General features: G+C 49.0%; 1 long non-coding RNA gene and 1 pseudogene across 1 annotated transcript; one reads left to right on the top strand and one right to left on the bottom strand.

Moving 5' to 3' along the window:
• Positions 1–17,254: 17,254 nt before the first annotated feature.
• LOC133069201 (uncharacterized) lies at positions 17,255–48,042 on the bottom strand. The gene is made up of 2 exons (XR_009695812.1): positions 47,699–48,042; positions 17,255–18,046 (listed from the first exon to the last, which is right to left on the bottom strand). It is a non-coding gene; the product is annotated as an uncharacterized LOC133069201 (long non-coding RNA).
• A 14,040-nt stretch (positions 48,043–62,082) lies between these two features.
• On the top strand, positions 62,083–62,978 carry LOC133069624 (large ribosomal subunit protein uL18-like; annotated as a pseudogene).
• The last annotated feature ends 6,530 nt before the right edge of the window (positions 62,979–69,508 follow it).

Raw genomic sequence — 69,508 nt, 5'->3', positions numbered from 1 at the left:
AAATGTGGGCTGGCTAGCTCTCTCATTTCCCTCTTTGAAGGTGAATATGGCTCATCTTGCCCTTTACTATGTAGGTACCATGGTGAGCAACAGCTGTGGAAGAGGAACCTGGTTCACGTGGGCCCCTCTCCCTCCTCCCCCACCCAGCATCCTCAAAGGAGGTAGTGCAAACCCTGACACGCTCACGTGACCATTGAGCCACAGAGATGGAAAACCAGGGCAAGCTGACCAGCATAGTTGTGCAGTTGTAACTGAACAGGGTTCTTGGCCTCCTTGATCAATAGAAGTTGTTAAGAGGCCAGACAAGAAATTCAGGCAAGACTTTATTGGAGTGTCTAGTGTAGCAGGAGGGATGGAGAACGAGCAACAGGTTCCCTTGCTCGCTCCCTCTCTGTGGGGGGTGCAGGGGAAGGGGCAAGCTGGTTTCTTATATGGGATGAGGGGAGGGTTCCTTATATGGGGTGAGGGGAGGGTCCCTTATATGAGGGGAGGGGAGGGTTTCTTATATGGGGTGAGGGGAGGGTGTGTTCCTTATATGGGGTGAGGGAGGCCAAAGGGGTGGCTTAGGTGGTTTGCCCACCCCTTTGGTGGTGTTACAGGCAGGGGGCATGTACACTACCCTGCTTTTGCTCCCTGGCTCTTCAGACTTGACAGTTGGGGTTTCGGGTCTTTTTGTATCTTCTTGTTTATAACTGCATGCACAGTTATTTTTAGTCCCTTATAGTTTCTTTGTATTTTGTTGTTGGGAGAAAAGTTTGTCCAGGTGCAAATACTGCAGCAAAGGCTCCCAGGTCCCAGCCTGTCTCACAGACAGGGGCCTCCTCTTCAAGGGGCATGGCTGGTGGGTTTATTTCCCTACCAGAGAGACCCTCAGGGCTCAGGAAGATGTGTTTAAACCCTCACCCCTCCGTCCCCATTACCTTGAACCTTCCCCTCCTTACCCCAAAGTCTAAAAGCTGTTGCCGCCAGCTTGCTGTGCCCGAGGCCCTCCTGCCTGCGGAAGCCCTGAAGACCCTGCCTCTGCCAAGCTCCTGAACGGCAGCAGCTCCCAGGGTGACCACTACTGTGGTTCCCAGCTGCCTGGGCCAATTAAAGAATAGCAGGGGCACTTCCCTGGTGGTCCAGTGGTTAAGACTTCGCCTTCCTTATACAGAGTGAAGTAAGCCAGAAAGATAAAGAACATTACAGCATACTAACACATATATATGGAATTTAGAAAGATGGTAAAGACAACCCTATATGCAAAACAGAAAAAGAGACACAGAAGTACAGAACAGACTTTTGAACTCTGTGGGAGAAGGTGAGGGTGGGATGTTGTGAAAGAACAGCATGTATATTATCTATAGTGAAACAGGTCACCAGCCCAGGTGGGATGCATGAGACAAGTGCTCGGGCCTGGTGCACTGGGAAGACCCAGAGGAATCGGGTGGAGAGGGAGGTGGGAGGGGGGATCGGGATGGGGAATACGTGTAAATCTATTGCTGATTCATGTCAATGTATGACAAAACCCACTGGAAAAAAAAAAAAAAAGACTTTGCCTTCCATTGCAGGGGCTGCAGGTTCAATCCCTGGTCGGGAAGCTAAGATCCCACATGCTTTGCAGTCAAAAAAATCAGAACATAAAACAGAAACAATAGTGTAATAAATTCAGTAAAGACTTTTTAAATGGTCTACCAAAAAAAAAAACAAAAAAAAAAAACCTTAAAAAAAAAAATAGCTGAATCACTAAAGGGAACGCCTACTTTCCTTTATACCTCTGCGTGAGGACTCACTTTGCATGTGAGAGTGGCTGAAAGTACATTGCTGGCACCAGGAGTGAAGTCTCTCCTAGTGGGTTCTAGTCCTGCTGCTTGGCCTGGCCATGTTGGTGGACAGAATTCTAAAAATGCTCCCACTCAATTCTTAAGCCCTGGTCATTTCATCAAACACTAATCTAGGTACTCCTCTGAGGGGATTTTGAAGATGGAATTAAAGGTTTGTTATGACCGGAGTGTTCACACTCCCTTGCACTGCCAAATTTGTATACTGAAACCCTAATCCTGAATACAATCGTATTAGAAGATGGGGCCTTGGAAGGTGATTAGGTTTAGATGCGATGTGAGGATGGAGCCCCCTTAATGGGACTGGTGCCTCTGTAAGAAGAGGAAGAAACACCAGAGCTCCCTCTGTCCACTGTGTGAGGATATAGCAAGAGGGCAGCTATCTACAAGCCAAGAAGCAGGTTTTCCCCAGGAACCGAATCTGTCAGCACCTGGATCTTGGACTCCTGGCCTCTAGAACCCTGAAAAACAAATGTCTACTGTTTAAGCCACTCAGTCTGCAGTATCTTGTTATAGCTGCCAGAGCTAAGTCAGGTGGCCCATTAAGATACAAAGATGATCCATGTTGGCCTGAACCCTTTACAAGCAGAATGTTTTCTTTGGCCAGGAGTAGAGGAGGAAGTCGGAGAGCCTTGAAGAGTGAGGGAAGATTCCATCAGAGGGGCAATGGGTGTGAGGAACCAGCTGCCACCAGTGATGGTGTGAGTTGTTGTTCAGTCACTAAGTCGTGTCCAACTCTTTGTGACCCCAGGGCCTGCAGCACACCAGGCTGTCCTTCACATCTCCTGGAGTTTGTTCAAACTCATGTCCATTGAGTGGATGATGCCATCCAACCATCTCATTCTGTCACCCCCTTCTCCTCCTGCCTTCAATCTTTCCCAGCATCAGTCTTTTCTAATGAGTCAGCTCTTTCCACCAGGTGGCCAAAGTATTGGAACTTAAGCATCAGTCCTTCCAATGCATTGGAAGGATTGACTGGTTGGATCTCCTTGCTGTCCAAGGGACTCTCAAGAGTCTTCTCTTGTGAGAGGGCCTGTGAAATGCTACTAGGGGATGAAAGAGACCTGAACTCAGCCAATCCTTGAACAAGCTGAGAACACAGCCATTAACGTTGGAGTGTGGGAGACCCAGTTGAGCCATGACAGACTTCTGACCTTGAAGGTCTATGAGATAATAACTGGCTGTTTTACGAGCCACCAAATTGGTGCTGGAGAGGACTCTGAGAGTCCCTTGGACTGCAAGGAGATCAAACCACTCAATCATAAAGGAAATCAACCTTGAATATTCACTGGAAGGACTGATACTGAAGCTGCAGCTCTAATACTTTGGCCACCTGATGCAAAGAGACAATTCATTGGAAAAGACCCTGATGCTGGGAAAGATTGAGGGCAGGAGAAGAAGGGGGTGACAGAGGATGAGATGGTTAGATAGCATTACTGACTCAACGGACATGAATTTGAGCAAACTCTGGGTGATAGTGGAGGACAGAGAAGCCTCCTGGTTGCAGTCCTTGGGGTTGCAAAGAGTTGGGGACACAACTTAGTGACTGAAAAACAACAAAGTTGGTGTAATCTGTTACAAAGAAATAGAAAACAAATATTACACATGACCCAAAGGGGCTAATTAATCTTTCTAAGTCCCGACGTCTCATTCAGAAAATAAGGACAGAAAATCCAAAGGGTTGCTGTGAATAAGGGACATTGGGGCTTGTAGACAGATCCCTGAACTTGGGGCCAGAAGACCAAAAGTCACTAGTTATGTCACTTTTAGCAAGTTATTTAACTTCTCCTAGTCTCAGTTTCCACACTTCTAAAGGGGAGCCAATGGCAACTATGTTCTTAATAACTGAGTGACAGTTGGGCTCATGGCCACCCAGCCAAAGACTACATTTCCCAGAATCCCTTGCTAAGAGGTATGGTCACCTGCCCAAGGCTTCACCAATGAAATGAGAAAGCATGTGGGCTGCTTCTAGGGTGGACTTTAAAACATGGCACATGCCCTCCAGCTCCTGCCCTCTCCTATGACTGGAACACTGAGGTGCCAGCCACACAGCTTCAACAAGCAGACAAGGAACGTGACTTCCAGGATAGTGGAGAAGAAAGATGGTATGAACCCAGGTCCCTAAATTAGGGGGTTGCTGAGGCAGCCACTGGCTTGGCATGTGAGAGGGAAATAAACATGTTTTCTTGGAGCCCGTGGCTATTGGGGTTGGGGGGGCGGGGTGCTCTTATTACAGCGGTCTGCTCTCTGCCTTGACTAATTCAAGCAACTAGTACAGGGAAAACAGGTCCAAGGGTGGCAAAGAAGAATTGGGGATGTCATGTAAGCATTAATTAGCCCAGAGCCTCCGTTTCACCTAGGATTTTGTTTTGTAAAATGGAGCAATTATTAAAATATTAAGTGACTTTTTAATCCTCCTCAATAAGTATTACTTCAAGAATATGCTAGAAGTTCAGTGAATCAAGAGATTGTGGTGATTTATTCATTCCACAGATTATCTATTGAAGATATAACACTGAACAAAACAAAATACCCACTTTCGAGGAATTTTCCCGCTAGGCAGGAGGGAGGTGATAAACAACCAACAAATACATAATGTTCAATGGTGATTAGTATGGGAGAGAAGAGTAAATAAAAGGGTGGAGGCATGCCAGTGAGGGTGATGGGAACGTATTATACAGGTATCCAGAGAAGATCTCCCTGATGCCATAGCATTTGAACAAGATCTAGAAGTGAGGGAGTGTCCTGGGACACCCAGGGGAAGAACATTCTAGGCAGGGGAAACAGTCCAAGCAAATGCCCTGAGGAGGAGCATAGCCTATGTGTTCAGGGAATAGCAATGAACCTCTAGAGGGGGGATCAGAGGGCAGATAGATTATGAGGGCCCCACAGTCAACATGAGGAATTCAGCCTTTGCATGCTGAGAGTCCCTTGGACTGCAAGGAGATCAAACCATTCAATCATAAAGAAAATCAACTTTGAATATTCCCTGGAAGGATTGATGCTGAAGCTGAAGCTCTAATACTTTGGCCACCTGATGAAAAGAGCCAACTCATTGGAAAAGACCCTGATGCTGGGAAAGACTAAGACTAGTTCTAGACTAAGAACAGGAGGAGCAATTGAAGAGCTGAGTAGAGGGGTGCTCTGAGCTCCATGTACAGAGTAAAGCCTGACTTAGGGGCTACTGTGTCATTGAGATGAGGGGTGATGGAGGTAGAAATCAAGGATGTGTAGTTCCAGATGCAGAGATGATAGGATATATGGAGGGGTCAGGTGTGAGTGTGAGCAAATGAGGAGTCAAGGAAGATTTTAGAGTTCCAAGATGAAAGGGCAGACTTACTCTTGCCTAGAGGGGGCAGGTATGCGGAGGCAACAGAAGGTGCTCAGTTCTGGATGCCTTTGATTCCTATTGGACAAGCCAAGTGTTCCTACTTGGGGAAGGTCCTACTTGGAGATAGAAATTTGGAGGCAGTCAGCATAAAGATGGTGTTTAAGCCATGAGACCTGAGAGCTCCCAGGGACCAACATCTGCAGAGGGAGCCCTTGGCACTACAAACTAGAAGTGGGAGGATGAGTCAATGGAACCAGAAAGATGTCTTTCAGCAGTGATTGTATTTTTTTTATTGTGGCAAAATTAAAAATTTTTGATATGTCATGAAAATTGTAATTTTAACTATGTTGAAGTATGTGATTCAGTGGCATTGATGACCTTCACAGGACTCTGTAACCATCACCACTATTTCCAAAACTTTTTCATCAACCCAAACAGAAACTTTGTACCCCTTAACCAATAAGTCTCCATTGTCTCTTCCCTCCAACCCTGGCAATATCTACTTTCTGTCTCTAATGAGTTCCCATTTCTGGACCTTTCACATCAATGGACTCAGACAACAGGTGGTCATTTCTATATGCTTCTTTCATTTACTATAATGTCTTCAAGGTTTACTCATATTGTAGCATGTAATGGCACTTTATTTCCTTTTATGCCAAGTAGTATCCCATTGGATGAATATTTTGCTTATCCATTCACTTGTTGATGAACACCTGGGTTTTTTCTGCCTCTTGGCTATTGTGCATAATGCTGCTGTGAATAAGCAGTGACTCTTAATGTGGGCTTGGGGAGGAAATAAAAGCTATGAGCATGTCTCCTTCCCAGAAGCCCTTCACAGTCTTCCAGGAGTTTTCTTTGGCTCTATAAAAGAGAACTATGAGCTAAACTGATTGAAAACAGCTTTAAAACAAATGGGATTAAAAGAAAATTAGCAATATGCCTTAAATCTCAATTAGACAGGAAATATATTACACATATATTCAATAGGAACATGGAACCTAAATGTCGAGCATGTGCAAGCTATGCTATGTCTTGCTCAGCACCCCTGTCTCCACAGAACGCACGTCCGAGAAAGGGAGGGACCTAGCTGGCCTTGTGCATGTTGTCTGTCACACAACAGGTCCTCAGCCAGGGTCTGTGGGACACACGGAGCAGCCAGATGACAGTCGCTGGAGTCCTGGCAAGGGACACACCGTGGCCCGACTGCCTTTCTAGGGCAAGGTTCTTACCTGCGGGCAGTAACCTGGACGGGGACTAGGTGAGTCTGTTGTCATCAACTTCCCACAGAAATCAAGCAAATCCTTTACTTACCAACATGGAAAACAAGGCCCAGGAGTTCAGTGTTTTGTTTATTTGTTTGAGCAGTGCCAACAACAGAAATCTCAGATGTTTTCCTATCATGTTGCAGGTTTCTCAAAATACCACTCGTGCTCATCACTACTTTTAAATTATGGTCATTACTTGGCCAGCTGCTGCCGGATCATATTTAATGTGCTAATAGAGGCACATATGTGTGTGTATTAGTCGCTCAGTCATATCCAACTTTTTGGGATCCCCATGGGCTGTAGCCCGTCAGGCTCCTCTGTCCATGGAGTTCCCCAGGCAAGAATACCAGTGTGGGTAGCCATTCCCTTCTCTAGGGGATTTTCCAGACCCAGGGATCAAACCCAGGTCTCCTACATTTCAGGCAGATTCTTTACTGTCTCAGCCACAAGGGAAGCCCAGGGGCACATGTATCACTCTAACAAATTTGGTTTTATCAACTATTTTGATAATTATGTTACACTATGTGCTGTGCTTAGTCGCTCAGTCATGTCTGTGACCCTATGGACTGTAGCCCACCAGGCTCCCTTGCCCATGGGGATTCACCAGGCAAGAATATTGGAGTGGATTGCCATGCCCTCCTCCAGGGGATCTTTCCAACCCAGGGATCGAACCAGGTCTCCCACATTGCAGGCAGCTTCTTTATCATTTGAGCCACCTGTGAAGCCCAAGAATACTGGCGTGGGTAGTTTATCCCTTCTCCAGGGCAACTTCCCGACCCAGGAATCGAACCGGGGTCTCCTGCATTGCAGGTGGATTCCTTACCAGCTGAGCTACCAGGGAAGCCCATGTTACACTATACTTGCTATATAATCCATGGATTTTTTCCATCTTTCGGTCTATAGGCACTGGTAGATGGGCAAAAGGGTCACGATATAACCACTGTCAAACGGCTGTTCCCAGGGCTTGTCTCCCTTCCCCCTCTGCCTTCATCCCTGGGACACACTTGGGTCCTGGATCCAGACTCACACACAGACTCCACGTCCTGACCCGGCTGTGAGGGCACCTCTCGCCACCAGGAGGCGCTGCTTCCTCCGTGTCAGAGGAAGCTCGGGGCAGATAGAGGGCTTCCTCCCTCCATCTTCGTCCTAATCGGGGCTGATTAACGGAACCTCCTGGCAACTTTTTTCCTGTTCTCATTCTCTGATACCCCACGCCCTTCTCTTTCCCTCCCCCATCCACTCTCTCTTAAAAAAGCAAAAAAACACTTTCTATAACGGAAAATTTCAAAATGTACAGAAGTATATGCTAACCCCCCGGATGCCATGAGCCAACTTCAATTATCGCCTCACGACCAATCTTGTTTCATCTACATCCTACTGGGGAACTTTCTAAGTATGTAGATACCCAGGTCCCAGCCAAGATGGGGGAGTCAGAATCTTAGGGCTTAGGAAGCTCCCAGGCCGCCCTTTGGGAACCACTTTTACAAACTTGGCCCCGTCTCCGGGATGCCCGCTCCGCCCCCGCCCGGTCTCCATCCCCCACCCCCCACCCGGTGCTGTTCACACAACTCGGCCTCCGACCCCTCCCCCACAGCCCCCACCCGGAGCTTGCCGGCCTTCGCTCATCTCTGACCCAAGTCCTGTGGCTCCCATCACCCCTCTCTTGCTCAGGCCCCACAGGACTCCGGCACAGCTGGTCCCTGTCCTCTGTATGGTCACTCTTCTGCATCCATCTGAGAGCCAGTACTAAGTGACCACGCCTCACACCCTTGAGCAATCTCCGGCGACTACGTTCTGTTGGCTCCTGGGTCTTTCGCTGCCTCTTCCTATGGACAGAGAACAGGCCCCAGAGTCCATCATTTCTAGGCTGGATAGATACTGCTAAGCTATTAAAACTTGACTTTGAGGTGTTCAGAAAAATCTCAGTGATGAGCTGAACTGTGTCACCACCACCCCGCCCCTACTACTCTGCAAATCCATAGTTGAAGTCCTGACCCTCAGGATTTCAGAATGTGACTGAATTTGGAGACTGGGTTTCCACCTCCCACCCCACGTTTATTTATCTATGTGACGGCACTGGGTCTTAGTTGTGGCACCAGCATCTTTGACGTTAGTTGTGACGTGTGGGATCTAGTTTCCTGACCAGGGACTGAACTTGGGACCCCACTGGACCACCAGGGAAGTCCCTGGAGATAGGTTCTTTAATGAGGTAATCAGGTTAGAGGTCATTAGGGTGGGTTCTAATCCAATATGACTGGCATCCTCATGAAAAGGGGAGGTGTGGTCACAGACAGGCACAGATCATGTGAGGACACAGGGAGAGGAGGGCCATCCGTGAACCAAGGAGACAGGCCTCAGATGGGACCAGCCCTACCGACACCTTGATCTTGGACTTCCAGCCTCTGCAACTGTGAGAAGACAGATTTTCTGGGGTTCTTTGTTAGTGCAGCCTAGCAGAGTAACACAACCCCCGAGCGGAAACAAGTCACAAAACAAGAAACATTCCTCCCTGAGTTCTGAGGAACCAGTTTCTGATGACTGTCAGAGGCAGCCCCAAGCACCAGACCCAGGTTCTGTATTTGTGTGTGTCCCCTGAGAGGCCCTGGGTTCAGCCGGAAGGAGAATTCTGGCCCCAGAATTCAGCCTCCCTCGCCCTGACTCTCTGGGTGGGTCTGTCACCATCTTTTGCTGCAGCACCTGCTCTGTGCCAGGCTGTCTCAGGAAGTGGTCACCAAGTCCTGATCCCAAACCGGGTCATAAGTTTGACGTGGGACAAGAGTCCTCATGACCTCCAGCCTGAAGGCTTGTAGCAGGTGTTAGACAAAAGTGGCTACACAATTCATGGGCCAGGTGCACAATGAAATTGCACATCCTTGTTCCAAAGTCGTTACCAAGTTCCACTGGTGACAGCCCAGATGCAGGCCCTGCTAAGCACAGCGTCCTGTGTGACTGTACAGACTGCACCCCCTGAAGCCGCCTTGGCTCTTAGGGAACACTAAAGGGAGGAGCAAGGCCAGTGTCCAGGGCACAGCAACCTCACCAGGAGCCACTGACTTGTCACCAGCGCCAAGAATCAGCCACCTGCCCCTTCGGATCTGAGCCTCATGGAAGCTTCCAGAGGGTGACCTGGGGGAGATCGTTTCATCTCTTCTCTCCTATCTGGATTCCATGTTTTAGCAGTGACTTCAAATAGAAAAAGACAATCCTTAAAGTTTGTCATTTAGAGACGGGATAATCTGTGATTTTTGTGCATTATGGAAATTAGACTAAGGCCTGATGCTCTGTTTTGGAATGATGCCTCAGGATCCTGGGGATGGAGTGAGGAGGTACTAGCCTGAACAATTACTACAGAATTACCAAAGGGGCACAGGGCACCTCTTAGTTAAAGAGTCCAAGGGCCTATGTATTTGGCTGTTTACTTTGGCAATTTCAGTTCCAGCAAAGGATGGATTTGTCCAAAGTGGCTCCAGGTAATGTTCAGAAAGAGATGCAGGGGATGAAGAGCAAGGGAACCCCTCCTTCCTCTGTGTAGGCATATCATGTAGAGTTTGTGAGTTTCAAACAATAAATGGGACTCTGGTGAACTCACGTCTAATGAAAACAAGGCAGCTCCTAGGATGGCAGGAATACTTAGGCAGGATGGGACCAGAGAGCTTAGGGGATCCAGGGGGCCAGAGTGACAGGATCCTCCTTTGAATGTGTGCACTGGGGCCAGCAAACTGCAAGTACATTTCGTCTGCACCCTGAGCTCACAACTCACACTGACCAGGGGAGTCCCTGACTGCATCTAGTGGGGTGAGTGGTTTTCCCAAGGATCCAGCAGCTGCTGCTAGAAGAGGCTGCTGGGGAGCAAAACTCCCCCAGTGTCCCCTAGTCCTTGGGCATCCCTACTAGCACCCTGTCTGGTGTAGAGCATGGACTAGGTGCTGAATTAAAGCTTTCATTTTGACCAGATTCCCCACCACACCCACCAATTTTAACCACTGATCCTGGGGAGAGAGAGCCTCAGAAAAGAGTGGCAAAGATTATTTCCTTCCCACCTGCCCCGCCTTAAATGTATAAAGGCTACAGTTTATAGACTATCTTGTACATGTCCAAGTGCAGGCTGGTCAAACAGATAAAGTAAAAAATTCGGTTTTAAGTATTCTAGGAAATCTCAATTTAAATTACATCAGTTCTTATCTGGGCCTCAGTTTCTGATCTGGAAAATGAGGTTGTACTACAATGAATTTTCCCTAATGTGTGATTCAGAGAGGGGAGAATTCAGGTTCCTATTGGGTTTTAAGAGCTGTGTAGGGTCCCTGTGGTCATACAGACAAATTAGGGAACAAAATGACCTTGCAGTTTATTTGTTGAAAGGGCCCTTAATTATTGTCTCACTTCAGAGGCACCATCTGATGCTTCACCTAAAGAAAGTATATTTTTAAGGGCACTGGTTTTATGGATGTATTTAAATATAAATGTAGTACATATGTGTGCATGCATACATATATATATACACGTTTTTGTTTTTAATAAACTAAATTCTGGAATAATTTTAGATTTACAGATTCATATCCTTCACTCAGTTTCCTCTAAATGTTAACATTTTACACAACCATTATCAAAACTTAGAAATTTACATTGGTAAATGTTAAAAGATCTCTCTTGGGTTTCACCAGTTTCTCTATTCATGTCTTTCTTCTGTTCCAGGATCCAATCAAGGACACCACACAGCATTTAGTCAAATATATGTTGTAACTTTTTATTTTGAAATAACCATAGATTTATAGAAAATTGCAAAAAAAAAAAAAATTGAGAGATCCTATGTACCTTTGAGTCAGTTTCTCTCAGTAACTGTAGGACAATACTGAAACTAGGAAATGGATATTACTGATCCACAGAGCTTATTAAATATATAGGCTGACATATATATATATATATATATTTTTTTTTAAGTGATTGTTTTGGTTTTTTGGCCTTGCCTTATGTCACGTGGGATCCCAGTTCCCTGACCATGATCGAACCTGCACCTCCAGCCTTAGAAGCATGGAGTCTTAGCCACTGGACCACCAGAGGAATACCTGCATATACATTTTAATCAAATATATGTTTTAACCTCCACTTTGCCTTAGTCAAGAAGAACAGATACTTTCCCCCCAAAACATAAAACTTGCATTTAACTCTACCTGCCTCCAAACTTAAGTCTAGTCATAAAGTTCTTGGTCCCCCTCTCCAACCCACCAGTTACAAACTAGGATTTGCCCATTCGTTCCCAAAGAAGAAGTGCACGCTGCCAGACAGTCTCAACTTAAGGACCCCGAACTCCCCAAATTCAAGGCCAATGTGCATGCATGCATGTGTGTGCGCGCCCATGTGTTTGTATGGGTGAGACAGACAGAGACAGGGGAGTAGCCCTCTTTCCCAGTCTATTCTAAACTCACTGCCGTGGAGCCAACACCACCCCTCACATCTCCACAGGAGAGGAGATAAAGAGCTAGATGACTATCCAAGTACATGTCTTCTGTTACCATCAGATATAAAGATGACAAATATTCTATCCATCCACTCTAAAGACTGCAGGGGTAAATTCAATTGCCATGAAGACATCAGTTTTATCTGAGACCCAAATGGAAGCAGAGACTACCTGATGTTTGTTTCCTGAATGATCATCCAGGGATGTCTACAGGTGACCTCTATCTGAGACAGGTCACAGATAAGTGACCTCTGTGTGAGAAACAGATTATGTCTGTGCTGACATAACTGTGCATGTGTTAGTTGCTAAGTTGTGTCCGACTCTTTGTGACCCCATGGACTGTAGCCTGCCAGGCTTCCCTGTCCGTGGAATTCTTCAGGCAAGAATACTGGAGTAGGTGGCCTGATCCCCTTCTCCAGGGGAATCTTCCTGACCCAGGGATCAAACCCAGGTCTCCCACACTGCAGGCGGATTCTTTACCACTGGGCCACCAGGGATGCCCCTTGCTGGCATAACTAAAAGCAAAGCTAGACAGGAAAAGGTTACTTTGCAAATGATTTTACCTGAACTCAAGTTAACAGTCTAGTTAAATCATAATCCAAACCTGTGGTCCCTTTGGGCTTCCTTGGTGGCTCAGGTGGTAAAGAATCCGTCTGCAACGCAGGAGACCATGGTTCGATCCTTAGGTCGGGAAGATCCCCTGGAGAAGGGAATGCAACCTACTCCAGTACTCTTGCCTGGAGAATTCCATGGACAGAGGAGTCTGGTCCCTTTATTTGAGAAGTTCAAGCCCCCAAATCAGTCAGTGGTTGGAGATGGCAGGCATTCTTCAGCCTAAAACTGGGGGAAAAAATGTAAAGACTTTGGCTTATAATCGATCCCAAATGCTGTCTTGGTCAGAACTCCCGTGAGGGATCTGGGCTGGCTCTGTCACTGCAGCCGGCATCCCAGGCATGCAATGGCCCTGCTGCAGCCCACACAGGCTCTGGGGAGCAGAGAGGAACTGCGGCCAGGCGGCCACAGGCGTGGCCAGTGCAGTGTGCATGACAAAGGGATCCTCTCTGAAGCCAGCCCGCTGAGCAGAGGAGGACCGGACCATTCCCACGGGAACTAATCTGGCTGCCTGCTTTGCTCTCCAGCAATAAGAGAAAGAGGACTCGCTTAGCCTGGAGGAGGGGCTATCAGGCAGAGTGTGTCAAGGCCAAGGTTCAATTTCAAAGCTCAGAAAACCATTCTAAGGCCCTTCTGACTCTTACAAAGTGGTCAGAATGGAAATAGTCTCCTCTCCCTTCCAGCATTTAGAAGCACAAAGAATGACAAGACAGAACTAAGAGATGAGGTCCAGTTGGGTGGGCACGAGCAGGGGAGGTGCCCTGGGCAGTGGCTGGAAGGGCAGCAGCAAACACGCAGAGGCTGCGGGAGGGCCGGTCACAATAGGTGCTGTCCTCAGACTGCATCAACAGTACCCATCGCATCATGGACCCTGGAGGCTTGTCTTACTTTAGTCAGTGGGGTCAGAGGAGTCAGTCACTGGCATGTGGCTTTGCCTCTGGGATTTGGGTGAGTTCCTTTAAGCACGAGATTGGAGAGCAATGGGGAAAATCAGCGGGACAGTAAACTGGGGAACTCACCACTCAGTGTCAGCAAGTAGATACCAATGGCAGGAAGGCAAGGACCGACCCCAAGCTGGTTTGGCAGGCTCTGGGGACACACAGGGCCTGGCTAGCTGTTGGGTTATCCCGGGCTTGCTGGAGGCCATGGGGTATGCCTGGTGATCCAAGACTTGGAAAAGCCACTGCTGTCTTGGCTCTCCATCCTTTGGTGGCTTGGATCCAGTTCCTGTTGCCATGGTAATCTGGCAGGCCTCACAGCTCGCTGGACCCAAAGCTGGCATCGGTAGGCGGAACTGGTAGGACCCGGAAAACCAAACTCTGGTCTCAGCTGAGCTCCCTTGGAGCAACCCTTCTCATCACCAGTGCAGAAAACACCACCAGCTTCTCCTCCCCATCAACTTCCTAGGCCTGGCTTCAGATGAAAAGAAAAACTCTCCCCAAGGCAGACACATCTCCTAATGCCCACACAGGTACCTCCTCCGAAGCATATGATTGCATTTGAAATTTGCTTCATGCAGGGAGAGAGAGTAGATGGTGTCCACATTCAACTCACTCGGCAAAGGGGGTCCCCACAGGTCAGCGACACCACCCCAGACCCATCTCTAAGGACATGAGCCTGCAGTTAGGAGTACAGAGGTCAGAGCCAGATTGCTTGGCTCCTCCTTTCTATCAACTGCATCCTTTGTTACTTTTAAAATTTATTATTATTATTATTTTTGGCTACACTATGTGGTGTGTGGGATCTTAGTTGCCCAGCCAGGGATTAAACCTGTGCCCCCTGCAGTGGAATCACAAAGCCCTAACCATTGTACAACCAGGGAAGTCCCATCCTGTGTTACTTTTGCTCTTGGTACTTCTGTTTCTTCTCTGAAAGGCAGGGTAACAACAGATTCTTGCACCTGAGATAATACATAAGCCCTAGGATGCAGGGCTTCATACATAGTAAGTGCTCCATAAACATTGGCAATTATCATTCCTACGTGCAATCTCCTCCCAGCCAGAAACCATCCATGGCCCAGCCTGTGCACCTTTTTCCTCCAACAGTTATAAGCAGGCAGCTCCAGAGACCCACGAGCTTGCTTCCAGCAGCCCTTACCAGCTGCCACGGCAGGGCAAAGCCTCCGACATCCTGCCCCAGCATCCGACGATGGTTCGAGCGTCTTGCCTCTTTCTTCCGTCTTGGGCCCACAACGTGCAGCACTTCTAGGGCAGTATACTTGCTGATTGCTTCCTGCATTATTACTCACAACAACCAGCTAAGACACTGCCAAAGAAACACTCACAGCTGGCCCCGCCAATGACAGGGGGCAGGCCTGTCCTGCCTCTGCTTGAAACCTGCAGAGAGAGAAATGGGGGGCGGGGGGGGAGCGGTGCAGAAGAAAGACTATGGAGGAGAAAGCTGAGATCACAAAGATCCCAGCAGGGCTGGCCCATGACCCACACTCATCAGGAGGAAAAACAAGCTAGCGCTTCCCCGGATGAGAAGTCAGAAAATGACAATAGTTTAAAATTCATGGGGATTTTCCTAGTGGTCCAGTGGTTGAGAATCCACCTTGCAATGCAGGGTATGTGGGTTTGATCCCTGGGCAGGAAACTAAGATCCCAATGACTTGGGGGGCAGCTAAGCCCAAATGCTGCAACAAGAGAAGCCCTTGCCCTGCAACAAAGACCCAGCGCAGCCAAAAAAAAAAGGCAAGCAACAGAATAAAGCAGCAGCAACTGCTCCCAGATCCCGGGCACAGTGTAGAGAGTGGAGCCATCGGAGTTCTGCCAAAGGAGATATGGATGAAGATTTATGTCAAGGAGTGGGCTCATGTGATCACGGGGCTGTTAGGCCTGGCTGAAGTCTGCAGGGCAGCCTAGCAAGCTGGAGACTCCTGGGTTAGAGCAGGTACTGCCATCCAACCACAGAATTTCTTCCTCTTGGGCCCCAGCTGGGCTCTTAAGGGCTTCAACTGACTAGATGAGGCCCACCAACTCTCCTGGATGATCTTCGCTCAGAGTCAACTGATGGTGGATGATGACCCACCTACAAAATGTCACAGCAGCACCTAGACTAGTGTCTGGCTGAGTTCCTGGGTCCCACAGCCTGCTCATGCAGACGCCTCAAACTGACCATCACAAAGAAGCGGCCTGAAGATCACGTGACTCATGGCTTTGGATGCAGACCACCCAAGGTGTGGGAGGGGGGATACGCAGCGGGTGTTCTCTACCCCGGCAAGGGAAGTCCCAGAAACCTGTGTTGCAGGCAAGGGGGTACAGAGGAAGGCAGCTCCCCAGCCAGAGGAATCTCTCTGCCGGAGAGGAGAAAGCTCCTGGGAGGGCATCCTACACATGCTGCAGGAGGAGGGCACACAGGCTCATCCTTTCTTGGCTACAAAATGTCCAGTGGGGTTGATGGAATGACTGCTTACCTCAGTCTTCTGTCCCCAAACCGGTGAACATGTCTGTATTCTAACAAAGCAAGGCAGGGAACTTCCCTGGTGGTCCACTGGCTAAGAATCTTCACTCCCAATGCAGGGGGCCCAGGTTTGATTCCCTGGTCAGGGAATTAGACCCCACATGCCACAACTAAAGATGCCACATGCTACAATGAAGATCAGAGATCCCGCGTGCCACAACTAAGACCCAGTGCAGCCAAAGAAATAAATATTTTAAAAAAATAAAATAAAAGCAAGCCAGGCATTATCTTTTAGTGTGAGGAAAATGCCCCAAATATGTCCAATTTTACCCTAAAGTTAAGTCCTGGCAGAACACTTTCATCAGGTTAGCACTGGTCTTCCTGTGTGTAAGAGTTGCCTGGGAGCTTGGAAAGGGGCAGATTCCCAGCCCCACAGTGGAGCTTCTGATCCAGCAGGTCTGGGAAGGGGCCAAAGGCACTTCCTGCAGTGACCATGCCCTCACGTGAGCACAGAGACAAGAGGGGTCTGAGTCTCCCCCTCCCTTGACTCCCAGCCTAGGCCAGCCCAGGCAGAGGACCCAGGAAACTGGAAGCAGAGGCAGGCTTCCCACCATGAAGATGACTACATGCAGATCAAGGCGCAGTGGCATGCCTGGCCAGTGTGGGCACTCTCCAGCTGCAGTCCCGAGTGTGGCTCTGCCACTACCAAGGGTGGGGGGGCTGTGCATTTCACGGGGACAGGGCATGTCTTCATCCCTGGCAGAGGTCTAGAGCAGGTGTCACAGAGTGTGGGAAGGATGGAGACGAGGGGCCTGTCAGATCTGGGTCCAGCCCACCCTCAGGCTCAGAAACAGTCTGGGAAGAAAAGATGCCTCAAGGACTTCCGTGGTGGCCCTGCAGTTGGGACTCAGAGCTTTCAATGTCCAGGCCTGGGTTTGATTCCTGGTGGAGGAGGGGAACTAAGACCCTACAAGCTGCTCAGAGCACCCCCCCCAAAAAAAAAGATGGCTCCAAAAAGCAAGATGGGGGGCTGGGGGTATCCAAGCGAAACTAGATGCACCAGCCACTGCTAAGCAGCCCCCGCCCCCTGATTTCCACGCAGAACACCATTTTCTGAATCTAGGCAGCAACTTTGATGAAGAGGTCTACCTAGGGAGGCTGCCTCACTCCTCTCCCCTCATCCCCACCCCAGGCACCACGGCTGATCAGTCAGGGCTTTCAGATGGAGAGGACAATCTTCCAGAGAGAGGAGGCTGGGACCTGAGGAACAGTCTTTTCCATCAGAGAGAGGAGGCTAGCGTGAATAATCAGTCAGTGCCTCAAGTCTGACTGTATTCCATGAAATTTACAAAACACACCAAATTAGCAGTTTTTCATGGAGTCAGACTTTACTGGAAAGTCACGACCCAAGTGAACATACTTTTTCAATGTACTTTCCTTTCTACTGAAACGCCTTTGGTCCACTTGCCAGGCAAGCTTCTGCTGCATTAACACAAGATGTTTAAAAGGCCGGGAGTTCCATTCAGAGCTGTGATGATGCTTCACTTCTCTTTTCCTTGCGTGTGTGCTAAGTCGCTTCCATCATATCATGCTCTTTGCGACCCTGTGGACTGTAGCCCACAGGCTCCTCTGTCCATGGGATTCTCCAGGCAAGAATACTGGAGTGGGTTGCCATGCCCTCCTCTAGAGGATCTTCCCAACCCAAGGATCAAATCCATGTCTCCTGCATTGGCAGGCGGGTTCTTTGCCACTAGTGTCACCTGGGAAGCCCTTCTATTCTTCTTACAGGGGCCCTTTTAAGCCCCAAGCCTGATACATCTTGCTGTAGAGCTAGAGCTGCCAGCCCAGGGAACCAGGAGGAATACAAGAAAACCAGAAGTCATTTTCACCAGGGGTGTTTTAAGTTCCTAGCACTTAAATTTTAAGCATTAAAGAAAAAGTGGATTCTGAGAACAAGGCTCTTGAACGTTACCATTTCTGGGAAAGCAGGACCCGTTCTCCATCCACGGAGATGTGGAAATTCACTCAGGAAATCTTCCTAATTCCACAGTGCATCTTTCAGAAAGCACGAATGTCCCCTTCATGAATCCACCCATAACATATTGCTTGCACTGGGTGCTGAAGATTCAATGGGGAGGATGTCCTGGGTCTTGGGGGACTCCTGGTGAGAGAGAGAGAGAGATGGGGAGGAAATCACAGACATGCAAAATCATAACTGTGAGCGGTTCTGAACCACAGGAACAAGGGCTTTGGAAGAGCCTGGCCTGGTAGCACAAACAAGGTACTCAAAAAGAGTCACGGCTTTGCATCACATGCTCCTCTGCAAAGCTTTGCAAGGAATCCAAGACATTTCATACCAGCCTTAGGTGTCCTCTTGCATTTCAAAGTGATGTCAAAAGTGGGAAGAAGGATTTCCCTGGTGGTCCAGTGGTTAAGAATCACCCTGTCAATGCAGGAGACATGGGTTTGATCCTTGGTCAGGGAAGATTCCACATGCCTTGGAGCAAAGAAGCCTGCACACCACAACTACTGAGCCTGTACCCCACAGCCTGTGCTCCACAACAAGAGAAGCTACCACAATGAGAAGCCCGCACACCACAGCTAGAGAATAGCCCCTGCTCGCAGCTATAGAAAAGCCCAAGCAGTCACGGAGACCTAGCACAGTCCAAAAAATATATATATATAATATAAAATATTATATTATATAAATATTATATAAAATATAAATATATATATATTTATATATTTTTTTTTTTTAAGGAGAAAAGCTCAAGCTCCTAAAAACCACTGGCCCAGATGTTTAAGGAAGAAGGCCTCCTAGGAGGTGAAAGGCTAAGCGTGGATACCATGATTACCTAAAACTGCTCTTGCATTAAGAACTGTGTATTGAAAAAAAATACATGTTTTAGGAGCAAGAGTTATTGCCCCCAAATCAGTTAGAAATCTGAATAACTGCAAATCTTTGATGTGGCAATACTGCCCCAAATTCACACCTTCTCTCCACCTGCTCACAGACCCTGATTTGATGATACAGGTTATCTACCCTCCTCTCCTGGTCACATGGGCCTCAAGAATTCCATCACAATAACCCCCTCCTCCTCGCCACTGATTGGCTGGGGCGGGACAGGGGGCATTGGGAAAAGTCTCCTCACTTACATTAAGAGACCCCAGGAAGAGCCAGGCAGGAGGTGAGCTGGTGGGAGACAAGTCAGTATGTGGAGGATGGCAGAGCAGAAATAGGGACAAAGTCTTAACTCCTTGACCTTGCTGAGTCCTGGATACATAACCCATAACAAAGCTCCTCTATCTCTGCACTTAATGTTTTATAAAAATTTTAATGTTCTGATCATTTGTCATTTTGAGTACTGTTTTCTCCTACTTACAAAAGAAGGAATCCTAACCGATATATCCCATAATCTAAGCAATCTGAACACCACAAATTACCTTGGAATTAAAAATGAAAAAAAAAAAAGGGCAAACCACTTAACAAAAAAATGTGTATGTTACAAAAGGTTCAGCAGCAGAAGCAGCTTCTGTGTCCTCTCCCTGCAAAGTGCAAGGGCAATTTGAGACAAACGTGACATCTGCTCTGAGCACCTGGGTGATGTTCCCGGATACTGGCAGATAGGGAAGGGCACCGACTGCAGAGAGGAAGCAATGCGTAAGTTCAATGATGCCGAACAGGACAAAACCAGTCCCCATTTCCGGCTGGGAGTCCTGGCTTTGTTCTTCAGATCTGTGCTCTTCCCTGCCTGCCCTCAAGCCAGAACCACTCCCCCAACCCCCACCCCAAAGACTAAGGGGACAACTTCCGGGCTAAATAAAATGTGGGTGAAAATCCTGGACACTGGCTCTCACAAGTCTAGTCCATCTTAGCAGGAGAGGACATGAAACTTCAAACAATTTCAAAATGAAACTCTGCCCAAGGGCTGTAATGTAAGTTTGAGTTTTGGAAGGAGCCTAGCACTCTTCCTGCTTCTGAGTTGAGACTCAGCATGAGGCAGCTCCCAGCCCAAATCGTCTGTTGTTTAGTTAGTAACTCATGTCCAACTCTTTGTGACCCCATGAACTATAGCCCGCCAGGCTCCTCTGTCCATGGGATTTCCCAGGCAAGAACTCTGGAGTGGGTTGCCATTTCCTTCTCTAGGGGATCTTCCCAACCCAAGGATTGAACCCACGTATCCTGCATTGGCAGGCAGATTCTTTACCTGTGAACCACCTGGGAAGCCCACGGAGCCTGGATGCTGAATGGCAAATCAGGAAGGCAAGGTCCAGAAACGAGATTTTTTTTTTTGTAACTGTGAGTGAGGAGCCTGTGGAAGGCTTTGTTGTGGTTAGGTGGGCTGTTTTCCTTTTCCATAAGGAGGATTTAAGGGCTTCTGTGTTGGCTCAGTGGTAAAGAATCCACCACAGATTCTATTCCTGGGTTGGGAAATCTCATGGACAAAAGAGCCTGGCAGGCTATAGTCCATGGGGCTGCAGAGTCAGACATGACTGAGCGACTGAACAACAATCTAGGCTCCGCGAGAAACCTGCTTTTCAGAACCAAGGACCAGACCATTAGATGTGTTTTCTGGAGGCCAAGGCCAAGTTTCCCACATACAAACATGGCAAGTGCTCTCCAAACAAACTCATGATTTCCCTCGAAAACCTCAAAGGCTTTCCCACCTTCCCCCAAGTCATAAGTGTTGCCTGAAGTTGACAGTGAACTAAACCAGCAGAAAAGATAAAAAGATGGACTACCTGGTTTGTGGGCTAAGGGAGGACCGGGGATGGGACCCTCAGCTGTGGCCCCGAAGCCACTGGACTCGCTCCACCTGTCCAACCTGCCGGGCTTGCCTCCACCTCTGGGCCTGGGCCCGCTGCCAGTGCCCAGGCCTATAATAGGTGTGCATTCACCTGCGGAGAGGTGCTGGCACCCGGGGTCCCCTCCCCTCTCTGCCCCCACCATGTGACCTACCCCCTCCACCCGCCCAGCCTATCAAGCACTGGAACATCCCTCCTGAGTCACCAGGATTCTAAATCTACAGCTGGTGGAGAAAAGGACAAAAGGGAAGAGGAAGAAGGGAGGAGGAGAGAGGAAAAACCCAGCCCCCATACCCGCCAACAGTGCCCCGGTGATGGGTAGAGGTGGAGCCAGGTGGGACCAGGAGCTTGGGAAGAACTTCGTGGGGGTCGTCAGGGTCAAATTCCAGGGCTGCTCTTTCCCAGTGGGTGACTATACTGGGAAAGTAGTTTTCAGCCAGCCGCTGACAGACTGGCTACCACGGAGGCTGGAATCCGGAAAACTCAGAGCTGGCACAGGTGAAGGCAGGGACAACAATCCCAGGGAATAAAGGGTACCCCTGAAATTCTGCTGAGTGCACACAGACCCAATCACCCCTCTCAGCCCCAGCCCTTCAGGATGGATCCCTGGGCACCTGGAGTACTGACTGTCTGGTTTGAGAGAGGAGGTCCTGGCTTCATGTGCTAACCGGGGGTGGATGGGCACAGTTGGCGGGGCTGGTGGCATCTGGTGCAGCCAGCTAGCGTCCTGCCATCCAGGATGGAGAGCCCTTGGCAGCCAGATCTAGCTGCTGGTCCCTTCTGTTCTGTGGCCAGTCCAGCGCAAGTCAACAGCAAGCATGGAGCTCTCGGCACAGGCTGAATGTGAAGCCACAGACGGCGCCAGGGGGGCGGGCCTAGGCATCCCAACTGCTGTTCAAGTTCAGTTGCGTGCTTCGGAGGCAGCCAATCGAGCCGAGCCTCTGGGAGCCACTGCAGAACAGAAGTACCAACACCCAAGAGGAGAGCTGTGGGCACACGAGATCTTCCGATAACTAGAGTTTTCGAGTGCAAGGCAGGTGTTAAGATCTAAAGCCCCCACTTGGAAACCAGAACCCATTTCCCTAAGGAGTCAGTGAGGCAGGAAAAGGAGCCCAAGAGAGGACCAGTCAGAACCCAGCCTTCTTCCTCGGGGGTTACAGCCTCCGCTCACCAAGAAGAAGGCGTGGTCTCTGACCTCAGGATTGCATCAGTCCTCAGGGCTACATTGAGCTTTGTGCAGCCCCACCTCAAAGGCAGTGGCTTTCTCAGGGCCTCAAGAGGAGCCCCCAACAGGCCAGGCCTTGCCCAAGGGTCCTGATGCAAAGCAGTGGGGTGTGACTCTGGGTGGGTGGGTCCATCTGGAACCTGTCTCTCCTTCCTCCTTCTTCCTCCTCATCCTCCACCTCCCCCCTCCTGGCTCCTCCTCTGTCTTCCTCCCCAGCCAGTCCTAGGTCAGAGGCCTTAAGAAAATCCCCCAAGCACTGGCCAACTCCAGACCGCTCTGGCCCTTAGATCATCTGCTAGTCACTGGGCTAAGACCCAAACGAATGGGAGAAAAATGCTTGGCGATTTCAGAAAACTGAACTCCAAGGGTGCTCACAGTAAAATCTTCAGTAGGAGCCCCGCGTGTCCTTGAATGCTTGAGACAAGGACTTCTCAAGCAGAGCTAAAAGAGAAGTGTCTGCCTCCAATTTAGCAGACAAGAATCTTTTAGATTTACGTACAGAGTCCCATGATAAGTCATTTGGGATCCCCCAAAGTAGGAAGGCTCTTGTGGTTAGAGCTGGGTGAGTCAACGAAACAAACAAATGAGCTGGATGAGGTCAGCCTTTTGGAAAAGGAACAAAGAAAACTGCACCCGAGCGAGAAGCAGCTCGTGATGCCAAGGCAGTGCTCGCTGGAAGCCTGATCTGAGTCCTCGAGGCCAGGGCTCTCAGTAGGGGACAATCTGTCCCCTGGGGGCCATCTGGCAACATCTGGAGACCTTTTTGGTGGTCACGAGCAGAGGTGGAGATGCCACTGGTAACGAGTGGGTACGGGTCAGACAAACTGATGACATCTCACTGCATAGGACAGACCCATAGCAGAGAATGAACCGCCCCAAATATCAACAATGCTGGGACTGGGAAACCATTCTAATACCACAAAAAAGACTTTCCTCTCTTCTTTAAAAGTCCTGGACAAATGGTCACCTTTAATCACTGGACATGTCCTCAGCCCAGAGGGCCACCTGCTACCTGCCAGGCCAGGTGATCACAGGTCAGTATCTTTGCAGGCAACTCTAGGTACAGACCCCAGCTTGGGCGAGCAGCCTGGCTGCCCCAGCGCAAGGGTCCCCATCCTCAGAACTGACTCCTACTGTGGCAGCTACAGAGACCTCCCAGTGAAGTCATGGAGAGGGGGTGGTGACAGTCCTCACAATCATAGCACACGACTTCACCGGTGATAGGTGCTTCCCGGGCATCAACGACCTTTCACATACTTTGTCACGCCCAAATAAATAAGAGCCCTGCCCATTAAAGCAGTCTTTCTGCGTTCCTGACCTGCCAGGCCAGTGGGACACCCAGGAGCCACACGTCCAAGGGTGCAGAGGGATGGGGACCTCACAGGAAGACAGGGCACCAAGGGAAGCTGGGAGCTGACCAAGCCCCCCACCCCGAGCTAAGTCCAGCCAGACTCCATCCCCTACCTCTGCAGACAGGCTGAGGGTCAGGGGTACCTGAGTAGCAGGATTCACAGAGTCACTCCTATGTGGTGAGCCCCCAGAGACTGGAGCTGGGCTGATCACCCAGCATCTGGGGGTGACCCTGGCTCTGAGCTGCAGACCCTGCAAACGAGGGTCTGGATGTGAGTCCAGCAGAGACAGAGGCTCACCACACTCCCGGAGGTTTTTCTACCACGAGGCTCAGCCGACAGTCAACGGAAACCACCCTGGGGGTTGGGCGGGCGTGAAGGACCAAGCCCAGGCTGACAGTGGCCGCGTTCAGGGAGTTGGGGGTAAGGAGAGAGGGAGACTGGAACAGGCCCAACCCACTAACTTCATCTACCTCAGAACTGCCTGACTTTTTTTTTTTTAACTGTTTTTTAAAAAATTATTTTGATGTGGACCATCTTAAAGCTCTTTATTGAATCTGTTACAATTATCACTTCTGTTTTATGTTTCGGTTTTTTGGCCAGGAAGCACATGGGATCTTAGCTCCTGGACCAGGGATTGAACCTGCGCCCCCTGCATTGGCAGGCGAAGTCTTAACTACTGGACCCCGCCAGGGAAGTTCCTGAACTGTTTGACATTTTATGAGCATTACTATTAATTTTATAATTTTAAAAGAACATGAAAAAAGATGACTGAGAGCTGAATATCTCGCGTCCAGGCTCTCTTTCCTGGGAACACACTTTGCCTGCTCGGGGCTCTCTGCACGGCCGTCTTGCAGGGACTCCAGATCCCGGGTGCCAGACCCCAGAGAGCTGCCCTGGCGAGACTCTGCGAAGACCACAGAGAGAGGGCAGAGGCAATGAGCGAGGGCAGCTCTCTTCTGACAACCTCAGGGAACAAAGACGGCCCAGCCAGGCCAGCAGCCTGGGTGGGAAGGAGGCTGAGGACCCGACACCCCACGTCTCCTGCCGACACTCGCTGAGCAGTTGACTGTTACCATGATGGTCTTTCAGACCAAGACGAGGTTCTGGATCCATTGCTCACCCTGAGGTCCACAATGTGGAGGAAAGTTGTGCACAGTTAAAATGCGTCTCCCACACCCCATTCCACCCCTGCCCCCCTCACACCTCTAGGCTCAATGTCTCTGCCCACCCAGTCTGCTCCCAACTGGAACAAGGCCCAGCCTCCTTGAACTGCCATTTTGACCTTCATGCACCCCACTTCAGGCCCACGGAACCCGAGATCTGGTTTTTCCATGTCCAATCAGCTTCTGGTCTGGAGCCAGCATTGTCAGCACCGTTCAACCTCTCACTACTCTCCAACCCCCAGTTCTGGGGGTGAAAGCTTCTGCAGAGCAAACCACTGACAAAATGAAAAGACAACCTACTGAATGGGAGAAAATGTTTGCAATTGATATAACCAATAAGGAGTTAATGTCCAAACTATATAAATAGCTCATTTAGCTCAAAAAATAAATAAATAAATAAAACAATTAAAAATGGGCAGAAGACATGAATAGATACTTTTCTGAAGACATACAGATGGTCAACAGGCACATGAAAAGACACCCCACATCACTATCATCAGAGAAATACAAATCAAAACCACAGGCGAGAGATACCACCTCACACCTGTCAGAATGGCTATCAAAAAGATCACAAATAACAAATATTGGCGAAGATGTGGAGAAAAAGGAACTCTTGCATACTGTTGGTGAGAATGCAAACTGGTGCAGCTATTATGGAAAACAGTATGAAGGTTCCTCAAAAGAGATAAAAATAGAACCATCATAAGGTCAAGCAATTCTACTTCTGGGTATATATACCCCCAAACTGAAAAACACTAATTCAAAAAAATACATGCAGCCCAATGTTCCTAGCAGCATTATTTGCGATAGCCAGGATACGGAAGCAACCCAAAAGTCCATCAACAGATGAACAGATAAAGAGGATGTGGTGTATAAACGTATAATGCACTTTGCTGTACTTAGCCACTCAGTTGTATCTGACTCTTTCTGACCCCATGGACTGTAGCCCACCAGGCTCCTCTGTCCATGGGGATTCTTCAGGCAAGAATACTGGAGTGGGTTGCCATGTCCTCCTCTAGGGGATCTTCCCAACCCAGGGATCTATTCCAGGTCTCAACATTGCAGGCAGATTCTTTACTCTCTGAGCCACTAGGGAAGCCAAGGATTAGCTCAAAGCTGGCCAAATAGGAATTATAAAGGAGGGATGTTTGTGGACCCCAGTCCATCCGCTCTGCTCCTGTCCCCACATATTGATGGCTCATTTTTCACCTATGCCCCCAAACCATGCCTGATCCCTGATCCACTGAGCTAACCCTGTCCTTAGAAGAATCAGACACGCCAACCAGCAAACTGGCTGGCTGGGCAGGGAACTCAGCCCATTCAGGGGATTTTGCATCTGAGTATAGGGTAAATTTACTGTTTGGCTTAAGCCAAAAGAATGAAGCTCTAATTTGTAAATTTCAGCCACAAACCAGTTCTCTCAAGGAGACTGGGTCTAGGTGGCAGGGAAGGGGGAGAGTTGCCTGAGATCACACACCAGAACCTTCTGCTCACCCTTCTGCAGGCTTTCCTGCCTCCGTGCCTTGCTGGACAGCCTCTCTGTCTTGGGCACCATCTTCCCAGCTTCAGCAAATGACTTTATATGTCCTTCAAGTTTCAGTCAGCCCTCCTCTCCTGGGGGAGGCATGGTATCTGCCCTGGCTGTAGGCTCCCACGCCCACCCCAAGCATCATCCATCAGCACCCCCAACCTGCTCTCAGAGTCAGGAGGCTCCGTTTGCATGCTCCACTTGTTAACGACCAGGCTGGGCTGCAGGTGCATTGTCTGTACACAAGGAGGCACGACACAGGTGAGGCAGGAGATGGGAAAGTGTTTCAAGAACTGTAAGGAATTCTGCTTACACGTTAGATCCTCTGAGCGCACCTAATCGGCAAGGTAACGGTGATTTGGACTCTTCAGAAGTTTGTTGGTTTGGTGCCTGAAACCAGGAATGCTGCAGCCCCAAGGGACCACTCAGTTAGCCCGGGGAAGGTCCACTTAGCTGAGTGCCTGTGCTCAGAGCAGACCTCAGACATCCGGAAACGCCCCCGGGGACTGGGAGAGAATACACTGTTGTTGTTTTAAGCCATCCAGCTTGTGGTCATTCGTTACAGCAGCCACAGGACACTCACATATCCCTGGGGTCATCAGTGAACTCACTGCAACAGGAAGAGGGAGGGGGCCGGGGCCTGTGGACGAGAAGAGGCCCCCGAGCAGCCTGAACTCCTGCCCCTCCTCAGGGGGTACTGTCACCCCCAACACTGTGCACTTTCTGTTAATCAATACTTTCCTTGGATAAACCTAGTTACCCCAACTTTACAGCTAGCTGAAACTCAAAATCAAGTAAATGATATGACTAATATTAAATGAAAGCAATGAATCAAAGTTTTGTTTTCAAATGACAACCACACCCTTATTCTGATTTTGGGGTGGGGGCAGGATTGTCCTTGAGATCCACTTATTAGCTCATTCCTTAATCTGCCTGCAATGCAGGAGACCCGGGTTTGATCCCGGGGTTGGGAAGATCCCCTGGAGAAGGGAATGGCAACCCACTCCAGTATTCTTGCCTGGGGAATTCCATGGACAGAGGGGTCTGGCAGGGTACAGTCCATGGGGTCGCAAAGAGTCGGATACCTGAGTGACTAACACTTTACACACAATGCTGATCAGATATAGGGGGGTTTCATGCCCCACAGTAATTTAAAAGCAGCCACTCAGACGGCAGGAAAAGGCTTGCTGAAATTGGATTCACTGGTGAAACCAAGCAGAGACCAGTGAGGGATGCAGAGCAGGAGAAGTGGACAGGCTCTAAGACACACTCGCCAACACTTAAAAAGAGCACAGGGAGCAAGCTCGGGGCTCAGTGAAGACCTAGAGGGGTGGGATGGGGTGGGGGTGAAGGAGAGGTTCAAGAGGGAGGGGATATGTGTATACATAGAGCTGACTCACTTTGCTCCACAGCAGAAACTAATGCAACATTGTAAAGCAATTATACTCCAATTTAAAAAATGAATAAAAAATAAAGGGGCCCGGGGCCCTGAGGCTGGGGCCTTCAGGCCATGATTCCACACTACACAGCACAGCCTTGCATCTTCAGAGTGATGATCCGGCTAACAGAAGGTAAAATGGTATTTATTCTGCTTTAAGAAACATACTGTTCCCTTTGTCCGCCTGTCCCCACAGTGAACTCCAGGCTGGTCCCCCCGCCCACGTTCCCAGGCAGAGGGCATCCCACCCTCTCCTCTTGTTAACTCTGCCCTGGATGCAGCGAGGGGACTGGTGAAGAGCTGAGCACATGACCCAGAAGGGGCTCACCAAGCGAGCCGGGCTCAGGGACACATAAATGGATGGATAAAGGAACAAGAAGAGATGGGTGGACTTCAGATGTTGATTAGACGTCTGAATTCCTCTCTGGGCTTGGCCCCTCTCTCCGCTGACTGCCTCAAACTCCTGCGGCTCCATTTCTCTTTCAGAAAATTCCTGGGACCATTTAACCATGGAAACAGCCATGACGATATGAGTGGCCCAGAGGGCAGGTCCTCAAAATCCAGGGGGATCAGGAAAAAATGTCAGAAATGCTGCTAGTGTCCTAACTTAAAAAAAAAAAAAAAAACTGTAAATAGCTGGCATGACAAGAAACTATGAGGACAAAAGACTCACAAAATTAGAAATGGTTGTGGGGGACTTCCCTGGTGGTCCAGTGGTTAAGACTCCAAGTTCCCAGTGCAGGGGGGCTTTGATTCAATCCCTGGTTGGGAAACTAGATTCCACATCCTGCAGCTAAAGATCCCACATGCCCCAGTGAAGACCTGGGGCAGCCAAATAAATAAATACTTTTTAAAAAAGAAAGAAATGGTGGTGGAGAGATCCCTCAGGGCCTATGAGGGTGGGTTCCTGGTGCTCAGGCCCTAGTGCCATCTGCTCCCCTTGGGTATGGACGGGACCTGGGACTCACTTCTAACTGCGAGAAGAAGGCTAAGGTGGTGGATCATGGGTCTTAAAGTGCCTTCACACCATCTGGGTTCTGGGATGCCCTGTAGTCTCTCCCACATCGTGGGGGTGGGGGAAGCAGCAGAGTGATTACAGCTGCAGACGCTGAGTCATGCTACCTGCATTCAAGCCATAACTACACTTGTGCCAGGCAGGTAAACCCCCTAAGCCTCAGTTTCCCCATATGTAAAATGGGTACAATAGTAGCTTCCTCACAGCCTTGCTATAAGGATTAAAGAAGGTAATATTTGAAAAGTACTTAGCACAGCACCTGGCATGCAATAAGCTCTCAATAAATGTTTGCTATTTGTGCATTACTTATTCACCTTTTGTTGTCCTGGCTGGACCGTAAAGCCCACGTGAGCAGCGATGGTCTGTCTTGCCCGCTGTGGCATATAGCCTTGAACATGGGGTGGATCATGGAGTTCGTGTGAACCATGCCATCCTCCGTGAGGCAGGCAGGACGGAAATTTTTTTATTCTAAGAAAGTGAGCTGAGAGATGTTAAATTCTTGCCCAAAAGCACCGAGGAAATGGAGGGTAAAACAAGGACCGTCTGGATCCCAAACAATGTTCTTTCTATTTCTCCACTGCCTTCAACACGCCTTCTAACAAAGTTAATTTGACACATATTTAAGGATAAGTGCTAGCCTCTAGTACAGTAATTAGGCTTAAATGGAAACAATTCACATAAATGAACATAATTAGCACTCTGTATACACACTCAAAGCTTGCATTTCTGGAAGTGTTTGGGAGAAGGTGTGATTCTCTGGTGAAGAGGAGAGAGTGAGAGGCTGGGAAGGGTTTGCTGTCCTTTTTTTTTTTTAATTTGGTATAGGAGGATGTGGCTGAGGAGTGGCTTGAAGGGAAGTTTCTGAAGTATTCTGGGGTTAAATGGCTTTTGAGGGGATGGGACAGTCCTCAGCATGGGGGCCAAGGTGGTGGTGGGGTTTCTAGAGACATCAGTCCCCAAGGTGCAGGCTCGGTCTGAAATATTACTCTGGGTCTGTCCTCCCTTCTCCCCTGCTAAAAGGCTACCACAGCTGCTGGCTTACCCTAGCAGGGTCTCTCTACATCCCAGCCCACATCCCTCCAATGGCTTGGCCCCTGATCAGGGAGGTGGGCATTAGTGGCAAGAAGACAGCCAGGTAGTGCCCAGGGGAAGGAAATTCAACACAGGCCCCCAACCAGTTGTTTCTCTGCACATTATGAAGAAGTGTTTCTCTATATTTCCAGGTTGGAGGCAAGGGCTTTGAAGTTGCTTTGGGGTTTGGGCAGGTAATTCTGGGAACCACCACCTGCCTTGCGGTGATCCTGGGGGAGGAACTGCTCTGTGGCTGATGTCATGGGCCAGGCTTTTAAACCTGCTTCACCCCATCACGAGTGGTGGGTTTCATAATCAAAGGGGGTTACAACGGCAGTAGTCACGCACTTTCAAGTCTAGTTTAAATAATTTTGTTGTGAGCTGATGTGACAACCTCAGAAAATGTTTTAATGTCAGGTTTAGGAATCAATTCGGCTCAAGTCAACTAACACCCCTCCTCCAGTATGGACGCCCCTCCCCCACTACAGTCAGGCCAGCTTTTTCGCCTCTGGATGGAACCTCCCGTTCCTCCGCCCACTTTCCCATCTACTGAGTGTCGAAACTCCACTTTCCTCATAGGAAGCTGCGATCAGCCTGAGGCTGATCTGCCAAGTGGAGGATGGGCCAGTCCAGAGGAGGTGATGGCAACTGGTCAGGAGCTGCCCAGACTGGTGCTAAGCGAGGCAGGGAGTCTGGCAGCAGTGACTCAGTACCACTGGCAGGAAGGGACAAGACGAGCATCAAATGACAGGGCGGTAGAGGTCAGGACTAGACTGGTTGACCATGGGTGCCATTTATGGGAGCTGCTGGAGGTCGATTACTACCTCCGGTGCGTGTGTGCTAAGTTGCTTCAGTCATGTCCAACGCTTTGTGACGCTATGGACTGTAGCCCACCAGGGTCCTCTGTTCATGGAATTTCCCAGCAAGAATACTGGAGTGGGTTGCCATGCCCTTCTCCAGGGGATCTTCCCCACTCAGGGATCGAACCTGCATCTCTTACATCTCCTGCATTGGCAGGCAGGTGCTTTACCACTAGCGCCACCTGGGAAGCCCATTACCACCTGCCCACAAGCAAGGATATAAAGGATATGGGAGCAGAGAGTATTCTTTCTGCATCCACCCAAGGCATTCTGCTCCACTTAAATATCTGCAACACTAGTTAACAACAACAAATAGGAAAGCAGCGATTTTGGGGAAGGGGAAGAAAGGGATATCTGCAATGCAAAAATCTAACAAACAAAAAAACTTCAAAAACCTCACTACATTCTATCAGTGTAGAGGAAGTTTCTTCTGATTTAGTCAAAGTATTAAACATGCTTGATACCTAACAGCCACCACAGTGCCCTGTTGCATGGTTGATGTACATTATCTAATTGATTTTACACTGTGAAGTTCTAACACAGGCCCAGCTTTACAGATGAGGAACCAAAACCCAGGCAGGTTAAGCCGTATTTGCAGATTCATGCAGCCAGTGACAGAGACGGGTCTGGCAGGCAAGTCCTTAACTGAAAAGCCATGAGCTTCATGGACTTTGGGGCCCCAGGGGGAACTGAGGTGCCTTTTGAAAGGAGAGAAAAGATCCATACCTGCTAATGGACTGCAGCATCTGGCAGCGTTTGCATGGCATCTACAGCCAGACGCTGATTGGGAGCGGACACCCAAGGTCAGCCACCCAAAGCTTTCCCTCCTAAGGACTCTTTTGTCATTGAAACTGGGATTTAAAGTAGTTCTTGCCAGTCCTCCTGACTAACACACACATCAGCCCTGGTTGTCAGACAGCCTAAAACAAAATGATGCTGATTCTATGGGTGCTGGGGCCAGGACTCTCTTCCTCAGGGTGTCTCTGTCTTCTTCCTGCAAGACACAGGCAACCCCGACGGCAAAGGCCACCAGTGTAAACTCGGCAGGAACTGCTAGAGAGCTCTGGGGGAGCCTACACCCACACCACTCCCTGGGGACCTAAATTCCGAGGTCCTTGTCGCTTTTCAGTGATTAAAAACGATGACCAGGGATTCCCTGGTGGCTCAGTGTAAAGAATCCCTGTGCCAGTGCAGGGGGCACAGGTTCGATTCCTGGTCCAGGACGATTCCACCTGCTTCGGAGCAACTAAGCCTGTGCACCACAACTACTGAGCCACACCCTAGAGCCTGGGAGCTGCAACGACCGAAGCCCAGGCATCCTAACGCCTGTGTTTCACCACTGCAGTGAGGAGCTGGAGCACAGCAACTAGAGAGCAGTCCCCCCTCTGCGATTAGAGAAAGCACTCGCGCAACAACAAAGACCCAGGACAGCCAAAAACAAAACAAAACTGAGGATCATAACAGATAACCAACAAGGACCTACCGCATGGCACAGGGAACTGTACTTCATGTTTTGTAATAACCTATAAGGGAAAAGAATCTGAAAATACATATATATATGTACAACTGAATCGCTTTGCTATACACTTGAAACTACCACAACATTGCAAACGAACTATACTTCAATCAAAACAAAACGAAACCAAAAAAGATATTGCCAAGATTGATGTCAAAACAAAAATGAAGATCCTGATCTCCTCGACCTATCTACCTCACAGAGACCAGAGGAGGTACTGTCAGGCACTCTGTGGCTGGGTGGTGGGAGTGGGCCTGGTTACCCAAGATCTGACCAGGTGGAGGGAGGTCTGGGGACAAAGACAGGGCATGGGGACAGGCTCTCTGTCCTCCAGTCACCCCTGGGGGGCAAAGAGCTTCAGCCAATTCCACCCCACCCACCCCCCTTCATAAGAACTCTCCACCCAGTCTAACTATGCCATAAATGCATCAGACTCCTAAATATGCCTCATGCATTCCTAATTTTGCTAATGCCATTCCCTTCAATTTACTTCTCCCTCTCCGCAGAATCCTGGTTGCTCTCCCAGGCTCAGATCATATCCCTTCCACTTCCACAAACTGCCTTGGCATCTCCCCAGCCCTGTGAGTCCCAGAAATCCCAGTGCATTTAAAATCCTATTACATCCCCCACTGGGCCTTTAGGTACTCAGCACTGCACAGCAGTCCTACGACATTTCATGTGTCCATCCACCCAACAAATATTTATTAAGCACGTGCCATATTGTTCTGTCACTTCCCTTGTCCATGCTCTCTCCATCTCCCAAGGTGACTCCTTTCCACCTTCTCAAGCTTTCCCCCAAGCCTCTCCAAGCCCCGCTCTCAGCAATCTCGCCCAGTCTCAAGGTATTAGGTAGTCACTAAGATCCCCTGCCCTAAACTCTCCCCTATGCTCCAGCTGCCAGCATCCAATACCATCTCCACTTGGGTGTCTAACAGATGACCTACTGTAGCCAGATCAGAACCTTGTAGCCTGTGCCTCCCAGTTTTCCCCGCCTCCATAAATGATTCACCCATCTATGCAAGCCACAGACTTCAGAGTCATCTTTGTCTCTTTTTTTCCCTGCCCATCCTCCCTTGTCCATCCAGCTACAGACTCAACTGGCTCTACCTTCAACAACTATGGTCACTATCCGCTCTGGGCTACAAGCCTCCTGTAGTTACTGTCTCTAGTTACTTGGTCTCTAGTAGGACCAAGGAATCGCCTCCAGTAGGTACTCCCTAGCTGCCACTCCTGTGTATATTCTCTACACAGCAGCCTGAGCCATTGTTTTAAAACATAAGATCATGACGTTTGTAGCTCAAAACCCTCCAAAAGCTGGGGAACATCACCCTTTGGATTTCATTCTAAATTCTCAGCCCTGCCCAACTTAAACAGTTACCACTCACCTCCAACCTCTCTGGCTTCCTTGTAAATTTCTCAAATGCACCTTTGCACTTGCTGACCCTCCCAGCTAAAAAGCCGTCCCCTCACCTCACTGACTTAACCTCTCCCTCCCAGCAAAACAACACCCCTCCCCAGCACTTCACCCTCCAACTCCTTCACAGCATTTATAATGACCTAACATTATTTGAAATATTTATTTTGTTCATTTATTGCCTCTTTCCTCATCAGATCAGCTGCGCCACTAAAGCAAGGGTCTGCCTGTCTGGCTCACGGGGGTATTCTCAGTGTTAGATGATGCAGGCACACAGCAAGGATTCAATGAATATTTGCTGAATGACTGAATGAATGGGTGCTGACTAGTCATTTTCTTGTTGCCTACGTCTGACCTCCTCTAACCCGAGGCTGAGCAGCCTTTAACCAGGGGCAGCATTTTGTGCGTGGAAATGGCAACCCACTCCAATACTCTTGCCTGGAAAATCCCACGGACTTAGAAGCCCGGTAGACTATAGTCTGTGGGATCGCAAAGAGTCGGACACGACTGAGCGATTTCACTTTCATTTTCCTGTACCTGCTAGCCCAGGAGCCAGTTACAAGGGCAGGTTCAGGGCTGGGGAAGACCTGCTTGTACCATCAATGGGAAGTGCTGCCTGGCTTGCAGTGAAGAGAAGGACCCGAAGCCAGTCTAGGTTTTGCATCATTGATTTGTGATGGGTGCCAAGGGGTGAGGCATAAAAGTGCAGTTCTTGGGGACACCCAGCCTGGTAACCAAGGGATTCTTGAGGCCAGAGAGAAAGATGGATGGGCAGGTGGAGCAGGACAGTCTCGGCCAATCCTCAAGCTTGGGAAGCTCAGGAAACAAGCCACTAACCCACAGGGCAGCTGATGCCAGTGGCCTCAGGGCACCAGCCAATGTCCCCATCAGCTCTCTGCTCTTGGATAGATCTTCAAGGGGAATAACAGGGAGTACAGGAGAACCCCCTCCTGCCTAGCCCCCCCATCTCAGCCACTGCCATACAGAGGCTCAGGGGAGCAGCCATTGTCGCAGAGATCTCTCAGACCTGGAGGCAGAGGCAGAACTGGCCCCACATACCTCACAGGGAGCCATTTTGCCTTCCTGACATGATTTCTGCCCGGAAGAGCTCCACAGGCACTTATCCAGGACTCCCAGCCACTTCCTGCTGCAGGAAACTAGCGAGGGTGTATGGGGGGCTGGGGGCGCCAGCGCCCTGGGTCTGTCTGCCCAGCATGCTGTGCCTTTGCTCTGTGCCCCACTGGCACAGAAACCGTGAAGGCACTGGCATAGGTCCCTTATGAGGTGCCAGCCTCATCCACCTAAACTAAGGAGCGGGAGTCCATGCATGGCTCCTGTGCCTACCAGGAAGGTGAACTACCGGAAGTGCCATCCTGACCCGGAAGTGCCATCCTGACCCGCAGCCCCAAGCCCGGACAGCATTCCCACCAGCTGGGAGCCGGGGGCAAAAAGACACTGGGATGGGGAGGAGGAGGAGGAGGAGGAGGAGGACAGCCCTCCGGGACTGGAAGTTTGAAACCCCTTCTCCTGTTCCTCTCTTTAAAACACGAACTGGCGGGCTGGACTTCTTATATAACACTTCTTTAGTGACTGAAGCACTTGTCACAACCACCTTGGGGGCCTAGCTTCAATGCCCCCACTTTCAGGAAGTCAAGGTATTTACTCAGATAGCAAGTGGCTGAGCAGCGGCAGTAAAACCAGAGTCCCCATTTCCACTCTTAGACCAGTGAGCCCTCCTGCATCCACGACGGAGACTGAGGAGGAGAAAAATAACCAGCCATGAAAAATTAAAAAAAAAAAAAAAAAAAATCCTTTCTTACCAAAGATTATGAAATCAAAGAGCATTTTGTTGTTTCTTGGACGTTCTTTTTACTACTCTGAGGCCGCACAATTCAACAGGCTTCTCTTTATTGTTGTTAAAGTACTTGTTCTAGCTCCTGCCTCCTTTACCAACTTTCACACCGACCGAGAACGAAAGCGTTTACCTGGGCTCCATCCTTGGACGGCGAACGGATGGTGCAGGCTTCTGGCCTCCTCCTCCCCGGGGTTTGGCTCCAAGGCTCCGGCAAAATCTCGAAATCACCCCGGATCGGCGCGGCCACTAAGGGAAGCAGCCCGGCTCTGAACAAGCCCAGGCAAGCCCAGGCAGAGCCCGCTTCGCGGTCCTTCCTCCTGCGCGAACCACCCGGCCCCGGGGCGGGAGACGCGTCTCTCTGGCCCCAGATCCATGGAGTCGTCTCGCTCCAGACGGACGGAGCCGACCCTCTCCTCCACGTGAGAAGGAAAAGGGCTGCAGGTAGGGCGCGGAGGGGCGGGTGGGGGTGGCGCCAGCCCGCAGGGAACGGGGCGGGCGCTGCAACCACCCTGGTCACGTCGGGGTGGGGTCTGCTCTAGGACAGAAAACTCGGGTTCCGCGGCGGGGCGCGCTGCCGGGGCACCAAGCGCGCTCCGCGGTGGAGCCGATCCCCCCTAGGCACCGGGTCCCGGCCCCTCCACCACTGCCGCTCGCGGGGATTGGTGCGTCCTCTGCGACAGTGCGGACACCGGGGCGCCCCTCATCTCCTCCCGGGGCGCGTTCCCGGAGCCGACGACCGGACTCCACGGCCATCGCGACTCTTCCGGGAGCTTCTTGCTTCTCTGCGGCGGGACCGAAGCCCAGGCAGGCCGAGGGGGCCTGTAAGAAAGCAAATGAAACCATGGGGCCCGCTCGCCGCAATGCCCAACACGCGGGCCTCAACCCCAGAAAGAGGCAAGGAGAAACCGCGTCCCGAGCGCGGATGAGGGAGGTGTCCAGGGTCTGGACCTGTCGTGTCCAGGACATAGCCAGCCCGGAGAGCTGGGAGGATCTAACAGTCCCGATTCGAGGAGACGGGGAAGGACTTCTAGTGCCAGAATCAGGCACCCGGCTAGGGCCACCGCCCGCTGGCGCCCCGCCCCCACTCACCGAGCCCCCAAGTTCCGGCGCTGCTTGCAGCCGAGGTGCCTCGGCTCGCGCGTCCAGGGGCGCAGAGGCGGGTGGCGGTCATCGCCAAGGTGCGGCGCCGGAGAGTTGGGCGCGCCGGGCGGGGACTGCGCGGGGCAGGGCTTGGCTGAGCCGAGGGGCTGGGCGCAGCCCCCAGCATCTGCCTTACCGGCCCCCGGAGGCACGGATGCGGACGCGGTGAGGCGCCGGGCAGCTCGCGAGTTGCGCGCCTCCCTTTCCTCGCGGTTTCTACACTGCCCTGCGCAGGCCGCGGTTGATGGGGACACATGTGCAGCGGTGGCCCAGAAGACGCCCTTCTCTGTTGTGGGGAGGGGACTCCCCAGCCACCACCCCACCCCCAACCACCATAGATCCCACCCAGTCCGACCAGGTTTGGACCTGGGACCCTTGGAAGACAAACTGCCCTGCGGCCCGCGTGGCCTGGTATAAAGGAAAGAGGAGTTTCCCAGGCCTCCCCCTGCAAGAGTTCTGCGCTCAGGGCTGTTCCGAAATCGCTTTCTCCGAGGCAAACCCTCTTAGCAAACTCACAGTTGGGGTACTCTGCCCGTGATGCACCCAGACCGTGCAGGCACTTGTTTCCTCCACAGGGACACAACTGAAGGACTAGGGTCTTCTTGGCCCCGTGGGACTCGTGCATCTTGCACTGGGAGAAGGTGGTCCTTGGAGGGAAGTGGCCGCCCCCCCCCCCCACGCATGTCGTCACATGCACACTGTAGGGAGCAAGTGAGGCCAGCTCTGAGCTGACCCCATTTGACAGATGACAGTCCCCAGCTCACAGGGATGAGTCTGCATGGAGCCCATGTTCCCAGCCTTTTCCAGGGATTCTAGAATAGTCCTAGAGAAGGAAAGAGTCGGTCAGAATGCCCAGATGCACTGGATAGCTACCTTTCCCCACAGGGGCAGTGGGGGAGAGGACCATTTCCCACCCACCCTTCCCCCAGGGTGGCCATCACTGTGGGGTAGCTTGAGTGGGGAAGGCCTTTGCAGATCCTCAAAGATTCAGGAGGATTTAATGAGGCCAAGGTTTCCCTGGTGGCTCAAACAGTAAAGAGTCTGCCTGCTATGCAGCAGACCCAAGTTTGATCCCTGGGTGGGGAAGATCCCCTGGAAAAGAGAATGGCAACCCACTCCAGTATCCTTGCCTGGAGAATCCCATGGACAGAGGAGCATGGTGGGCTATATATTCAATGGGGTCACAAAGACTGAGCGAGTAATACTTTCTTTTCAATGAGGTCAGTGGCTCTGGAGGTGGCACAGGCGACAGAAGGGAAAAGCTGGTTCTAATCCTGATTCTGTGTGTGACCTCGGGGAATAGTAATAATAAAGCTAACTCACACTGAGTGCTCAATGTGCCAGAAAGAAAGTAAGTGAAGTCACTTAGTCTTGTCCGACTCTTTGTGACCCCATGGACTGTAGCCTGCCAGGCTCCTCCGTCTATGGGATTTTCCAGGCGAGAATACTGGAGTGGGTTGTCATTTCCTTCTCCAGGGGATGGCTTCCCTGGTGGCTCAGACGGTAGTCTGCCTGCAGTGCGGGAGACACAGTGTGCCAGGCATCAACCTAAATCCACCCTAGATAATAATCTCTTTCAATTCTCAAATCAGTCCTGTGAGATACATACTAGTACTACCCCATATCCAAAAAAAGCTGAGGACCAGAGAGGTCAAACTTGGCCACCATCACGAGGGGGAGAATGAAGTGGAACCCGGACCCATATTCATTCCTTTCTGACCCCCAAGCCACACTCCTTAAGCAACTGCATCTGGCCTCAATTTGGCAAATTGCTTAGCCTCTCCACGCCTTGGTGTTCTCGTGTGTACAGACAGCAGTGGACTCACGGTATGGACTCAATATATGTTGGTGGAATGAATGAATGACCCCCACACCCCTCAAGGTGGTTGTAAAGACTGCAGTAAATGGAGTTGCTGCACACAGCAGGCACTTCCGTGCCTTCATCAGCTTACCTAAGGAACCTCTGTGGAGCCCTGGGCCCAAGGAAGCTATAGTTCCCTGCTCCACACCTATGGCCATTTGGGAGCATTTCTAGCTGAGACCTCCACCCTCACTGGTCCTTTCTTCTCCCTTTCCTTTCAGAGCCACCAAAAAGCCTTGACCTGGGCGGCTGACAGATGAAGGAGTACATTTGGGAGACTCCAGACTCCAGTAACTAGAGGACCTGAAATAAGATTTATATCCACTTTTCCATTCAGAGAGGCCAAAACACATTCAAGCCTCTTTTTTTTTTTCTTAATCATGTTTGTGTAAGTGAGGACTGGTTTATAAAGGCGTCTCCATATGTCAGTCTGTCTCACCGAGGGTGTTCAGCCCATCTGTATTTCCCCTAGAATTCATCCCACACCCAGATGTACACACACCCCTGACTAGCAAGCAAGGGCACTATAGAGAAAGGGGGCTACAGAAGTAGCATGCAGAAGCTTCAATTTATGCCCCCAACCCAGACACAGCTTAAAACAGTGCACTCGGGAGGCATTCATGTCTTAAGTTTAACCACGGAAGCCCAAGGAGTCCTACCTTCCGAATCAGTCTATGAGATTGATCTTGTCCAAAAATGTGAATTTAAAAAAAAAAGAAGGCTAGGGACTTCCCTGGTGGTCCAGTGGCTAAGACTCCATGCTGCCAGCGCAGGGGACCCGAGTTTAATCGCTGGTCAGGGAACTAGATCCCACATGCTGAAACCAAAGATCCTGCATGCTGCAACTAAGAACTGACGAAGCCAAATAAATAAATATTTTTAAAAATTAAAAAAGGATAGTAATATCCTAGGATTACATCATACTAATGGTTGCACAATTTTGTGAATCTAGTCTCCCTCCATATCTAAGGGGGGGGTTCAGTTCCAGGGCCCTCTTAAGATCCTCAAATTTGAAGATGTTCATGGTAAAGAACCCGCCTGCCAATGCAGGAGACCTAAGAGACTCAGGTTCAATCCCTGGGTTGGGAAGATTTCCTGGGGAAGGAAATCCCAACCCACTCCAGTATTCCTGCTAAGACAATCCCATGGACAGAGGAGCCTGGCAGGCTACAGCCCATAGGGCCACAAAGAGTCAGACATGACTGAAGTGACTTAGCACACACGAAAGTTCCTTACATAAAATAAGGTAGTATTATATTTTAATATAACCTATGCACAGTCTCCTGTATACTTTAAATCATCTCTAGATCACTCATAACACCTGATACAATATAAACACAATGTAAATAAGTATAGCATTGTGTTAGTCACTCAGTTGTGTCTGACTCTTGGCGACCCCGTGGACTGTAGCCCGCTAGGCTCCTCTGTTCACGGAATTCTCCAGGCAAGAATACTGGATTGGGTAGACATTTAAGTTTAATGTAAATGATATGTAAATAGTTGCTGGCCACTGGCAAATTCAAATTTTGCTTTTTGGAACTTTCTGGAAATAGTTTCTTTTGATTTTTTTCAGTCAACTGTCAGTTGAATTCATACAACAGATATGGATACAGAACCCATGGATACTACTGGAGCCCACCAAACTGTACTTTTAAGTGGTGAAATTTATGGTACGTAAGTTATATCTCAGTAGAGGGAAAAAAGGGGGACACCATTCTTCTTAGTGGCCCAAAATAAATGGCATGAACCCAGCAGGTTTCTGAAAGCCCCAGCACGTTTTTTTTTTTTGGCCCCAGCACTCTTGATAAATACTAACTCCCCTGACTCGGAAGATTCCTTGGTGGTTCAGTGGTTAAGACTTAGTGTTCCACTGCAGGGGCTGTGGGTTCGATACCTGGTTGGGGAACTGTGATCCCGTATGCCACAGGAAACAATAAAAATAAATAAATAAATTGGGCCAAGATACAAAAAAAATCTAATCCTGGTGTAGGTAACACAAGGGAGTCAGGCATCCTGTGGCTGTTCTGCCTGGACCCTGGCAGGTACTGACAAGTCCAAAGTAGCCTGGCTTTTATGCCCTCGAAGACAGGACTGTGGTGACACGGGGTCTGAGACTGGACCCTGCAAGAGAAAGGGGGCTTGGTGGTGGGGAGGACTTGCCTATTGCAACCCTGCATCTGTGAGTGACAGATGTTGCTGCCATATTGGTGAACAAGGATGCTGCAATCATCAAGCCATCACATGACAGCCACCTGGACCATAAGCCCTGAGGGAACTCAGGATGGAGGCAGGAAGCACCCCCTCCCCAGCTAGAAGTCAACCGCTGCAGCTACCACCTGGGAGCACCCTGAGGAGACTCGGGATGAGAAAACACGGGATTCTGGCCCCAGAGAGCTGAGGGCATACCAAGGAATGACGTCAGCAAGCCCAGACTTTTGCATCTTTCCCATGCATAGCAAAGCACTAAATTCCTTAACTTGAGATGGTTGGTGTTCTTTAACAGTAAGGTGGCTCAGTAGTAAAGAATCCGCCTGCCAATGCATGAGATGAGGGTTTGATCCCTGGGTTGGGAAGATCCCTGGAGGAAGGCATGGCAACCTATTCCAGTATTCTTGCCTGGGGAATTCCATGGACAGAGGAGCCTGGTGGGCTATAGTCCATGGGGTCGCAAAAGAGTCGGACATGACTGAACAACTCAACAACAACAATAGCAGCAATATTTTGATGTCTGACTTCTTGGTCTTTGTTGCAGAAACTCCTGTGTGTCCTAGCTCCTCGATTGCCTCTTTGGAGCAGTCCTGCAGGACTATCTGAGAGGTTATGTTCTGGGCCTAAGTTCTTAGGGTGTCCACCAAATAAAACATAACTCTCAGCTCTGACGTTGTGCATTTTTTTTTTTTCAGTTGATATATCAGAGAGCCATTTGGTGGGCCCATGGTGGATGGGCCAGTGTGGAGACCTATGTGTAGCCTGTGGGGGTGCTCCAGGGAGCCTGCCTAGCCCTTGCAAAGCCCTTGTGTCAGCAAGTATACTCTTCAAAACCCCACTTCTGAATAAGGAAGCGCAACTTGACTTGTTGGGTTGGTGAAGAAATCGCCACTGAATTAAAAATAGCAAATAAATGTAAGAAGTCAAAATGCTGTACAGAGGGGAGAATTACTTTTAAATGTTTACTCATGGCTATGCTGACTGGGCATTTTAAATAAACATAGCTTTACGTTTCTCCAGCTCCTAAAGTTGCCCTGTGGCTTGTGCATCAAATTCACCTGTTTTTCTAATTGAGGACAGAGAGAGGCCTGATTATTCTTAGGAGATAGCCCTATGGAGCAGTTGATCAACTGATAGATCAAACACTTTGTTTCTTTTTTACTTTTTTATTTCTTGGCTGCACTGCATGGCTTGCAGGATCTTAGTTTCCCCAACCAGGGATGGAACCTGGGCCTCCTGCAGTGGAAGCACAGAGTCCTAACCACTGGAAAGTGAAAGTGAAAATCACTCAGTTGTGTCCGAGTCTTTGCAACCCCATGGACTATATAGTCCATGGAATTCTCCAGGCCAGAATACTGGAGTGGGTAGCCTTTCCCTTCTCCAGGGGATCTTTTCAACCCAGGGATTGAACCCAGGTCTCCTGCATTGCAGGCAGATTCTTTACCAGCTGAGCCACAAGGGAAGCCCAAGAATACTGGAGTGAGTAGCCTATCCCTTCTCCAGTGGATCTTCCCAACCCAGGAATCGAACCAGGGTCTCCTGCATTGCAGGTGGATTCTTTACCAACTAAGTTATCAGGGAAGCCCCAACCTAACCACTGGACCACCATGGAATTCCCATAAGCATTTTATTTCTGATGTAGATAACTGCCTTATTCTATTGATTAATTAGAAAGGAAAACAAAAAGAGAAAAAGAAAAGTCAACCCACGCCAGAAGGAAAAGTGGCTTGTCCTATAGAAGAGAGGGTCATCCTTGGAGGGTTGGTTGAACACAGTTCCACGCCTGGGCTTTGAGGTTGTTGCGTGGGGAATGTTATAGAAATGCCAAGGACATGGGGCTTCCCTGGAGGTCCAGGGGTTAAGATTCTGTACTTCCAATTTAAAGGGCATGGATTTGATCCCTGATTGGGGAACTAAGATCCCACATGCTGCGAAGCATGGCCAAAAAAAAAGAAAAAAATGCCAAGGACAGGTTAGGGCCCCCAGGAAATGGGACAGATGTTAAAGAGATACAGTAATTGGTGGAATGGGCCACCCACCTAAAGTAAGTCTACCCCCAAAGGAATGCTGAGGTCAACGAGAAAGCCAGAAAGCCTCCCAGATCCTAGAATATATAGACATCCCAACATAGGACCATGGGGATGATGCTTATGAATGATGCCTCAGGCCCCTGTACTTACTGGAACCCCTTCTCTGGCGGGCCACACCAACACCCGTCCTCAATCCTCTGGGCGAATGCTGCCAAGTTCTGTATTTGCAGTCATCGCCCCTTTCCCCTTAGTTTGCCAGGTTAGCATCACCTCTATCTTCTATATATAGAAAGAATGCTTAGCACAGCCTTCAGAAAACCATGTGTAGCAAGCATCTGGAAGAGATAAAGGGCACTCACAGGACATCTTTGCTGGAGCAGGGTCTCCTTCCCTGGTAGGAATGCCTTGGGAGAGCAGCTGCTTTGGGCCTCCAGGGAGCTGGAGAAGCCAAGAAGCAAAGCAGTTGTGAAAACCAATGCAATTCCAGCACCAGGTGTGCAGGGAAGTGGCCTACAGGTGCCCAGCAGGTCTGCTCCAGTCTCCCTCATCAGCCTTCTCTCCAAAGAGGGATTTTGCTGGGAGGGACTTCTCCTTTGAGTTAAGGCATTGCAGTCCTCAGGAGATGCCTGAGAGAACGTGTACCTTCCAGAGACCGGTGGGCACTGGTGTCCCCAACAGAATCTATTAGTACAGACTTCCAGGGTGGAAGACAGAGATGGGCAGATGCAACCGAATGTGGTGCTCAGGCCACCAGGCTGAGCACAGACTCTAAGCGGAGGCTCCTTAATGACCTGGAGTCCCTCGGAGCTTCCAAGGTAGCCTGGGAGACCTGTGGGGTGAAGGCCAGAGGGGAGGGAGCATCAGAGACAATCTGGACCCATTTTCACATTTTTATCAGCCTTATCTTACTCCTCTGGTTTTGAAGAAAAACCTAATTTGTACTTTTCTTTAAAAGCCACTTATGTCTGGTCCACTCCCTGTTGTCAAATAGGCACATTTATCACACAGACGGAAGCCTGGTGTCTCTGAGAACTTGAACGGACTGTTTACAACACTGGGGCTGCAGGACAAGGTGACCTTCAGATCACAAAGGGGCAGTGCTTTGCGTGCGGCGGGGCCATTCAGAGGACGTGAGGTATCCAGGCCAATGCCGCGTCTAAGGCAACCTGGGAGTTTACAGGATGGAGAGATGTCAAGACAGGATTAGAAAAATGCATTTTAAACATTTAAAATTTAATGCTCTTAGAAGTAAGTCATACAGAGAAAGACAAATGTCCTATGATATCACCCATATGAAGAATCTGATAAAAAATGATATGAATGAACTTATAAAACAGACTCACAGATTCAAAAACAATTTTGTCACCAAAGGGGAAAGGTAGGGGGGAATAAATTGGGAACTTGGGGTTGACATATATACACTACTATATATAAAATAGATAATGATATTCTATAATAACAGATGTGTGAAAAGAATGAATATATGTATGTGTGTGCATGTGTGCTAAGTCGCTTCAGTCACGTCTGACTCTTTATGGACTCTTTGTACACTATAGCTCACCAGACTCCTCTGTCCATGGAATTTTCCAGGCAAGAGTACTGGAGTGGGTTGCCAAGCCTTTCCTCCAGGGGATCTTCCACACCAAGGGATCAAACACGCGTCTCTACATCTCCTGCATTGGCAGGTGGGTTTTTAATCACTAGTGTCACCTGAGAAGCCCTGAATACATATATATATGACAGTGAAAGAGAAAGTGTTAGTCTCTCAGTCATGTCCGACTTTTTGCAACCCCATGGATTGTAGCCCGCCAGGTTCCTCTGTCTATGGGATTCTCCAGGCAAAAAGACTGGAGTGGTAGTCATTCCCTTCTCCAGGGGATCTTTCCAACTCAGGGATCGAACCTGGGTCTCCTTCATTGTAGGCAGATTCTTCACCATCTAAGCCACCAGGGAAGCCCAAATATGTATAACTAAATCATTATACTATACACCTAAAACTAACACAACACTGTAAATCAATTAAGTGAAAGTGCAAGTTGCTCATTCGTGTCCGACTCTTTGTGACCCCATGGAATATACTGTCCATGGAATTCTCCAGGCCAGAATACTGGAGTAGGTAGCCTTTTCCTTCTCCAGGGGATCTTCCCAACCCAGGGATCAGACCCACGTCTCTCACATTGAGGCAGATTCTTTACCAGCTGAGCTGCAAGGGAAACCCAAGAAAACTGGAGTGGGGAGCCTATCCCTTCTCCAGTGGATCTTCCTGACCCAGGAATTGAACCGGGGTCTCCTGCATTGCAGGTGGATTCTTTACCAACTGAGCTACTAGGGAAGCCCTGTAAATGAATTATACTCCAATAAAATGAAAAAATACTACAATAAGTCAAATGCTTTTAATACACACGCAACTCAAATATAAGAGAATTGCACTGTATACTAGAAATGACTTTAAAAATCTAAACATCTTTTTTGAACATGGAGCCCAGGCCAGATGTCTCAGCCCCAGAAGACAGACCCTGGAGCAAGTTGCCCCAAGAAAACAAGTGACAGGTACTGACTGGGCACTGCAGCAGGCATCTGAGCCCCAGGACAGGACAGGTCAAGTTCTAGGTGCACTTATAAACTCAAGGGACCTGGCACACCGGCAGGATGTCGAGTACCCACTCTTGACCAGGCTTGACTCAAGGAAGAAGGAGCCAAAGGTAGACCTGGAACCATTAAATGTCAATGAGAAGTGACCCTGTCCCTCAGTGCTCTGCCACCCAATTGTCATACGCTGAAATGCTATTGCTTTTTTTAACTGAAGTATACTTGATTTCCAAATTTCAGCCAAGTGATTCAGTTATACACATATATATTCTTTTTCAGATTCTTTTCCATTATAGGGCTTCCCTGGTGGCTCAGCTGGTAAAGAATCTGCCTGCAATGCGGGAGACCTGGGTTCGATCCCTGGGTTAGGAAGATCCCCTGGAGAAGGAAAAGGCTACCCACTCCAGTATTTTGGCCTGGAGAATTCCATGGACTGTGCAGTCCACGGGATCGAAAAGAGTCGGACATGACTTTCACTTTCACTTTTCATTATAGGTTATTACAAGATATTGAATATAGTTTCCTGTGCTATACAGTAGGTCCTTGTGGTTTATATATATAGGAGTGTGTATCTGTTAATCCCAAATTCCTAATTTATCCCTCCCCCCTAAATTCTATTGCCTTTTTAAAAAATATTTCCCAAAGAGCCAGCATTTCATTTATTTACTTATCTACTTATTGGCTGAGCGGCATGTGGATCTTAGTTCCCCAACCAGAGATTGATCTTTCTCCCTGCATTGGAAGTGTGGAGTCTTAACCACTGGACCACCAGGAAAGTCCCTCTATTGATTTTTTAATGGCAAGTATCAGGGGACTTCCCTGGTGGTCCAGGGGTTAAGAATTTGCCTTGCAATTCAAGGGGTGAGGGTTCAATCCCTGGTCAAGAAACTAAGATCCCACAAGCCTTGAAGCAACTAAGCCCTCCTATGGCAACCACTGAAGGCCTCGCGCCCTGGATCCCACACAACACAACTAGTCCAAGTGCCTCAATGAAGGATCCTGCACGAGGCCAACAGAGATCCCAAGTGCCGCAACTAAGACTCAATGCTACCAAACAAGTAAATATTTTGAAATAAATAAGCAAAGGCAAGGATCATACCCTCTATTATGTGTACCTACTCACAGCTCAGATTTTCATGTCAGTGGATGCTTGTTGGGTTGAATCAAATTATCAAAGAATTCTTTGGGAGAAATAATTTTATACCACTGAGTCAAAAAGTTATGTGTTGTCTACTGGTCCTATTTGAGATGCCCCCAGTCACATTTCTTGGTTAAATTTCTCCACTTCTGTCAAGTTAACCTGCACCTAACAAGGGGCCTGGCAGCTCCCTTGCTCTATGGCAATTACATTGACAAGCCCATGCAGTGTGCTAACAACATAGTCTTACACCCACTCCAAACTGGAGAATTAAGAACTCCAGAACCCCCGGGCAGGATAGCATACCATCTAAAAAGCATATTTTACCATAGAGAGTGAAGGTCACCTCGTGACACAAGAAAATGAGCTGTCTTTTAGATAATCGCAGTAATTCACCTCTGAGTAGCTGAAGGTCATTAGCAAGAAACATTTTAGTCTCAAGGGTATTCAGGTTGGTCTTCCTTACAACTGCAAATCAGCATTAAACAAGTGGGACCACTGGGGAAAACAGGGAACTCACTGGACATGAGACGATGAACTGAGATGCGGAATAGAAATCCCCAAACAAGGACAGAAAGACAGATCATCAGGGGAGAGATCGGTGGGGAAAAAATGAGGCCAAACCCAGTGGCTGATTCACGTGGACTCCTGTCTGGGTTTGCTACTGTCCTTCTGTAACATCCCCCAAACAAGAGGTGGGCATAAGGACCCACCTGAAACCCCAGGGTGGGCTGAAGCTCCTGCAAATGGACCAGTATGCCCAGTGGAGGGTTACTGGTGGTCCAGCCACCTGTCCTTTGCCACGCTGTTCAAGGATGGCCAGCTCTCCCCGTGAATTTTGTGAGATTTCCTCAGATAACAGAGGCACAAATGACTCATTAAGCCTACTCTAAGAACTGCGAACAAAGAAAACCACAGCACACCTCTCTGTATTGAATTCCCCAAGACCTTTCTAAGAAGCCAAAATGAAATGTGGGAGAACCCAGGAGATGACACACATCCTGAATGGCAGGGAAATTTCTCGGTAAACTTTCTGTTTTATTGGTCAAAACAAAATCCTGAAAAACTCTTCTGCCTGAATGCATGCTGCTGCTGCTGCTGCTAAGTTGCCTCAGTCATGTCCAACTCTGTGCGACCCCATAGACGGCAGCCCACCAGGCCCCTCTGTCCACAGGATTCTCTAGGCAAGAATACTGGAGTGGGTTGCCATTTCCTTCTCCGGCCTGAATGCATGGGACCAAATAAAAACTCATATCCCCATTTCCCCAAACCGCCTGGACTGCAGTGAGAGGCTGGGTTTTCTTCCTGCATCCTGGGCCGCCCTCTGCTGGAGGAAGTCTGTGCTACAGAATTAATAACTGAACTGGTAGCCACCAGGCAGTGGCCCCAAATTCCCGAACTCCAAAGAGGAACGACTAGAAAAGAAGTCTTATGTTTTCTCCCCTGGACACTTTGCCCAGTGAGAGCTGTAAACCAGAGGTGCTGCAAACCTGCTCAAAGGCAACGTTCAGTTCCCAGAACAGCACTGCCTTATGTCCAGTAAGTTTTGCCCATGGTCTTTAGAACCTTAGATCAGTGTCACCTCAGGTCCCCAATTTCCTTACCTTGTCCTGTTTCACTGGAGTCAGGGTGCTCGATGGGTCCAGAGCTGATGACTTTGTCCTTGTCTGATGTGCTGGTTGAAACACATCCCAGGGACTCACAGACCTGCCCTTGTGCTTCCTGTCTCGTTTGGGCAAGTCAGTTAACCTCTCGGCCTCACAGTCCTCGTCTCTGAGCTCGGGTTGGCATCAGATGGTTTCAAAGTATCTTCATGTGTGGGGCTAAAGTTTGCATGCATCAGAGGAAAGGCAGCTTCTGATCCTTAACCAGATCTGCTGAGAATGGGCACAGCAGAGAAACCGCTGACTCTGCATTGGGGGAAAAGCAAAAGTGGTCAGTGGAGAAGGCGCCTTGGGCCAAGATCTGGCCCTGGGACCCCAGGGTCCCAGCAACACCTTGGAGCCTCTTCCTGTCCTCTCCACCCCCGCCCCCCCCCAACCCCCTGCCGCCACCGCCTGCCTCTTCGTATTCCCTGTCTTTGGAACCAGGTGGGCACCACCAGCGTCCCATTTCTGGCTGAAATCCAGGCCCACCACTGGCTCTCACGGCCCTCACTTTTGCCTTACACCTCAGTTCTTGGAGGAGGCCCAGGGACTCAGCTAGCCGGTTGGCTCTGCCTGGAGGGTACAGGCAGTCCCTTGGAGAGCTACCTGCCCCTGCGTCCTTGGCAGGAATACTGGCAGCCGCAGCACTGCGCCTGTCCCAGACTGAGCAGAGAGGCTCCTGGTGTCAGTTCTGGGGCAGCCTCCGGCTGGTGCAGGCCCTCAGACTGATGACATCAGCAGAGAGCAGGGTCTGCAAGCCCCTCGACCCCTGCCATCTCCCCCTCGACCCCTGACATCTCCCCCTCCTCCTCCTCTGCTATCTCCTCCTCCTCCCAGCGCAATGCAGGCTTCAAGGGCAGTCTCCAAGGTGGAGACGCTCAAGCGAGCCATGGGAGGGAGCGGCCCCCAGCACCCAGGCTCTCCCCGCAGAAGTCCAGGGCCCAGGACAGTGAGGCATCAGTCTCTGAACTGTCTCAGCCCCAGAAGAGCAGGCAGCCTAACATCACTTCCCATCTTGCTGGGAGACAGGTCCCAGGGGATGAGTTGGGCAGCATTTTCATTCCCCTGGTATAAATGAAGACCTGCACCAGAGGCTTCTATTCTGGGCAGAAAGTGCTGCCCAGATCCCCTGGAGAACTTTTCTGTCCCCTGTTCCCTGACTCCTGCCTCCTCAACTCTCACTTCACCCAGGAGGGTCCACAGCGACCAGACACCACCCATACCTGCTGGCTCAGCTTCCCTCTGCAGGGGAGCTGGACTCCCTCCTCATCCAACTTTAACCTTCTTCAACTAACTCCATGACACTCGGAATGAAAAACCTTTCTCCCATCACCTTTGTGCCTCAATCCGTCTCCATGGCCTTTCCCAGACACCCTGAGTGGAGCATTCAAGGATATGGTCCGAGAAGGTTTCTCTGCCATCACCCAAGAGGATGCCAGAGTTGAGAATCCCTTCTTACCCCCAGCTGGAAAGGCAGCCTCGCTTTCCTGACCGGTGTCCACGATTCAGAGCAGGAGGTCCAAAGCCAGGGCCCAGACACAGCATCCCTGGGCTCGTCTGAAAGCCTTCACCCTCCCAGCCCTAATGAGGTGCCACACAGTCTTGTTTTCCTATGAAGGTTTCCGCAAATCGCACCCCACACTTGGTGGCTGCTCCGTACAGAAGCAGATAAAAATGATCCATCCAAGGATGCACGAAGTCAGTCGCTTGTACCAGAGCCCGGCTTGTCATCCTTCCCAGCCGGGAAGGAAGGCTGCCTCCGGCTCCAGCCCTCAACTCCGAGGAAGTCGAGTCGTGCAGAAAAGGTTGTATAAATAAAGCCCGAGACTCACTCACTGCACCAATCAGAGGCCGGGTGCTGTCTCGGCGCTGGCTGCGCGCAGCCGCCGGGAGGTGGCCGTCGGGACGAGAGCGCGGCAGAGGCGCGCCGCCCGCCAGCCCGGAGCAGTGGTGCAGGGCCTCTGCGCCGCCCGCTGCTGCAGCCCCGGCGGCGGCCAGCACTGCTGACTTGGCCCCGGGCGGCGGGGAGGGCGGGGGAGGGCCTGCAGCGGCTTGGGTCCCCACCGCCCCTGCGCAAGGAGACCCGGAGAACCAGCAACGCGGGCTCCGAGGGCCAAGGCCGGGGCAGGTGATGGCGGGGGGAAGAGGAGAGGACGAGGGAAGCCCTGAGTCAGCACTGGTGCATCGCGAGCCGCCGGGGAGCCTGGGACCGAGACGCACACCACCCTCTCGGCCCCTCCAGGCACCCTCCCCCCCCAACCCCCCACCTAACTTAGGGACCAGCTCTAGCCTTACTGTTTCCCTGCAACAATTACAGGGCCGGGATGCGCCCCCTAAGTGCTCTGGGAGGTGGAAAGAGAGAATTCTTTTTAAAGATCAGCCCAGTCCCCTGTCACCTCCTGGAACTGGTCCACCGGCAGGGAGGGGGAGAGTTGCTTCATGTTCCCACCCTCCTGCAGCCCTGGGCTAGTGGGTCTGACAGTGGGGGAGATGGAGGCAGGGTGGTGGTCCTTACCAACGGCACTGATTTTCTCCCTGCAGAAACTGGTCCCTGGCTGTCCAGCGTGAGGCCAGTTTTCGCCATACCAGCTCCTCAGCAGCTGGCTTCCCCATCCTACTTCCTGAGAGATGAGGGCCTCCAGGGGCCTGCCAGGGCTAAGACCCTCCACACCTGTCCATCCCAGAGGCTCTCAGTGTCACTTTGCCTACTTCTTCCCCAACTGCCTTGGTTCAGTCGTTTTGGCCCTGACTGCACCTACATGAGGGAAGGAGAACTCTCACCATAAGAAGCTTGTAGAAACCCCTCATTTCATCTTGTATTGGCAGCACATGTCATTTGTTTCACAGGCCCCAGTTATGTGTGTGGCTCTGGGGTCATCTGCTCCCCTTGGGGCACATTTGTGAAGTTCCTGCCTCACCTGACCTCCCCTACTGGAACCAAAGACCAGTGGACATGGGTGGGGTGCTGAAATCAACAGTGGCATTTTCTCTGTAGCCAGGGAGGAGTGGCCTTCTTCTTGGCTAATTCCAGATATAAAGGAATTAATTCCAGATGTAAAGGATGCTTGTTTTTTAATCCAGGCAGGGGAGGGAGGCGCTGAGTTGAAGAGGAGTTTGCCTGGGGCATGCCAACTCTAGTTTCTTGCTCCCTAGGGTGGGAAGGCCACTGACACCTCTCTGCCACTGATAAGGGAAAAATTCCTCAAGGTTTGTTCAAACAGCACATCCTAGCAGCTTTCTGGGCTGGGGGTATGGGGGCGCAAGTTCTGCCTGATGCACCAATGAGGCTCCAGGGTCAGCCCCACATGATGCTGATCATCAAAAACCCTAGTGTGTGGGACCCCTGTGACTCATCTGGGTGCCCCCAGGCTCGTAGTCTTTCATATCCAAGGATGTTAGTCTGGAAAAATTAAGTAGCTGTATATCTCAGAGGGTTCTGCAAGCCCACACAACAGATTTATGAGCAGAGGTCAAAGCTGGTGTTAAATATACAGGGAATGTATGAAAATGGGTGGAGCAAGACAGAGGGGGATATTGAAAGTGAAGAAGTATCAAGATGCCCCTAATTTGGGAGGGGGAGCTGTTTTCACCCATAGAGGGCTTTTCCAGCCTAGGCAATTATATAGTCTAAGACCCTACAAAATATTTGTCTATGAGCCCAAATTTCCCCAAAGGCCTGTGGAGGGTTTGATGGGACCACCTCTCACATTCTGAGGAGCTACAGCCACAGTGCAGGCAGGGTTTTCTAAAGAAGAGCCCCCAAGTCTGACGTTCAGCAACCCAAGGAGGTCATGGCACATGGCCAGCCTTAGCCTATTGCTGCTTCAGGGACTTGCCTGGATATTTTATATCTGAGAGGTTTCCTGCGCCTGCTTAGAGCAGATTTATTGCAAGACCTAAAGTTATTTTTGTTTGTTTGTAAAAAGATACCTTTTTGCCTTGAGAAGAACCACATAGGAGCTCAGCCTGTCTAGTACCCAGGACCACCTGGGCACATGTCACCGTTGGCCCTGCGTGACATCACCCCCAGTGCAGACCTGGATCCAGGCGCTACATGTCCCGGAATGCCACGCCAGCAGTGCCAGCTTTGGCACTCCTCCAACCGGCACCTACTGAGGCAGCAACTGCCTTTGGGGTGGCCCTTCAGCCAGACAGGGAGGAGTCTGGTCCTGGAGACAGAGCTCAGACGCCTTGGGTTCCTTGTGTATCTCCCCAGAAAGAGCTGCTGCCCCAAGAGTGCTTTCAGCTGCTCTTATGCAGTCCCCCTCCTCATCTAGATGAGGTTCCTAGGAACCCCCACAACTGCCTGGCACCCTGTGCATTACCATTCAACACCTACTAGTAACACATCCTTTCTTAAATGCTGCAACCTCGGCCCTGCAGTCGCAAATCACCGTTTGAGTTTCCCACCAAAGCTCATCTCAACAAACCCACAAGAAGAAAACCTCCATCCCCAACGAACAAGGCAGAGAAAGCTGCCTCTGTGTTCCCAGGGTTCAAGCCAGGCTGCAAATATCACAATAGAGATCAGACCAGAATTCTCCACACAGTTTAAAGAGCCAGTTAACCCAACACAAACGCACACACGCACGCAGGCACGCATGGAGGCAAGGACTGAGCTGAAACTCATCAGTGAGTCTGTGGGGTCTCCCTGTGTGCCCAAGCGTGCGGACCAACCCAGAGTCAGATCCTGAACGCACTTTGGATTTTGCCCAGGGCTGAGCGCTCCCCAGGCTGAGTTACCCAACGGGCTGACCCGAGAGTAGGAGTCCCTCTCTCTCCTCTTCCTTCTGCTGCCTCCTCCTGCCGCTGAGGTTCTGCAGTCACTTGAAGGAGAAAGATTTCGCAGTACGGCATTCTTAAAGCTGCAGTGTCCAAATTCTCCTTCAAACCCCAAGCGTCACGGACATCCACTCACTTACCAGGGTCCTTTGCGGAGGGTGGGTGGGCCAGGAGACAGGGATGGGAGGCTTGGAGAAGGCAGGCGGGTGGGACTCAGAGACTCAGACTCTAGCAAGGGTAAAGAGGAGAGGCAGACTGCACCGTGAGAGCCTCTGCAGTTAAACCAGGTTGCTGGGACTGCAGCAGACTGCAATGGAGTAATTTTTTTTTTTTTAATCACCAAACCCCCACCAAAATTTTCCCCACAAACTTATATTTATTGTGGTGGAATTAAAACGCAAGGTGCAAACATGAAACCAACATAAGAAAGAAATCTGATTAAAAAAAAAGAATTCGAACCTCATTTAACAATTATTTTGGAAAAATCTACTCCTGTGAGCGACTGACTCAGCTTTCCTTACACAGAAAGCCATGCGGCGAAAGACCTGGATGAACTTCATGGAGCCAGAGTTTCCTCAAAGTGCAGGGAGAGGGTTTCAGCTTTTTAGAAAAGAAAGTTTTTTTTTTAAAACCCCAAGAAAAGGGGATTGTTCTGCCTGGCGATCTAGGGAGCGGGTTGAAATGAGCTGATCTAGCATCCAGAAACCCACACACCCCTCCCAGAAAGTTACCTCTCTCTCCTCTGCTCAGCGGCTGCCGGCTGCTGTCCTGCCAGGATGCTGGCAAGTTGGAGACTGCTGCTGGGGAGGCAGGACCCAAAATAAGAAGTGTCAGCTGGGTCCCTGCACCGAAATGATGCCAGGAGTCAACGCTGCAGGCGCGGGGATGGTCTCTCCCCTTTTCCCTCCCCCACCCGGCTTTAATTTAAACCCCTGACACTGCAAGATGCCTGCTTCTATAGAGTCACATCTCCGAAAAGCATCCTCATCTCAAGGTCCAAGGCTTTTGCTCCACCTTCTGCATTTGTTCACCTGAAGATGCTTTTCTGGCCAAAAAAAAAAAAAAACCAGGGACTGCGGAATCCTTAATTCTTTCCTACTCGGGACTACATTTTGGAGAAGGTGTGACTTGTTCAGAAGTTTGAGAAATTGCAGCCTGATGCCCAGGAAGGAGCAGAGGCAGTGAGTGACAAGTCCGCTTTGCCTCAGGCAAAAGTCTACACCATCACTTTACCCAAAAAAGGGACAGAGGTAGACCTAGGGTAAAAAATATAGGAAAATTCCTCTCTGTCTGCTGGCAAATTTTCAACAGTTTGGGAAACCTCTATTTTTGCTTTCCTTCAAGAAAATCCCATTTTTAAAAATTAGCAGGCACATAAAATGTAAAAGATGGCCACAAAAGTGTAAATTTTGTCCTGCCACATCTGGGATTCTTGAAGTTTTTGCTCCTATCTGCGTGCAAGTTAATATCATTTAAAATGAAGATGGGGATTTAATTGGGAAAATTCCATGAGCGAGAAGCCCTTTAAATGCAGATACGATTAAAACAGCACATCCTAACATAATCCACAAGAGATAAAGCAGAAAAGTAAACTGAGAAGGACAGCAGGATGAGGGGTGAAAAAGGGATTCCCAGCTTTCGCATTTAATGCAAACTCAGAGTCTGAGAAAGGTCAGCTAAGGAGAAAGGGTGGGAGAGGGGAGGGGAACAGAGATTCCTAAATAAATTGGTCAGAAGGACCGACTGCATCAATTTCACGTACATTTCGTTACCAAAGTAAAGCCTGGTGTGTGACTGGTTTCTAAAGAGACCCCAGGGGAAGGCTTGCAGCCAGCATTCTGCCTGGGGACACACAGGGCCACATTGCTGCAGTGCACCAGCAACAACGTGGGCACCGCATCCGCCGGCCGCCCTCACCCACCCTCCTGGCTCTCGGGATTTGGCAGAGACACGTGGGGCTGTGCAGCATTGGCCATGCTGGCAGACAGAGCTAAGAACCTGCCACCGTCAGGCTAGGGGCCCCCTCCACGGTGCACCCCTGGTTGTGGCAGGGGGTGGCCATAGGCGCATGGCAGGTCCCAGTGGAAGGGACCCCAGAGAGCAGGCAGCCCCATGCCGCCATTTCACAGATGGGTAATCCTGAGACCCAGGAAATGGTAGGACCTCTCCCAAGGTCACCTGACCAATGAGAGGCAGAGCCAGGGTTAGAATTGGGGCCTTCAGATCCTTTGTCCTGTGAGTTTCTCACCCTATTTGCCATTTCCCCTGCCCCGTAGGCGAGCCATGTTCCTCTGCCCCTTCCTCACGTGACCTTGAGGATCAACTCTCTGTTCTGTGGTCAGTCTCCCCTCTCTAGATGGTATGCAGACTTAGGCCAAGGAGTTTCAACTCTTTGGAAGTGGGAAAATTACCAAGTCATTTTCTCGCTTTCAGAGGCAAGACCATACGTAAAGCCTAGGAACCAAAGCAAGGGTTTTTTCAGTCTTTTCTGATTTTGAGACCTACAGGGCCATCTGTGTTGTTCTAGGGCTACTGAAACAAAGTGCCACACATTTGATGGCTTAAAACAACAGACACTGATAGTGTCATAGTTCTGGAGGCCAGAAGTCTGAAATCAAGATGTCAGCAGGGCAGTTCCCTCTGGAGAATTCATTCCATGCATCTCTCCTGGCTTCTGCCAGTTACTGGCGATGCTGGACCTTCCTTGTAGATCAGTTTGGTTCAGTCGCACAGTTGTGTCCAGCTCTTTGCAACCCCATGGACTGCAGCACGCTGGGCTTCCCTGTCCATCACCAACTCCTAGAGCTCCCTCAAACTAATGTCCATCTAGTCGGTGATGCCATCCAACCATCTCATCCTCTGTCACCCCTTCTCCTGCCTTCAATCTTTCCCAGCATCAGGGTCTTTTCCTTGTAGATGCATCACACCAACCCCTTCCTCTGTCTTTGAGTGGCATCTCCTCCATGTAACTCCTTCCCTTCTTGTTTGTCTCTTCTCTTATAGGAACACTTGTTATTGGAATTAGGCCCCATTCTAATCCAGCATTATCTTGTCTTGAGATCCTTAATTATATTTTCAAAGACACTTTTCCCCTGTAAGGTCAACTTCAGAGGTTCTACATCTTTCAGGGGGGAAGGGCTGTGCTCCCCCGCTCTGCACTGTCCACTGAAAGTTTTCATCTGAGACCCAACAGCAATGGAATATCACAGCGCTGATCCCACCCCAATTGCTGGAGGTGCCATAACACAGAGCCTTTTGGTTATAAGGCATCAATAAGAAGTTATGAGAAGTTAATCATACCATTTGCAGCAACATGGATGGACCTAGAGACTATCCTACTAAGTCTAGTAAGTTAGAGAAAAACAAATATCATTTGATATCTCTTGCGTGTGGAATCTGAAAAATAGGATACAAATGAACTTATTTACAAAACAGACTTTGAAAAGAAATTTATGGTTACCAAAGAGGAAGGGAAGGATGGATAAATTAGGAATCTGAGATTAACACATGCACACTATTATTTATAAAGTAGATAACTAACCAAGGACCTATTGTATAGCACAGGGAACTATATTCAGTATGCTGTTATCACCTATATGGGAAAAGAATATGAAAAAGATTGGATAGATGTATATATATAACTGAATCACTGTGCTATACACCTGAAACTGACCACAGTATTTTAAATCAAGCATGCTGCATTATAAATAAAAATTAAATTAAGGGACTTCCCTGACAGTCCAGGGGTTAAGAATCCACCTTCCGGTGCAAGAGGTGTGGGTTCAGTCCCTGGTGAGGGAGCTAAGATCCCACATGACTTTCAGCAAAAAATCAAAACATAAAACAGAAACAATACTGTAACAAGTTCAATAAAGACTCTAAAAATGGTCTGCATCAATAAAATTTTTAATTAAATTTTTGAAAAAAGAAGCTAAAAGCTATGTGTACAGAATGTTTGGCTTCTAAGTGTCAATTTGGTTAATTCTTTCAACAACCCTCTGCAGCAGGTAATGTCATTATCACCCCATTTTGTGTGCTGTGCTAAGTCACTTAGTTCTGTCTGACTCTTTGCGACCCTATGGACCATAGTCCTCCAGGCTCCTCTGTGCATGGGATTCTCCAGGCAAGAATACTGGAGTGGGTTGCCATTGCCTTCTCCAGGGCATCTTCCCAACCCAGGGATCGATCACCCCATCTCACAGTAAGGCAAACTAAGGCACAAAGAGGTTCAGGTCACGCAAGCTACTGAGCAGCAGGATGGAGACCGTCTGGCTCAGAACCCTTGCTCTTAATCACACTCCTGCTCCCTTGTGCTGGGGTTGCACATACTCTTCTCTCTCTCAGCTCGACATCATTGATTTTCTGTCTAGTCCACATCTCCAGTTGGTTTCTTTTACAGATATTTTCTGAGCATGTTTGGATGTGTGCTCTGTGCTGCTCCATCTTCCGGGCAATGTCTTTTGTCATCCCTACATCCTTATAGTCAAAGCTGTGTTTTTTTCCAAAAGTCATCTATGGATGTGAGAGTTGGACTGTGAAGAAGGCTGAGAAGCACCAAAGAAATCAAGCTTTCAAACTGTGGTGTTGAAGACTCTTGAGAATCCCTTGGACAACAAGGAGATCAAACCAGTGCATCCTAAAGGAAATCAACTCTGAATATTCATTGGAAGGACTGATGCTGAAGCTGAAGCTCCAATACTTTGGCCACCTGATGTGGAGAGCTGATTCATTGGAAAAGACCTTAATGCTGGGAAAGATTGAGGGCAGGAGAAGGGGGTGACAGAGGATGAGACCGGTTGGATGGCATCACCCACTCAATGAACATGAGTTTGAGCAAACTCCGGGAGATGGTGAAGGACAGGGAAACCTGGTGTGCTGCAGTCCATGAGGTGGCAAAGAGGCAGACACGACTGAGCAACAACAACAACCAGGGACACCCCTGCAGCCTTTAGACACACCGGAGGGACTCGGGAACATTAACTGTGTGGATAAGCCCAAGGGGTCATCCAAAGAATGGAATGCACATCTAAAATTGTCACTCCTGATGAACAAAACAGCCTTCAGGTCAGTAATTAACACGAAACAAGTATCCACTTTCAAATCAACAAGAAAGAAGAAACTTGGTAAGAACAGTGGTCTTTAGGAGCTGCCAATACTGTGGGTGCTTGCCTTGGGTCTTCTTTCTCAGGCTGTTTTTGGTGAATTTGGTGAGCCTTTCCCTTTCTTCTAGAGTTCTAACCCCCGTTAGATTTCTTCTCAGCCCTTAAGTCCTCAAAGGTTTGGCTATGACTTAGACCTTGAGAAATAACTGGGGCTGTCTAGTTCCTCTTTGGGTTTCCTACATTGGCATGGAGCAGTTTGCATGCACAGGGGTAGAAAGCAGATACGGTTCCAGTTTTTTTCACTGGCTGCCTTACATGGGGTTAATATGCAACAGTCCCGCTGTCTTTTATGTGTTCAGTAGCAGTAATAGAAGTCTAGGTTCCAAATACTACTAAATACATTAGGTTCTAAAATATTACTCTAAATCATATCTTTCCCTTTTTTTATAAATACGATTTTATTTGTATTTAATTTATTTATTTTGTCTGCACTAAGACAGCTCCCCAACTATGGATCAAACCCATGCCCGCTGCAGTGGAAGCACAGAGTCTTAACCACTGGACTGCCTGGGAGGTCCCAGATCTTTCCCTTTTAAGGAGAAGGCAGAACCCTTGAAGGCCCAGGGCTGCCTGGAGATAAACTCTAGATGGCCATCTGACTCAGGAGATTCTCTGCCTCTTACATCATAAAAAGTCCCTTGACCTTTACATAGCAGAGAATCTGGGTTGGAATTAGAGAACGTCGTAGAGTGCATCACAGTGGCTTTTCTTTCCGGATGAGTAAAACTTTCTGTGATGACTTCCATGTGCTTGGCCTTTTCTCTATCAACACAAAACCACCATCACCAGGGAGGGGTCCAAGAGGGTGGCTTTCGTCTTCAGCAGAAGACAAAGTCTTTGCCTGCCTTGAATTTCCTACAGGTTTGATAGCTGCGCTGAGCGCAGCTTGTTCTGCTCTGAGCAATGCCACGTGAGGGCACAGGGATGGCAGAGTCAAGTGCATTTTACGATTAGGAAGAACATTTCCACCCTACATGGTCACACTGTTCCTTCCTCCTGCTTCTTCATGGTCAGCTGGGGAACAGCAGTCTCCTACCCTCTTGACCTGCCTCTGAGTCTATTTAAACAAAACCATAACGCTCAAATATCAGATCTGCCAGCTTTGTGGGTTTTCTCAGTTGTTCCTTTAAAACTCTTGGTTGAGGGACTTCCTTGGTGGTGCAGTGCTTAAGACTCCATGCTCCCACTGCAGGGAGTTCCATTCCTGGTTGGGGAACTAAGATCCCACATGGCCGGGGAAAAAAAAAAGTATTGATTGAGCACCTACTATGTGCAGAGTGGTGGAGAGACACACATTTTGTCAACACTGGGCTGAAGGCGAGCTTGTGCTCCATAGATCATTAATATATCTTTCCTGAGACATCAGCAGGTTCACAGCTTGAGCTGAGAGTCTTCCCCAAGATGTCTGTGTTAACTGCCAAGCAATGATGGGGGCATCTTCAGGCCCCGGCTGCCTGATGACACATATTTCCAGTGCAAGGATGCCTACCTGGGATCCTTGAAATGCCCACCTCAGCCATGAACATCTTTCACTGTGTCCATGGGACCTGTCTCTTTTGGCCTATGCCCGAATGTCCACTTATCAGAGTCACTCTCTTCTTCAAAACATCACACCAGCACCACCTCCTCACTCTATTCCCTGCCTTCTGAGCAGTTATATCAGCACTTGACATTGTCCACTTGTTTGTTAGTATCTGTCTCCCCATGCCAGGAGGCCAACTCCCCCAAAGCAGAGAGGTTGGCTGTTTGGCTCATGGCTGTGTCCCCAGCTCTAGGACAGAGCCTGGCAGGCTGGAGAGACTCCCTGTATTTTTGTAAATGAATGAATGGAGGAGCAAACATACCCCCTTTCTTTTCTATTTGCACCCAGTGGAATTCTTCAATTTCAGGCACACCCATAATCACCACCACATTGTTGTTCAGTCGCTAAGTTGACTCTTTGCAACCCAATCGACTACCGCATGCCAGGCTTCCCTGTCCTTCACTATCTCCCGGTGCTTGTTCAAACTCATGTTCATTGAGTGGGTGATACCATCCAACCATCTCATCCTCTGCTGCCCCTTCTCCTCCTTTTCTTAATTTTTCCCAGCAGCAGGGTCTTTTCCAATGAGTCAGCTCTTTGCATCAAGAGGCCAAAGTATTGGAGCTTCAGCTTCAGCATCAGTCCTTCCAATGAATATTCGGGATTGATTTCCTTTAGGATTGCCTGGTTTGATATCCTTGTTGTCCAAGGGACTCTCAAGAGTCTTCTCCAGCATCACAGTTTGAAAGCATCAATTCTTCGGCACTCAGCCTTCTTTATGGTCCAACACTCAACATCTGCACACAACCACTGGAAAAACTATAACTTTGACTATATGGACCTTTGTCGGCACCTCGGGACTTCTAATTTTCCCCCATCAGTGAAACCTGGTGTTCCCCAAGCCCATAGGATGGCTCTGCACATCACAGCCCACGGAAGTTATGGCTGTCCTTCCTGGAGACGCAGGCCAGGAGGAAGGGCTGGCAGAGCTGGCCATCGCTCTGTGATCGTACACCTCCTTGGATCTGCCTTCTCACCTTGGAGTAAATTGCAAACCTACCAAGGCCCAGGAGGTTGTGATGTCCAGCCTTGACCCTTGCCTCCAGCCTCCTACCTCCTCTTGGCCTACCTCTCTCTCCTGCTCAACCCCAGCAGCCCCTGGCCTCGTTGTGGTCTTTCTGGAAATCCCTCTGATGGCTCTTTCTTCTTCAAGTGTCAGCCCAGCTCCCCTCTTTGAGCAGCCTCTTCTGATGGGCTCCCTGGAGCGGCTCTCAGTTCCATGCTTCCTCCCAGTCAGTCCCCTCAGCCTGGCGTCTGTCACCATCTGTGATTCTCTGGTTCATCTATTCTCTCGGGAGAATGACAGCATTCATCCCTGATTCTCTGTGCAGGAAGAATTCCTGGGTCAATACCACGACCGACGTCAACATCAACAAGAACATCCATTGAATCAAGGGTTGCATGACTGCTCCAGGCACTTGCTGCTGTGTCTGTTTCCACGCCTGTCTGAATCTGCCAAGGCCACCTTAACAGAATACCACAGACTGAGTGGCTTGCACAACAGAAATGTATTCCCTCAGTTCTGGAGGCTGGAAGTCCAAGTTCCAGGTGTCGGCAGGGTTGATTTCTCCCGAGGCCTGTCTCCTTGGTTTGCTGGGTCCTCACTTGGTCTTCCCTCTGTGTGTGTCTGTGGTTTTTTTTTTTTTTTTTTTTTGACTTGGACAACTTTTAAAGTCTTTATTGAATTTGTTACAATACTGCTTCTGCTGTTTATTTCTGGTTTTTTGACTGAGAGGTACGTGGGATGTTAGCTCTCCATCCAGGGATCAAACCCATACCCCCGGCACTGGAAGGTGAAGGTTTAACCACTGGATCACCAGGGAAGTCCCCTGTGCCTTTGTTCTCATCTTTTAAGGACACCAGTCAGATCGGGTCAGGGACCCCTAAAGACTTCACGTTAATGTAATTGCCTCTTTAAAGACCCCATCTCTAAGTACAGTCAGACTCTGAGGTTCTGTGGGTTGGGATATCAGCACACAAATCTGGGGTGGAGGGACACCTAACAGCACACAGGCACACTCATACCCCCATCCCTGGCCTGGCCCCCGTCATCGGCCGCCCTGCGCGAGCTCGCCCACTCTCCTCTGACTTTGACCTTCGGCCCCCAGTCTCCCTCCCACCCCTCCTCTTGGTGACCTTAGCATCCCTGTTGCTCATGTTTTACTCATAGAAGGGCTCTCCTCAGATCCTGTTTCTCAGGCTTGGTTATCCGGTTGCTCAGCCCACCACACAGCAATTACTCCATTTGCGGAGTGCTTACTCAGGGCTGGGTGCTGCCCCAGCGCTGCCCACGCTTAAGCCTCACGTAACGCAGGAGGCGGCTCTGGCTACCCCCCATATTACAGGCAGAAACCAAGCTCACACAGGTCAAATGAGCTGCCCCAGGTCATATAACTGAAAGTGGGGGAGTGAGACCCAGACTTCCAGCTCCATGTTCCAAGTGCCGTGTTTGCCCACAGATTTCCAGAGCACATCATCCATGGGGTGAGGGGCTGAGACAGGCAGACTCACTTAGCAGAAGACAGGCCAATCGATAAGAAATGGGAACATGAGAAAGAGCAGAATGAGAATAAAAAGCATGGGACTTCCATGGTGGTTCAGTGGTTAAGACTCTGCTCCCAAAGCAGGGGACCCAGGGTTCAATCCCATACATCGGCATAAACCTAGCTGAGTGGTCAGGGAACTAGATGTCACATGCCTCAACTAAGAGTTCAAATGCCACAGCTAAAAAAAACCCAACAGACCTTTTTTCTCCCCCCCCGGAGCCATGCTGGTTCTGCAGCTCTGTGGCAAGCCGCAGAATCGGGCTTCTGTTCCGCAGGATGGGGTTTGTTAAAGTTGTCAAGAACAAGGCCTACTTCAACAGATACCAAGTGAAATTCAGAAGAAGGTGAGAGGGCAAAACTGACTACTATGCTCGGAAATGATTGGTAATCCAAGATAAAAATAAGTACAACACACCTAAATACAGAATGATTGTTTGTGTAATGAACAGAGATCTCATTTGTCAGATTGCTTATGCCCGTATAGAAGGAGATATGATAGTTTGTGCAGCTTATGCTCACGAACTCCCAAAATATGGGTGAAGGTTGGCCTGACAAATTATGCTGCAGCATATTGTACTGGCCTGCTGCTGGCCCGCAGGCTTCTTAATAGGTTTGGTATGGACAAAATTTATGAAGGCCAAGTCGAAGTGACTGGAGATGAATACAGTGTGGAAAGAACTGATGGTCAACCTGGTGCCTTCACCTGTTACTTGGATGCAGGACTTGCCAGAACTACTACTGGGAATAAAGTTTTGGGGGCCCTAAAGGGAGCTGTCGATGGAGGCTTGTCTATCCCTCACAGTACCAAACAGTTCCCTGGTTGTGATTCAGAAAGCAAAGAATTCAGTGCCGAGGTGCACCAAAAGCACATCATGGGACAGAACGTTGCAGATTACATGCGTTACCTGATTGAAGAAGATGAAGATGCTTACAAGAAACAATTCTCTCAGTACATAAAGAACAACGTTAACTCCAGACATGATGGAGGAGATAAGAAAGCTCATGCTGCAATACGAGAGAATCCAGTATATGAGAAGAAGCCTAAGAAAGAAGTTAAAAAGAAGAGGTGGAACCGTCCCAAAATGTCACTTGCTCAGAAAAAAGATGGGGTAGCTCAGAAGAAGCCAAGCTTCCTCAGAGCTTAGGAACGAGCTGCCGAGAGTTAAACCAAACCACGATTTTCTATCAAGATTTTTCAGATAAGACAATAATAAACTTATTGAACAAGAAAAAAAAAACCCAACAGAACAAAAAACAAAAAGATTCTTCACGCCACAATGAAGACCTGGTGCAGCCAAATAACTAACTAAATAAAAAATATTTTAAAAAGGAATAAAAAGTGTGGCAATCTGGGTCTATTTCCACAATGCCTAAGAGCCCTCCACACCTCAGTAGGTCCCCAATGCATCACCATACACCTCATCATAGGTTAGGTAACAGCACGAAAAGAGCCTGCTCAGTTAGGACTGGCAGAGTCAGCAAATAAAAATACAGAACTCTCAATTAACTTTGAATTTCAGATGAACAGCTAAATATTTTTTAGTATAAGTATGTCCCATGTAATATTTGAGGCATGCTTTTACTCAAAATCTATTTCTTGCTTACCTGAAATTCAAGTTGATTGGGTGTTCTGTATTTTATCTCCCAACTTTGTTCGCTACATACACTACATGCTTGATTTTGAAAAGGAAGAGGATGTACAATGTATCCTAGAGGAATTTCCTTCCAAAATGGATAAAATAAAATGTTGGGTACTTAAGTGATTCTTTATAATAGATGTCACAGATAAGAACTGTGTAAATGATGGAAGCCATAAATAAAGACTTAAAATAGAGCTTTATTTCTCTTTCATATAAGAAATTCCAGGTGTCAAAAGTCTACAGTGTCAGCTAGAATCTGGATTTTTCCTACCTTTCTCTTCTGCCATTCTTAGCATGTGACTTTCAGTCTTACTGTCACCTCATGAGCCAAGAGAGTTGCTGGAGCCCTAGCTATTATATCAGCATTCCAGGCAAGAAGCAAGGAGCAGGTGGAGGAAGAATATGAAAAAAGCATATGCCAACTGTCTATCCCCCTTTTCATAAATTCTACTTGGCAACTTCTACTTATATCTCATTGGCCAGAACTTAATCACATGACCATATTTAGCAGCAAGAGAAGCTTGTAAGTGTGTTAATAATTACATACATTGCCACATGGTAAAAAATTAAGGATTTGTCAGTAGAAGAAGGGGAGGATGGATATTAGGTAGGCAGGTAGACCATAAAACACTATGTCCTCTTTCTTTATGTATTAGGGCACCTGGTCTTTCTGTAGGAGGACTTTAAGGGCCTACCTTTGAAAAATATAGGCAATTTTAACATGTCTGATCTCTAGCTTTATAGACTTCACTTGTTATAATTTTAAGCCACCAAGGGTTACAATTTAATATAATAGAAGAGTAATAAAATAAAGCAGCAGATTGATCTTTTTATATCTCAAATCTAATTAAAAAGAATTTTTAAAGGAGAAGAGTAAATTCCTTGAAGAATAAATTCCAGGTCTCTCTGAATCTCTCCACTTTATCCTTAGATTATGATTCAATTCAGGCTTTGCCCAGATAGATCCTACTGTGCCCGGCATGGTGTAGGCCCAAGGGATAAATGGAGGGGGGAATGTTGCCCATCAATGGGTTACTTGCTCATGGAGGTTGTATATGTGAGTGAAATGGTCTGAGACAGTGCCTGGGTTCCTTCCTGGTTGGATTATATGGGGAAATCACTCACATTCCTGACAAAACTCATCCAGTGGGGCAGAATTCTGGTCCACTGATGCTCCAGGTAGGCTGTAAAGACCTTCATTATCTACTGGAGTTCTTCCTCATGACTCATGTTTGGGGGCAATTTTCTTTTCATTTTTTAAAAGTAATAATTTTATTTAATTATGATTTTTTGGCTGTGTTGGGTCTTTGTTGCTGCTCAAGCTTTTCTCTAGTTTCAGAGAGCTGGGGCCACTCTTCATCACTGTGCTGTTCTCATTGTGGTAGCTCTCTTCTTGCAGGGCACAGGCTCTAGCTAGGGCATTTGGGTTTCAGCAGCTGTGGCTCCTGGGCTCTAGAACACAGGTTCAGTAGTTGTGGTGCACAGGTTTAGTTGCTCTTCAGCCTGTCGAATCCTCCCGAATCAGGGGTCAAATCTGCGTCTCCTGCATTGGCAGGTGGATTCTTCACCAGCGAACCACCCGGGAAGCCCCTGGGGCAATTTTCTGTCTCCTGAAATCACTCTGATTTGCACGAGTCTCTTGAATTCTGCTGAGAATATTTCCCCTTTTTAGATTTAGTAGGAAGCAAAGCTCTTAAAAGATGGGTGAGGGGTGGGGGAAGAAATCTCTGCTTTGCCCTCAATCATTAAGAGTGTGTATTGAGATGTTCAAAAGGGACTCACGGGCTTGATTTCAGCCACGGGTCTAGCCCTGAGAGGCCAGAATTCCCAACTCCGGGGGGACAAATATGCAAAGGAGAGGTCAAGCTACGGCTTTGCATCCATCAGCTCAATAACTACTTGGAGGAGAAAAAAGATTGCAGCACCTTTGAGATCAGGGAAGAAAGCTTTTCAGTGGTCAGTGTCCTGCGAGTATCGCCCCCACGTGGAGGATCGGGGAATTGCTCCCTCTTATCTCCAGCAGGCTGAAGGAATCTTTATGGAGAGAACTCAGAGGACAACACAAGTACCCCAGTTGTTGTTTGTTTCAGTTGCTCAGTCGTGTCCGACTCTTTGCCACCCCATGGACTGCAGCACGGCAGGCTTCCCTGTCCTTAACTATCTCCCGGTGCTTCCTCAAACTCATGTCTATCAAGTCAGTGATGCCATCCAATCATCTCCTCCTCTGTCGTCCCCTTCTCCTGCCTTCAGTCTTTCCCAACATCAGAGTCTTTTCCAATGAGTCAGCTCTTCGAATCAGGTGGCCAAAGTATTGGAGCTTCAGCTTCAGCATCAGTCCTTCCAACGAATATTCAGGGTTGATTTCCTTTAGGATTGATTGGTTTGATCTCCTAGATGTCCCAGGGACTCTCAAGAGTCTTCTCCAGCACCACAGTTCGAAAGCATCAATTCTTCAGCGTTCAGTCTTCTTTATGGTCCAACTCTCACATCCATACATGACTACTGGGAAAACCATAGCTCTGACTAGACACATCTTTGTCAGCAAAGGTCCCCCACCTGACTCCCAAGGCCAGGTGCAACTCCCATCTGAGAAATCTAAAGGTGGGGAGGGGGCACCTGACTAAAGCACCCACTGGTGGTGACATTCTTTCCCTGAGAGCCAGTGCAAGGTGGGAGCTTCTGGGGACCACTGTGCATCTGGGAGAGACTGAGATCCTCCCAAGGGATCACCTGGAGGGGAAAAGAGACCTCAGAGGGAGAGGTCTGATCTCCGGGGACTGAGGATGGAATTACAAATAACAAAACACCAGCCAGAGTAGGTGTTTTCACAGTAGTCAAAAAGAACAGCAGGTGTCACCTCTTCCCTTTTGAAATCTCCAAAGTGCCTGGTCTGAGAAGTTTTGAATATTCGCTGAGCCCAGCAAGCGGTGATGCCAGTGCCTCTGGACCTCCCACTCCAGGTAAACTTTGTCTGTCACCTTCTCATATCTTCTTCCTGCAGTTTTGGAGCAGGCAAAGATCCCAGCTAGCAATTGCAGGGCTGCCCAAGTGGGAAAACAGGAGCTGGGGGTGGGGAGATGCTGTACCTTGGAAGGACTGATGCTGAAGCTGAAGCTCCAATACTTTGGACACCTGGTGTGAAGAGCTGACTCATTGGAAAAGACTCTGATGCTGGGAAAGAGTTAAGGCAGGAGGAGAAGTGGATGACAGAGGATGAGATGGTTGGATGGCATCACCAAATCGATGGACATAAGTTTGAGCAAGCTCCAGGAGATAGTGAAGGACAGGGAAGTCTGGCACGCTGTAGTCCATGGGGTAGAAAAGAGTCAGACATGACTTAGCAACTGAACAACAGGACATTTAAAATCCTGGCTGGAGAGAGAGGCTGGGCAGGTCAGATTTCCATTTCAGATTTCATCCAAAGGTAGAGGAAATATTCCAGCAGATTTGAATTGACAGAAGGGCAAGATGAAGTTTTGTCTTTTGCATTCAATGAGCCCCACTTGTTCAATGTAACTTTTGCTACACGCAAAAGGTTTAAAAATATCCTAGGGTTAATCTCCTAGTTGCAGGAAAGCACAATAAGCAGCACATTAATTAGGGCTCCATTTAACACTTTCTGCCTCACCTCTAAATACTTGTTTATGTGGCACTGGTTTTTCTAACATCTGCCTCATTTGTGCTGTATTTGTAATTGGGATTTTCTTTAAGTACCTGGGAGCCATGCTCTAACATTAACCAACTTTCTGGAACTTAATACAGATAAACTCATTTGGGGGCTCATCCATCTGGCACTTAATTCTAGAGGAATTAGGAGAATATTATTAGCCTGTTACCCAATGGTATGGGGGCTTTCCACGTGGCTCAGTGGTAAAGAATTCTCCTGTCGACGCAGGAGAGTCAGGTTCAACTGATCCCCTGGAGGAGGAAATGGCAACCTATTCCACTACTCTTGCCTGAAAAATTCCAAGGACAGAGGAGCCTGACTGGCTACAGTCCATGGGGTCACAAAGGGTCCGACTGGACTGAGGGACTGAGCACACACATACCCCATTGCATGGGCTCTGAGAACAAAGTATTTCAGATACTTTGGCATATGTTTGAGTTTCATTTGCCTTTTATTTGGTAATAGGGACTCACATACTCAACTTTCTCCCAAATTGGACTATCGATCAAAATGAAGTGTCTGATTTTAGCTAACACATAATTAACCTTTACAATAAGATTGCAGCTGGACAGTTGAGGAGGCATTGAAAGGAAGACAGAAGTAAGAGAGAAGATCTGGGCCCTTGGAGAGGTTTTTGCTGTGTGAACATTGGCTATGGTCCCAGCTCTGACAGGTGTCAGGCTTGGGGATAAACTTCTGTGTGTCTAGCACTCCCCATACAAAGATCAAAAAGGGTGACTGGGACTTCTCTGATGGTACAGTGGAGAAGAATCCACCTGCCAATGCTGCAGACACAGGTTCCATCCTTGGTCCAGAAGGATTCCATGTGCCTCAGAGTAGCTGAGCCTGAGTGCCAAAACCACTGAAACTTGCAAAAAGAGGGGCCACCGCAATGAGAAGCCCAGGCACTGCAACAAAAAGTAGCCCCCACTCACAACTAGAAAAAGCCCGCGCCCAGCAACAAAGAAGAGCCAATGCCACCAAAAATAAATTTTAAAAAAGGATGACCAGCTTGTCCTAATCCTAGGACACACGGGAGCCAGGCAGTTAGGGTATCATGGCCTAACTGATACCACACAAGTTAGACACTTCTCAGATCTTCATCCACAGGAGGTTGCCCCAATGTGATTTTTTTTTTCTTTTTAGTGATTTTTAAAATTGTGAAAAGTATACACAACATAGGACTTCCCAGGTGGCACTAGTGGTAAAGAACCAGCCTGCCAATGCAGGAGACATAAAAGATGCAGGTTCTATCCCTGGGTGGAGAAGATCCCCTGGAGGAGGGCATGGCAACCCACTCCAGTATACTGGCTTGGAGAATCCCATGGGCAGAGGAGCGTGGAGGGTCCCTAGGGTCCCACAGAGTCAGACATGACTGAGCGACTTTCACTTTCACTTAATGGGTGTGAAGTGGTGTCTCATTGTGGTTTGACATGAATTTCTCTAGTGACTAATGATGTTGAGCATCTTTATATGTGTTTTTTGGTCATTTGTATACTTCCTTTAGAAAAATGTCTATTCAAATCCTTTGCCCATTTTTGAACTGGGTTGTTTGGTTTTATTGTTGTTGAGTTGTGAGAGTTCTTTATATATTCTAAATATTATAAATATTTTCTCCTATTGTGTGGATTGTCTTTTCACTCACTAGAGTCCTTTGATGCACAATCAGGTGGGACTTTTTACATAAATTAAAAAAAAAAGGTTGATCAGACAAAGATCTGCCAGCTGACAGCTATGTGGCTGTGGTTGTTTAGTCACTAAGTCGTGTCTGACTCTGTGTGACCCCATGGACTATAGCCCACCAGGCAGCTATGTAATATTAATTAATTCATTTATTTAACTGACAAGTATGTATTAAGGAGGACTTCCCCAGTGGCTCAGCAGTAATGAATCCGCCTGCAGTGCAGGAGCTGAAGGAGATTCAAGTTCAATCCCTGGGTCCAGAAGATCCTCGGAGGAGGGGATAGCAACCTATGCCAGTATTATTGCCTGGAGAAACCCATGGACAGAGGAGCCTGGCGGGTTACCGTCATAAAGTGGCAAAGAGTCAGACATGACTGAAGTGACTTCACATGTATGCATGTAATAAAGAGAGCCTTGTTCTGGGGTTTATATTTACAAGATATAGAAGCCACTGGGCAGCTCCTCATCAAAGTATTTATAGCCTAGTTGACAACACACTTCCCAGAGACTGGAAAACACCATCGGATGTTTGCAGGTGACATATCATTTCAAACGTGTGAATTCCACTCAGATGTGACAGGAGTGTTCCTGCAGCAAGGGAGGGTGGTCAGGGAAAGCCGCACGACTTCGCATCACCTGCCCGGAAGCACACAATCACATTTCTCACCAGCAATCAATATTTCCATGCTCGCAGTGGGTGATGGGT

Source organism: Dama dama, chromosome 14 (assembly GCF_033118175.1).
Source record: "Dama dama isolate Ldn47 chromosome 14, ASM3311817v1, whole genome shotgun sequence".
Taxonomy (NCBI): Eukaryota; Metazoa; Chordata; class Mammalia; order Artiodactyla; family Cervidae; genus Dama; species Dama dama.
The sequence above is the reverse complement of the archived record's forward strand: the minus strand, read 5'-3'. Positions and strand labels throughout refer to the sequence as shown.